At 50.5% G+C, this 60,126-nt stretch overlaps 2 protein-coding genes across 2 annotated transcripts; one reads left to right on the top strand and one right to left on the bottom strand.

The window, feature by feature from the left end:
* Positions 1-44,893: 44,893 nt before the first annotated feature.
* On the top strand, positions 44,894-49,801 carry NEFM (neurofilament medium chain). Its single transcript, XM_042024787.1, has 3 exons — positions 44,894-46,001; positions 46,387-46,511; positions 47,894-49,801. Exons 1-3 carry the CDS (start codon positions 44,940-44,942, stop codon positions 49,203-49,205), a joined length of 2,499 nt encoding a protein of 832 aa, XP_041880721.1. The 5' UTR covers positions 44,894-44,939; the 3' UTR covers positions 49,206-49,801.
* A 5,276-nt stretch (positions 49,802-55,077) lies between these two features.
* On the bottom strand, positions 55,078-59,906 carry NEFL (neurofilament light chain). Its single transcript, XM_042024786.1, has 4 exons — positions 58,815-59,906; positions 57,504-57,628; positions 56,406-56,722; positions 55,078-55,656 (listed from the first exon to the last, which is right to left on the bottom strand). Exons 1-4 carry the CDS (start codon positions 59,862-59,864, stop codon positions 55,460-55,462), a joined length of 1,689 nt encoding a protein of 562 aa, XP_041880720.1. The 5' UTR covers positions 59,865-59,906; the 3' UTR covers positions 55,078-55,459.
* Positions 59,907-60,126: the final 220 nt, after the last annotated feature.

Below are 60,126 nucleotides of genomic sequence, written 5' to 3'. Positions count from 1 at the left end.
AGCCCCTGCACCCCTTTCCCAGCTCCAGCACCCCTTTCCCATCACCTGCACCCCTTTCCCATCACCTGCACCCCTTTCCCAGCTCTTCCCCCTCGGTTTGTGGCTCCAGCCCCTCCACGCCCAGCTCGGGCTGAGCAGGATTGAGACAGTGCCATCTACTGCCACCAGCTCCGCTCTTCCTCCGCTGAAGGGACAAACTGGAATAAAACCGAAATCGGGAGAGTCCCAGAGCAGGAACAGCCGGGGCTGGGGGAGTGCAGGGGACAGCGTGGCACAGAGGGACAGCATTCCCTAAGGAACTCCAACAAAACTGAGGGAAGAGTGGAGCAAAAGTAATTTTTGTGGTAAGGAGACTGGCAAACAGAAATAAGTGGGGTGCTGGTTTGTGGCAGGAGGAATCGGGATTTCCCAAATCCAGCTGATTTGGGGTTTCTTTCCTTGCCCAGCTAAAGGGTAAAAGCCAGGTGGGAGCAGGACAGGGGGCTCAGAAAGAAAAAGGATGGAGAAAGACTTTGGATAAGGCATGGAGGGACAGGACACAGGGAATGGCTTCCCACTGCCAGAGGGCAGGGATGGATGGGATATTGGGAAGGAATTCCTGGCTGTGAAGGTGGGGAGGGGCTGGGATGGAACTCCCAGAGCAGCTGTGGCTGCCCCTGGATCCCTGGAAGTGCCCAAGGCCAGGCTGGAGCAGCCTGGGACAGTGGGAGGTGTCCCTGCCCATGGCAGGGGTGGCACTGGATGGGATTTAAGGTCTTTCCAACCCAAACCCTTCCAGGATTCTGTGAAACTCGGACAGCAGAAGCCAAACCAGTAACAGGTCCCAAGGCTGCCCAGATCACCCATCCTCAGCAAACTGTGCCTCGCAGGAGATGGAGAGAGAGAAACGAGCTGGCCCTGAACCAGGACCACCCATTTGGGATCCACATCCAGGCACTGATGCATCCCCAAAAGCCTGAACACAGAACATGGAATGGTTGGGGTTGGAAGGGACCTTAAATCCCATCCAGTGCCACCCCTGCCATGGGCAGCGACACCTCCCACTGTCCCAGGCTGCTCCAAGCCCCTCCAGCCTGGCTTTAACATGTGACAGACATTTGAGATGAATTCATGCTTTCAAGGCCAAGTTCCCAAAGGTTTAATCCATATTTTTTAGGATGTCACGACAAAAGCAGCGGATCCCAGAGGCGGGTTCTGTGCAAACAGCCCCTGACAGACGTTTCACAGCTGCCTGTCCCAGTTTGGTGCTTTAAGGGCAGGCACAGCTCTGCATCATCCCCCTCTGTCTGGGCCCTCCCTTCACCTCCTGTGCTCCCACTCAGGGACGGAGCAGAGGAGCGCTTCAGTCACAACCCGTTAAGCAGCAGAGCCCTGATGAGCCGTGTCCCCAGAAATGGCCCTCCTGGCCCCAAATGAACCGCCCCAGCTCGGAGGGGACGGCAGGCCAGGCATGAACAGCGCTCCTCCCATTCCCGGCACGGCCGCTGCCTGTCCTGCTCCACGGAACCCGGGGAGGGCCGGAGGATTCTCTGCTTCCAGCCCCACCAACGAGCTGCAAAACGCTCAGCAAAGGTTCCGAGCACAGGGGCCACAATTCCTGCTTCATTCCTGATAGAATTCCCAGGAAAACAGGGTTAGCTGCTCCTTATGAGGTTCCACACCAGCAGCACATCCAACACCCTCTTCCACTCTCCTCCCTCTTCTCTTCCCTCTTTCACTCTTCCTGCCAGACAAAAAACAGGGTTAAGGTTCGCAGAGCTCCGAGGAGCCTGACAGGGAACTGGCTTGAATTCTGGCTATTGATTTGTGCATTAATGTGCCATTATCCCCACAATCTATGGCAGCTGAAATCCAGACAATGCTCAAATTTATCGCTGCCTCTCTTTTTTCCCCCCTCTTGTTAAATCACTTTTATTGTTTCTTCCATCTCCAGAGATGCCTCGTGAGCAACCTTCAATCAGACATTAAGGCTTCCAGTCAGGAAAAAATGTTAAGTGTGCAAAAAGCACATTTTTAAATATCTCATAACCTTATACATCTTCATAATCTTAAATGGTTTTGTTCTTCAGGGCCCTTTGCCGTTAATCCCAGTTTGCCTTTGAGATGCTCAGGAGTTGGGAAGATCAAGGAGCTGCAGCTGGAAGGAAACCATGGGATGTTTTCATGGGAAGGGGAGGAATTGCTTATTCTTGTTATTCCCAAAGTGGCATTTTTGGAAATATCACTGTCAGGATTGACCAATGACACACAAGAAAAATTTTAATTTTAAAAATAATAATAATAAAAAATAACTATAAAATATAAATTATATATAAAGTATAAAAAATATATTTAAAATATAAAGACTTAAAATCCCAAAAGGAAATTTCAAATGCTCCAAGTGAAGTGTCCTCATCAGGAGAGATTTACACCCCTCTGGGATATTCCCCCTTGTAAAGATCCAGATTATCTCTAATATTTTCCAGGTCATCGTTCACATTGAAAATGGCACTTACAAACCTACAGAGAACCCAAAATCCACGAAATTAACCCAAACAATTCCAGAGTCATCCACCTGCGACTCACCCAGCCTTGGGCACAGGGAGACCATATTGGTCAGGGCTTTGAGGAGTTTTTCCCACTTTTCCAGCATCCTGTAGGGTTTGGGTTGGTCCTTTTTACTTAAATTTCTTGACACCAAATTCAGTGAATTTTTGTAAAAGCCTCTGAGTTTTGGAAGCAGCAGCAGAGAGGGATTGGGACTCTCAGGGAAGATTTTGCTACTCCAGTTTGTGCTGAAAAGCAAAAGCCTTCAACAAACCTCAAGATCTCACACAAGAATTTAAATATTTCATCAATTATTTCACTGAGTTATAAATCCAAATTTTAAATACCAAACCACAGAGGCAACTCATCCCTGGAGCCTTTGCTGATAAATCTTCCTGCCTTTATCATTTTTTGCCTGTAAAAAACCAGGATTCTGCCTTGATTTCCTTACCTAGACTTGAAGAGCTTTTGGGAACAGCCCTGAAATTGTCCATTTATTCAGAGAAATGAACCCACAGAGGGCACAGGATGGGAAGGGACAACAGCTGCCAAAACCCTGCCTGCTCCTCCTGCAGCTTGATGGGGATTTGAGCACAGCCACGTCCCCTCTGATAAAAAAAACCTGCCTGGGATCAGGAAAAGCACCAGTTTTGTGTTCAAAACCCTCAAATATTGGTGTAGGTAAAAGATTTCTCCCTTTATACACCCAAGAGCCTTTTCTCATCACTTGTTTTATCTCTATTTTAATCTGCACGATAAAATAATCAGATTCATTAAAGGCAAATTACTGACTGTGGCCACTTATAAAAGAGGAATCTTACAAAACCCAGGAAATCTGGCAGGGGGCACAAATTCCTGACCCTGGAAGATCGAGCCTGTACCTGCCCAAATGCACTGAGTTTCTGAGCTTAAAAACCTTAAAAACCATGGAGTTTTCTGGGCTTAAAAATCTTAAATTCATTGAGCTTTCTGGGCTTAAAAATCTTAAAAACCATGGAGTTTTCTAGGCTTAAAAGTCTCACAAATAATTGAGTTTTCTGGGCTTAAAAATCTTAAAAACCACTGAGTTTTCTGGGCTTAAAAACCTTAAAAACCACTAGGTTTTCTAGGCTTAAAAATCTCACATATAATTGAGTTTTCTGGGCTTAAAAATCTCACAAATTATTGTTTTCTGGCCTTAAGGACTCTTTTAAAATCCTCCTGCTTTTGAACAGATTCTCCTCAGAACTGTGGTCATTTGAACTGACCTCAGCACAGGAAACATTTTGGGTTTAGGAGCGCATCCCTTGGTTTCCCTGCAGCAGCAATCCAAGGGTTACAGGGAATGCAGCACCTGGCTGGTGAGGCTGCATCTCTGCACAGGCCACAGGAATTGTGCCAAATAAATTTAAAAAAAAAAGCTGCACAAACTCCTGATGCATTGCAGATAAAATGTAGATCAGGAGAGCCTGGGCTGGCACGAGCTGGAGCAGAGCCCTGGCTCCGCGGTGGGAGCACACACATCCCTCCTTCTCCTTTCCTTAGCCCAGAGAAAAGCCTTTTTTTTTCCTTTAACTACTTAAAATTTGCTTTAAAAAGTGCTTAAGTGCAATTATCCCATAGTAGTTCACAAATCTCAGGGGGTTTTTGCCCGTTCCATCCAGCTTTGCTTTCATATTAATGTAAATAATCCATGTTTAGAAGCGATAGAATCGTTTAATTAGGCAGCACTCCTGAATCATGACGTGAATTGTTCATTTTGCCACCGAAATAGCAGCCAATTGTGCACCAGAATTTCATTGTGCACTGGAATTCCATGATTTTACCTCAGGAAAAGGAAGAAAATCATTGCACGCACCAGGGAAAGGCCAAGAGACGCCAGAGTCCCCTCCAGGCCCCAGCTCAGGCCCAGCCTGGCCCTGCTGTCGCTCGATCCAGAGGCAAAATTTATGGATATCAGTAGGGCTAAGGTGGCAGAAATGGGTGGGAGAACAGGTAAAACCCCACAGCAGCTTTCCCATAAAAACTCCGGATCACATTCCCTGCCCTGCTGGACTGGGGCCTGTCAGGAAGGAAAACACAGATCCAGCTTTTCCAGGGAGCCGGGCTTGCCGTGGGGACAAATTCCAGCATTCCCCCACCCCCTGATATCCCTGGGAATATCCCTGGGGATCCCTCCCGGCTCCCCTTCTGCTCCCATTAATCCATCCCAGCTGTTTATTCACAATTCCCTGCCTCGGGGTCATTCCTGCCCTTGCTTCCCTCACCCGAGGGCCTGAGCAGGCCTTGGAAATTTAATTCCCGGGGCTCCTCTGCATCGTTTCCACCCTAATTCTGCAATTTCCAAAGGACCCCAATATTCCAAATACTTTGGAAGGACACTGACGTCCATCAGTGAGTTCACACCCGGAGCAGGGGGGGATTTTAAAGCTGCTGAAATGTTTCACTTTAGTATTTCTCCCTTTTCCCTCTGTTTTTGGTCATGTCTTCTGCTTCACGTGTCATTTTTCCTACTTTCTTGATCAGAAGTCATCCTACAAGACTTCAAGCTTAAGGAAATGAACTTTTCCCTGGAAAAGATGAATGTTTGTTACTGGTTTTTTTCGATGAATTCAGCGGAATTCCCGATCCAGAGGTCAGGTCTGCATTTCACATCAGCGCCGCTGTGCTGAAACAAAACTGAGGATCTGAAAAGAGAAATATTTCTCATTTACAGCCAGGAATGTTTTCTCAGAGAAAAAGAAAAAAATAAATCCTTCTTTCCCTACTTTCTACTTGCTTTTTTACCTCATGATTTTTTAATTTGTTCAAAATCTGAGCTCTGTTTTGCATGCAGAGGATTTAGTGATTGGTATTACTGCAAATAAATAACTACAATAAATGAAAATAATATCATTAATGAAATAATAGCAAAAATAAAATCATTCCTCCTGCTTTTACAGTTTTAGGAGCTCAGTGGCAGCCTGGGCTCATGAAAGCCTCAGGATCCAGCTCCTCCCCTGCTCCTGTGGACTCTTTGCTCCCTGGATTTGATTCTCTTTGTGTGATGTTCTTACTCAAGTTCACTTTGAAAATGCAAAATTTGCAACGTCAACCCTTCCACCTTTTTTTCCCCAGCAGTTCTTTGTGCCAGATCTCTTCATCCACTGTCAGAAAGAAAACTTTAAATGTTATTTATGTGAATGCCTTGATGCCACCAACTCCAGCCAAAGGTTTCTTGCAGCAGACAGAGCTCAGATTTAAGGTGAAAAAACCCCACGGCTCAGCAAAATGAGCTTTCCTTGAATCACTTTGGCCTGGCTGAGCATCAGTTTGCTGCACCAGCAATCAATAAATCCCCATTTCCCAGCTCTGGCATCCACAGGGTGAGGAAATGTCAGGATCAGCAGAGGGATGGAGCAGAAGTGTGGAGTCACTGCTGCTGCAGTGCATTCATTACACCAGAGCCCAGCTCACACAGCTCCAAAAACCTCCTTTTTACACAAAAATTCTCCTTTTTCTCCAGGGAGAAAAGTTGCCCTCCCAACTGCATGGCTCTGACAAAAATCCCACATTTGGATAATTCAGCTGCCAAGCCTTGGGATGCTGCTGAGGAGCAGCACCGGCTGGGCCTGGAGAATAAATTCTTCTCACAAGAAAGGAATTTTCACTCCTAAACTGCTGGAAAAGCCCCCTGATCTGTAGGAATAATTGTTCTCCTGAAGGAAAACCAGGTTTAACAGGCCAGGGAGTTACAGGTGGGGTGGGTGGGAGGGTGGAACTTCCTGGGGATGATTTTACAGATCAATTAAGTACAGACAGGACTAAATATAGGACTGACTAAATATAGGACTGACTTAATACAGGACTAACTTAATATAGGACTCATTAAATGTAGGACTAAAGCTCACAGCCCCAAAAATCCTTTGGCTCCGAAGTGCCCCCGATCTCAAGTTGAAAACAAGAGTTCACCCCCCAAAATATAAATCTCCCCAGGCACCACAACCCCAGCGAAGGTCAGAAACCTCTCTGGTTTATTGTTTATGAATTTAGATTGAAGTTGCTCAGGATCCCAAAGGAAGTTTCCAGCAGATCTTAATTCCACTGCTGCCTCTGAAGGATTTGAAGGACTCCAAACATTTGCTCTGTAGCCAAAAAATCCCCAGTTGCTGATGCTGTCTGGATAAAGAACAAGAGTCCAGCCCTTGTTAATGGACTTCAGCTCTGTGCAAAGACAGAGTCTCTGGCTGGGCAGGGATTTGGCATTGATCCCTGGGATGTGACATGGATCCTGCTAGAAAATGGATAATTATGAGGGCTTCGAGCAACCAGGGTGGGATGGGAGGAGTTAAATCCATTTTTGGAGGGTTTTTTTTAGTTCTCCCGTGTCCCTATCCCACTCTCCACCTCTCCAGGGGTGTTTTCCCTCCTCTGGAGCTGCCTCTCAGCCCGTTTGTGGCACAAGGACGCAGCCAAGGAGCATCTCAGCAGGGGGAGATGCTGAACCAGGGCTGGGGTACCCCAGGAACACGCCTACACCCCCAAACGCTTCATCCCTGCACACCAGGAACGTGGGGAGAGGTCTGGTGGGAACAGCACTGGAATATTTCCAGAGCCACAGCAGCTCTTCCAACACATCCACGAGTCTGTTTTTATTCTCCTGGCTGCCCAAATTAACCTCCTGAAGAACATCACAGCCTCTACCTGAACTTGTGTGCTGAGGGGTCACCCGTGACTAGGAAAGGGTACAAAAGGGACCAGGGGTTGACACCTCCTGTATCTCATCCAATATTTGCTGGCCAGGAGAGGAATTCAGCCCAGACAAAAGAGCTGCAGCCTGTTCCTGGCATCTCCATCGCTGGAATTAATCAGGATTAAATTCCGGCTCTCCTTACAGGACAGAGCCAAGAGGACAGGACGAGTGGGAAGGACTTTAAACTGACAGAGAGGAGTTTAGATGGGATATTGGGAAGGAATTCCTCCCTGGGAGGGTGGGGAGGGGCTGGGATGGAATTCCCAGAGCAGTCGTGGCTGCCCCTGGATCCCTGGAAGTGTCCAAGGCCAGGTTGGGATAATCTGGGATAGTGGGAGGTGTCCCTGGGCATGGCAGGGGTGGCACTGGATGGGATTCCTTTCCAACCAAACCATTCTGGGGTTTTATGGCACTGAGTACAGTGGATCCACCCAATTTTTGATGGTCTGGGAACAGGTTCCCATTGCAATCCAGCCCAGCTTCCCTGAGGAGATGGTCCTTGCTTTGCACCAGCTGAGGCTTTTCCTCAAAGAGCCACGAGGGATGGGAGCAGCTGGTGAATCCCTGGGCCTATTAACTGCTGGAAATGAAGGTTTAAGATATTCCTGATCAATAACAACGAGTTTGCTTTGACTCAGCCTCTTCCTTAGCAGGGTTTAAATACGAACAGTGAACAAACCGAGTTTTGTGTCAGTACAAACTCCTTTCAGCACTGACAGAGCAGCTTCCTTCCCTCCCTCCCTGCTCTTGAGAGAAGTTGGTGCTTTGGTCACTTCCCCAAACCACAGAATTTCTCTAATCCTGTTTTATTCTCTCTCCCAGCATTTCTGGCTGCTCAGAGCAGTTCAGCAGGGCACACGTGCAGCTGAGAATCTGATTTGGGGATTACACACCCCCACTGATTCCATCAGCCTCCCTTCCCAGCTCTAACTCCTTCTGGCCACGTCCTCCCAAAGGTATTAAAGAACCAAATCCATTTGAGAAAGTCCTTCCAGCTCCTTCAGGGAGAAGTTCTGTGAGTCACAGCGTGGGCTGGGCTGTGTAAAACCTGCCTCTAAGGAGAATAACAACGGGATTTCACTGCTTTTTCCTTCCTGTGCCTAATGAGAGCCCCCCTGTGCCTGTCACGCTGCTCCTCTGGCCACACACCCGGTCGGGGCTTCTGCACTTGCACAATCGGCTCATTCCTTGTTTTACACCCTGAGATGCCCCTCCAGGGCCACAACCTCCTCACAGGGGAGGTCTGAAATCCCCTCCCGGGCTGAGCTGGAGCAGTGACAGTAAATAAACTCCTCAGACAGGAACGGATGGTGCCTGGCCTCCAAAAATATCAATTTTGCAGCTCTGACAGCCAGGAAAGGAGCCTGCACTGCACATTCCAGCTGCAGGCTGGCAGTGGGAACTGGATTTTTTTTCCCCATTTCACCTCTTGTAGCTTCCCTACTCACAAATCAGAACTTTCCATGTGCAGGGGTAAGAGCAGCTCTGAAAATCCCAGGGAACAAAAGGAAACCCAGGGAGGTTGCTGGGCCCTCAAGGTCATTTTTCAACCTCCAGGCAGCCAGGGCTGCAATCAAAGTAACGACAGCGAAGGTGGGGGCTGCCCTCCACCTCTGAGCCTTTGCCATTCCCACAATGAGGAAAATCCAGGGAAAAATTGGTTTTTCGAAGCTCACCCAGGTTAGGACTGAAAGGAGCCGGGTCAGACCAATTAGGGCAGGAGCTGACCCTTCCCTCATTTCCCTATTTGGAAATTAGAGGACAATTAAAGCCTTAATTAGCCTTTGTTAATCCCAGGGGTGTGGGATCTGCTGGGCCCCTGATCAGGTGGGTGAATGCACCCAAACCTCTCCAAACAGGTACAGAGGCTCTGCTGCACCCTCCTCCGAATTCCAGGCCCATTTTCCCTGCAAAATGAAATGAATCCAGGGAGATCCATCAGCAGGGCGTCCTCTGTCCATCCGCTCACGCCTCCTGATGGAGTTTGTCCGGCTGAATAAATTACCAGGGCAATGTTTGCCTTTCTGGCCGCTTAATTAAAGGTGGTTGTGTGCTCTGGGAACTTGTCAGAGCGGCTTCGGCAGCTCCAGGCAGGAATTCCTCCCGGAGGGAGGCAGGGATTGGAACAGCCTCACCAGCGTGGGCAATGCTGAGGAAAAAAGTGGGAAAAACTTTGGGAACAGTGAGGAGAGAGGAGGGAGTGCTCCAAAGTGTCATTTGTGACCCACCAGCTCCTGGAAAAGGGCAGGGGAAGGTGTGAGGAGGGCGAGGAGCAGAGAGGGGCTCTCAGGAGCGGCTGCGAGCCCCTTTCCCTGATTCCTGCAGCCCTTGGGCGGGGACAGGGGTGGGAAATGAAGAACCAAGGAGGGAAGGGAAGGTATTTTAGTGTTCGCTCTGCTTCCCACCATCCAAAGCCATAAAATCCATCCTTTTGCTCCAGGTTGAGCCCATTTGCCCACGGCACTGCTGGCTCAAGGACCTTCCTGCCTTCATCTCCATCCCCATCTCCATCTCCAAAGTTTTTCCATCCTGTTTTTCCCCCCCTCCCCTTCATCCCACACCTTCCCCAGCTCCTGCCCGGCTCCAGTTCCCACCTCTAGAAAAATCTTCCTTGTGATTATTTGGTTTCAAACCCCTTTGGGCAAGAACATCCCAGCTGAGCTGATCCATTTAACATCCGAGTCATCTTCCAGGCACATTTAAAAGCAAATTAATCCCCTTGTACATGGATTTTTTGCAAGCTGCCAACTCCACCACCTTGTTTATACGAGGCCTTTGCTAATTTATCCCTGGTATAAACAAATCCATCGAGTTTAGGAGGAGGTGGAATACACATCAATCTGCTCTGCTTCTGTTATTAACACACGAAAAACCCCATTAGGCATTGCAGGATCACAGGAATTGGATAAATTATCTCTTTGTTCCCTCATATTTTTAGAATCAACACTGAGCATACAAATGAAGGATGCTTTGAGATATTTATCTCTAACAAGGGTTTTATTTAATGGCTGTAAGAATAGTTACAAAGGTAAGAGCAGCAGCTGCACCAGGATTTTTGGGTGGCTCATCCCAGCTCAGCCCCAGATCCCAGGCACTCCAAACCCTGCCACGATTCTGGGACCCTCAATTAAATATTGAAATAACCCCTGAAATATGAGTTTTGCCATTCATTTATCAAACCTCTCTAGAGCAGGCTGGATATTCATTCGATTTTCCTGAGTGCAGCACATCCCTTGCTGGAATCTCTGTGATCCCAGTCCCCTCTCCAGGTCCCATCAAGACTTTGGATACTTTTCTACTCCTGACAATAACTTTTGAGAGCAAATAAATTGCTTTTGGAATACACAACTCCATTGCAAGCATCCGTTCCTGGGGATCCTGGAGTCCTAACAAGGATTTTCCTTTCCTACCATCGCTTCTTGGAATATTTAACTGGAATTTTAAAAGGCTCTTTGAGAAATTAGATCTCATTTTGGTGTCTGATATGGCTCAAACCTTGTGAAAATTCTGCATTGGTGAAGGAGGTTTGAACATGGTCTGTGGTGGATCCACAGATCCCTCATGGCTGATGGGATCTGTGCCATAAAATCAAGGTGTTCTCCTCTTCATGGTGGTTTTTTTACTGTATTTTTCCTTAGGTTTTATATTTAGTCTCAGTGCTTCATGCTTGACTTGCTCTGATATTTATAGATGCTCTTACACAGATAATTCAGGAGAGAAAAAACCAAATGGAGACAGTGGGAAAAAAAAAGGTTTTCTCTAACAGCGCTCTTCAAATCCTTGAATTCCACCCAGAAAAAACGAAGGGAGAAACAAAAAGAACAGGTTTGGTTAAAGAGTGCTCCTCAAATCCTTGGATTCTGCACAGAATGAAAACAAAAGGAGGTACAAATAAGATGAATGCAATGCTGGGGAGAAATACCAGCCAGGAGTAAAAATTAAATATAAAAAATATAATAAAATCTGAAAACGTAGATGAAGAAGTTTGGGGTTGATGGCTCAGATGAGAAAGGTTTGTTTTCATTGGCTTTCTATAAAAGAGATAAAAATTGTAAAAATCTTTGCATCAAATTCTATGCAGGAAAATAAAAGAAGCCATTAAATGCGTGGGGTTAGATGGGATATTGGGAATAAATCCCTGAGGTTTTATTTAGCAGTGCTCTGTTAAATAAATGGGATATTGGGAATAAATTCCTCCCTGTGAGGGTGGGGAGGGGCTGGGATGGAATTCCCAGGGAAGCTGTGGCTGCCCCTGGATCCCTGGAAGTGCCAAGGCCGGGTTGGACAAGTTGGGACAGGATGAATTTGTGGGAAAACAGCGGAAAATTTGAAATTCCAGTATTTTCCAGCACAATCCAAGTGCAGCACAAGCCAGGCTTTCGAGTGTTAAATAATTCTGGTTTTTTAATCCGACTTCTCTGGCTCTGCAGTCACTGCAAGGAAAAGGAGCCAAAATGCACGTTTTTGCCTCAGAAGTACTTTGCAAACTTCTCATTTTCAATCATTTCAGCAGCAATTCTGTGTCCAGCCCCAGTAAAAATTATTTGGCAGAAATTTGGCAAATTAACACCATTAAACATTTAGTGTTTGCACCCCAATTCTCAGTTAAAAGGAGAGAAAAGTGATAGGATTTGCAGCACTAAATCTTCCAGATTCCCAGAATTCAAAGTCTTCAGGATGGATCCTATAAATTAAAAGAAAATAAAAATAATTTCTGTCATAAAACAACACAATTTCAGGTTTTGTGTCCTTTAGAATTGCTCATGTTACAATTAAACTGATTTTTTAAGCTGAAAATCACAACAAAACCAAGTTTATATTTGGTCTTTTGTGTACATTTAGAAGTTACATCATTTGCTGAAAAATAAAAATAAATAAAGTGAGATTTATTCCTCTCAGGCTCTTTCAAACATCTCCAAATCAAATTTTGCTGTCCCAGCCGCAGCCATTTTTAGCAGCAGACTCAGGGTTTTTATTTCATCTCAAGGTTCCAAAGGTTTCTTTTTCCTTCCTGTAAATTTCTCCTGGAGATTTCTCAGGGCTGAGGCCCCAGAGCCCCCTCGTCTCATCCCTGTGCTCAGGGGGACACTGCTCCAGCCATGCTCAGCTTTGGGGAGAATCCTCAAAAATCAGAAAATTCCCTTGGAAAAAATGTGCAAAATTACTCCTGACTCGACAGGGGTACAAAAATGAATCTTTCTCTAAAACTACAAGGTCAGCACCATTTTTTTTGCTGTTTTCACCCATTAATCTGATAGATCTGGGAGTTAATCTCGGGTTTAAGGCAGGAAAAACTCCTGGATTTAGAACCATCCTGTGTCCTTCCTTCTGAGCAACTCCCAGAGGCACCATTTGCCTCTCTCGTTACTTGCAGTGTTTTCCCTTCTCTCTGTTCCATTCCAGGGCTTTTCCTCACCCTGATCAGACACAGCAATGCAGTGGGGTTGTAGGAAAATCTGAGATTTGGGATTGGTGAGAATCTGAGATTGGTGAGAATCTGAGATTGGCCAAAATCTGGTCTCTGGTATTGGCCAAATCTGTGATTTTTACACACACAGCACTGCCCAGAGGTTTAAAGCTTGGCCAGACCTTGTGCACTCCATCTTTTCCCAGTTATTGGTCACTTTTAAGAAAGAATAATTACAATTTTACTCCATAAATTGATGGGTTTTGCCCCTAATTGCTTCCCTCTCTGAAGGTTGCCTCCCTGCCCTCCCCTGCTCTGTCCCTGCTTCCTTTGCCACACAAGAAGTGGTTTGTGTGACAATGCTTTTTATGTAAAACCCCTCATTTCATCGCTGCTTTGATTGCCAGGAGTTGATTTCCATCCCCCTCCATCTGACAAAGGCCATGAGCCAGAATCCTCATCACAACTCCTCGCTTCGTCCATGGAAATGAATTCCTTTTTATGCTTCTGCAGCCTGAACATTCCTATTGTGGCGCTGGGAGACAAAGAAACCCCGTTTTTAATGATTCCTCTCCTCCCTCCCTGCGAGGGAATGCGATCCTGCTGCATCCAGGCCTTTTCCCTCCGCAGCTCTCCCCATCTGCAGGAGCTGGGGTGGATTTTGCACCCAGGTCCCTGCCCAGGCTCAGGATTTGGCTGCAGCTGGGTCAGAAACAGAGACCAAACTCCAAACAAGCCCCCAAAACTCGTGGTCTGACTATTCCACCAAGAAGGGGTTTCCCACCTTTGTACACGCTGAATTCCACACGTTGCCCGGTGTCACGGAATCCCAGGATGGGTTGGGTGGGAGGGGACCTTAAATCCCATCCACTGCCACCCCTGCCAGGGCAGGGACACCTCCCACGATCCCAGATTATCCCAACCTGGCCTTGGGCACTTCCAGGGATCCAGGGGCAGCCACGGCTCCTCTGGGAATTCCATCCCAGCCCCTCCCCACCCTCACAGGGGAGAATTTCTTCCCAATATCCAATTTTTTACTCTCTTTCAGCTTACAGTCATTGCCTTCTTTCCTGTTTCTGCACCAGTATTAGAAATCCAGTCCCCAAGGCCAGACTTGTTCCATATTTCCCAGCTGGGGGCTCTCAGAGCCCCATTTCTCTATGGGTTTTTATGGAAGCACGTGGAATTGTGTGCTTGCTGGCTTTGGGGCTGGTCCTGTCCTGTCCTGAGGCTGCTCCAGTGGCCAGAGAACAAACAAGGGACACACCTGACCCCAAATCCCACTGCAGAACTTCCAACAAACCATCCCTGCTTGGTCTGAAGCCCAGCTGGGTCCACGTGGCCTTGAAGGTTGGAGGAATTGAAGGAAAAAAAAATCAAAATAGGGCCTAACCCCACCCAAATGCTGAGCTCAGAACCCTCTAGTCCTTGTTGCCACCCCCAAAGCTGTCACACCACCTGAGAAATGTCCCAGTTCTTCACCCACACGGGTGAAATTCCACGCTGTCCTGCTGCCACCCCTGGCTGACAGGGACATGAACTCCCTTTCCCAGCTCACGCCTGACATTTTCTGCTGGATTTGCTAATTGCAGTAGTCAATGATTTGCCACGCAGGGTTCGCCCGCGCTGTGTCATTATTGACCTGCCACGGCTCAGCAGCTTCCAGGGCTGCAATTAAAACCCATGAGTTGACTTTAACCTTTTTTCCCTTTCCTGGAAGGATTCTCCTGCTGCCCAGCATCTCCCTGCTGCTCGCACTCGCCGCTCACAGCTCCTGCAGGAGGGAAGAGCTGATCCAGCCAGGAGCCAAACAAATCCAGATTGCAGCCTGGCAGCGGGGATTGATTCCATCAAATCCTGATTTCCACGTCAACACTCCGGCCCACGCAGGGCCCCGCGCTGTGCAGGGCCTCCTGGCCAGATTGGAGAGGGTTTTGATGGACAAGAGGAATATTTTCTCTGAGATTTGGGGTTGATAATGTGCAGGGAAGCGTGGAGCAGGCGGTGTTTGGAGTAGAGAGCCTGGGATCACCTCAGCAGAGATGAAGGGCTGCAGGTTTTAGCTGCACTTTGGGATTAGAAATACACTCAAAAAATGCAATTACCAGGGTGGGCTCTGTCGCATTCCCTGTCCTGGCTTTGGTGTGAGCAGCTTTTCCCAGAAGGGACTCCTGCAGGGATCAAGGACTGTGATCTCCCGGAGATATTCCGGAGGAAATCACATCCCCCGAGACCCCAGAACAGCCAGGACAGGGAGTGCTCCCTACCTTGACAAGGAGAAGAGCTGCAGGTGCACAAATAACCTTTGAAAAATGTCCTGATAATGGCTTAGCCTGCATTTGCCCCCATGCAGTGACCTCAGTTTGTTGGTGGAGGACAGGAGATAACCAAATCCCTTATCAGTGTCCAGATACAGGGCGCTGCTTGAGATAAACATCACAACACAACATTTCCTGCCTGCCTCAATCGAATTAATTAATCCCTTACTTAGGAACCAGCCCTGTCTCCTGCCTCATCCTTGGAGTGCTGACTGGAGACTTTCTGTAGCTCCACATATCATTAACCCGCGTGCATAAAGGCCTTTCCTGGGAGAAGGAGCATTTGTTTGCTGAGAAGCAGCAGAAACAGGCAGGAAAATCAATTTTACACTGCAAGATTTAGAATTGAATTAAAGAAATCCTTCCTGAAGGCCATGTCAAATAAAGACATCAGCTGTGAGGCAGATGAGGGAAGTCACGGAGCAGAAATATTCTGCTTTAGGGCTTGGTTTTATGATCTGAGTGCTCGAGTGGCACTACAGGTGCCAAACATGACACACACTTTCCTGAGGGGAAAAAAATTCCAGTCAAGGCTGCAGTTCCACCCCCTGTTCAGAGCAGTGTCTATTTGGGGTATTTTATGGATTTTATTGGCTAACGAAAGAAAAATACTATCAGTGTTTATATTTTGGACAGTTTGTGGCCAAAACAAGTTTCCGATTTTACACCTAAGCTGAGGCAGGTCCCAATTGAGACCTACAAAACATCCACCCCTGATCTCAGATAAATTCCTCTGCACACCCATGGAGGTGCCCAAACATGGATAATTAATTAATATTAATTTATTGCCATTTTTAAAGCTCATTTGAGACCCAAGAGCAGCATCCACACATTGATATTTTATGTATAACGAGTCAGATAAACTGAGAAAAACACACCTCATCCATCCTGCACATCAGCGTGATCAGGAAAACAAACTGATGCATGAGCCACAAATGAAAACCTTCATTTATCAGATTGTCTCAAGCCTGAATTTTTTTATTTTTTTTTCCCCAAGCTACAGATCTTTGCTGAAAAGAAGCTTTTGATCATCTGCCTCAAACCAGAAGGGCCCAACTGGCAGTGCCAGCAGCGAAACGGCTCCGGAGGGGCAGCACTTCCAACCCCTCCTGGGTGAAATCCCGGCTGGGACATGGAGAAGGGAAGGGCTGGGGTGTGAAATCCCCCAGCTGGCCTTGGGAAAGAGCCCCATCCATCAGCTGGGATCACCCTGGGACTTTTTGCTGGGAACCAGAGAGCTGAAAGTGTGTAAAGGCTGAAGCTCTTGGCATCCAGAACCAAAACCGCCTTTCACCCCTCCAAAAGAGGACTTGGAATATGAAAAAACTCCAGGAGATCATCAAAATTTAAGATACAGACTAAATTTCTGGACAGACAGATTGCCTGTGTGTGTGCCAAGAACCTGTTTAGGGATCATTTATTCCTGGATAAGTGTTCATTTCGGGCAGGCCCAGCTTTAGATCACGCTGTGAACCCTCCCCTTATCTCCCCCAGCTGCTTTTCCATCTCTCCCCAGGATATTGAGCAGGAAGCTGCCAGTTGCTGCCACAAGTTACTGTGGGATGATTCAGAACAGGTGAAAAGAAAGCGTTTGTGTAAATCAAAGCAATTTTATTCGACCTCCAGGTGAGCAGGAGGGGCTGGGAGTGATCCTCACCCCGGGAGCAGCTCTGTGGCTGCTCTGCCAGGGCCGTGTCAAGGCCAGGCTTTGGGTAAGTTTGGATTCAGGCTCCAATCCAGTGATTTTGCCCTTGCTCAGTCCTTGTTTAATTAATTACCTGCCATTCACTGAAGCTTGAGTTAAAGCCAAGCCCCTTCTCTGCCCTGTGCACACGTGGAAATCACCAGCTCTCAGCCAAAAGCTCATTAACAACCTGCCAAAAAAAGTCTTTTCCCTTCACCTTTCATCTAGGAAAGAATTTGCTTCTGTTTTCTCAGCTTCCCTTGGAGTCACTGGCCCCAGCCTGGGAAAGTCTTTGACTGATTATTGCATCTCTCTTCCACCATCTTTTAATTTGTTAATGTTTGAGTTCTGTCTTGGTAAAGAGAGAAGAAGCTGAGTTAAAGCAGGCAGCAGGAACTTCCCTGGTGACCTGTGAAGAAAACCTTAATTAACCCTTGGAAAGCCCTCACATCTCTCAGGAAAGCTCAGGCTGCTGCTCCCAGCCCTCCAACAGAGGCTGCCAGCTGAGAGTCAGAGCTGGAATCAGAATTAATGTTTCTGTTTTGTGCCCAGGCCGGAGGATTTTCGGGGCTCACATGGGTAGGAACAGAAGAGTTGGGCCAGCAATGTACAACAGAGAAACCTCTGGGTGCTGCTGGGCCATGATGAGTTTTTGGTGTTCGAGAAGCCACTGTTTGGCAGGGTGAGTTCTTCCTGGGGATGGTGAGTCTGTAAATCCCTCATCCTCCGTTCTCCTGCCCCAGAAAGCAGGGATGACCCTCAGCCACGGCCTGGGCACTGCTGGAGCAGGGGCTGGCCTTGTCCCCAGGGTTCCCCCACAAGGTTCTGCAGTCGCCAAGCTGGAGATCAGGTTTAATATTTTATCCAGACTCCAAAACTTACACAGGTAATTACATTTATTACACGTTCTACAATTGTTAAAATTGTTAAAAAAGTTTATTACCTTGTTACACTTACTACAATCGCATTTGGTAATCCCTGCATTACCCAAGACCCTCCAAACTCTCCCAGACCCTCAGGGATGCTTCCCTGCCCCCAAAATTGCACAGCACTGCCCAAAATCCAGGCTGATTTAAGGGGCTGTAGCTGTTCCCAGGCAACGAACAAGGAAAATCACCTTGGAAAAGCCCAGCCACACTTCGAGGTGCTGCAGCATCCCCAAAAACCCCAGAGCTCCCTGGATCATTGGAATAAATGAGCTCCCACCCATGCAGAGGGATTAAATACCCTGGAGAAAGGTGGCAGAGGAATAAATGCAGGTGGGAAGGTTGGGTGGGTCAGGACTCCCTGTCCTGGCACTGGGTTAGAGACAAAAATGGTGATGTTTGGCTGGAGATGGGGTGGCAGTGAAGAGACTTTAACAAATAAACCCCAAGGAATATCAAGCTCTTCATATCGACACCTCCAAACTGCTGTGAAACACCTACGTCCTTCAAATATCCTGGAGTCAAAAGTTACATTCCAATCCCGGAGCAGTTTTTTTTCCCAAGGTCAGGAGTCCGTGGATGCTCTGAGCCTCCTTTGTTCTCATCTCCATCTCTAATCACTTTTTTTTAAGCTTTCACGGCTCCCTCAGAACACTTTGGGTGTTAAGCCAGCCCAGACAAGAGAGGGGATAAAATAAAACCGCACTAAAGTGACATTCGCACAAATAAACAATCGAACAGGGGAGGCTGCATCTGCCTCTCTGCTTTATCTCCTTCAGACTGGTTCAGAAAACCAAACAGACTCGGTCTGGGCACAGCAAAATAGGCTCAGTCTCCTTTCATTCCAACCCATGGATGTCACATCTCCCTTTCTTGCGCTGCTTCCTCGTGGATTTAAACTTGGATACGACAAATCCGCTCCGAGCTGCAGGCTGGGTCTTGGCAGATCAGTTTGATAGCAAAATGCAGGGGTTTGGCTCTCTGCCTGAAGAGCAGGGCAGACAGAGCAGGGGAAGTGTGGTTTTTAGGCTGATTTGCATTTCCACAGCCCTGAAATGAAACGTTTTCAGAGGTGCATTTTCCTGGAGGTGAATAGAGTTACACAGAGTTCATTCCTCATGTGCTATCTGTGGCTCCTCAGCAGAATTAGGAAGAGTCTGAGTGTTTAAAGACACTGAAATTCAGCTGAAAGTCACCTGGAATAACAAATCCAGCGCAAGAAACACTCGAGGCTCTCTGGCAAACCTCACATTATGGTCGTGGGGTGGCTGGTCTGGCTTTACACTCACCCCAAACAATTAAATCCTGCTTTGGATGAGATTCAGGCTTTATTTCAAGCAGCCAAAGTGCTCTGCACGCACAGCCCCCACCTCTCCCCTCTCCTCTGCTTTTCATCTCTGTTCACTTCCCCTTTATCACCCCCAGAAAAAAGTTCTGAGTCTCACCCCCCAAGCCAGGGATGATTCTTCTCTGGCCCCAAGTTGCCAGGGGTGAATACACCTCACAGAAAGCCCCTGGGCTCCCATTCCAGCTGGATTTGGAGCCAGGCTCCTCAGGTTATCCTAATTCCTCATCTTCCTTCAGCTGTGACTGCAGATTTGTCCCTCTGAAGTGGCAGTGAGGCGGTGAGGGGTATTAATAGAAGCAAATGATTTTACAAGCTTCAAAAAGAGCCATAAATCAACCCCTTGGAGCTGAATGTTCCCAGCAGTCGGGGGCAGCTCCAGCTGAAAATGAACCTTTTTCCTCAATGGATTTGCTCACAGAGGGTGAAATAACAATTCCAGGGCAGAGGCTCTCCAGAGAGAGCTTCAGTGAGGTTTTCTGGCCCTTAAAGTGCAGTCAGGCTCCTGCTTGGAGGCTCCTGTTCTTCCTGGGCTCTGGCTGGCCAAGCTCTGGCCAAATTTGTCACCTGCCAATGCATGGACAAGCTCCTGATGGTGACACCTCCCATGGGCCAGAGCCAGGCCATGAGGGGTTTCTCCCCCTCCAGTGCTAAAAGAGAAGTCATTTCCTTCTTTTTTATGGTATAACTCCCAAATTCCCATCAGGAAAAGGGCGTTTGAAGTCCCTGAAGTTGATCTGATTCGGGGGAAGGGCCCCGTGGAAGGGAAGTGACAGCACAGGGGAGCCCATGGATCACCCCAACACAGCCCCAGGATGATCCCGCAGGAAACACCCGCTGGAATTTGTGCCTCCTGAGCAGGAACAAGCGTCTAAACCCCGATGCTCTCACTTACAACTCAATCTTTAAATGTCCTGTGTGTACCTAAACCCTTCATGTCTAATTTGTCTCCTGAATCCAGCCCCGCAGGCAGGGCAGGAGCTGGGAGATAAATGGCTGGAGCATCCTGGCAGCCTGGAAGCCGTGGAGCTCTTCCCTTCACCTCCACTTCCTGAGGACAGTAAACACATCCCCGTTCCCATCAGGGCCCTGCTGATGCCCCATTAATCACCAGAGGGGTGGGCAGGCACCAGGGAAGCTGATATTCCTGTCCCTGCTGCAGCCACGAGGACAGCAGGGGACAATTGGGAGCTTTTTCCCAAATATTAGAATGCAGCCCGTGGCTGGCTGTCAATTAAAGCTCTAATTCCATCTGAAGGGTAACGAAGCTGAGTCTGAGCAGCAAAGGAGTTGAGCAAATTGAGAAATCAGAGTTCAGGCTGACAGGGGGAGGAGGATGGTTCGGAATCCCAATTTCCACAGCCTGGCTGCGGCTCCCAGCAGTTTAAATCTGCTCATGTGGGAGTTCAGAGCTTCTCATCCCAAAATGTTGCTCAGATAAGGTGGAAAGTTTGCAAATGGATGCACAGGAAGGGGATCTGCCTTCCCCGAGGTCAGGTAATGAACAGAGGATGTCCAGCACCAGGGGCTGCCAGGGCATTTCAGGACGGGCATGGAGCGATTCCGGCTATTTGTGTGGAATTCCTGGTGCTTTAATGGCTTTGAACTGACAGAGAGTGGGTTCAGATGGGATATGGGGCAGAAATTCTTCCTTGTGAGGCACAGGTGAGAAAACCCTTGGCAGGGGGGTTGGAACAGGATGAGCTTTAAGATCCAACCAACCTAAACCATCCCAGAATTCCAGAAAAAAACCCCCAACAACAACAACAACAACAACAAAACAAAAAACCCCCACAAAACAAAACCCCGAAAACCCCAAACAAACCCCCAAATAATAAATCTGAGCACTAAGAGAAGAATCCAGGTGTTTCTTGTGTTTCTCATTCCTCCATCATGTCTGGTGTGATGCCAGCTTTCACTTGGCTTCAGAAGAGCCCAAATCCAGTGGCACTAAAGGGCTTGGAAGCTCTGTGACCAGAAGAGCCCAGAAAACAGCAGAGAAACCCAGAATTAGGGAACACCCTGATCTGGGAGGGACCCAAATGAACCATCAACCCCAAGGCAGCAGCGGGGGAAGGTGGGGAAGCTGCGTTTCCTGACGCCCTGGCTGCAGCGCCACTGGCAGCTCCCGGTTTTCTGGCAGCTCCTGGTTTTCTGGCAGCTCCCGGTTTTCTGGCAGCTCCTGATTTTCTGGCAGCTCCTGGTTTTCTGGCTTTATTTGCCTAAAAAACCTCAAAATCCAGCAGAACGAGCTGCGTTTTGCCTTCAAGGTGTCCCAGTGGCAGGGTGGAGGTGAGCAGTCACCTGGACTGAACATCAGCCCTTCCCGTCAGATTTTCCAGGCAGTTCCTTTCTCTGGAGATCAGGGATGCTCTGCCCCTGCCCTCTGCCCTCGTCAGGAAATCAGGGATGTTTCTGCACACAAAGGAAAATCAAGGAGCACAAATTCTGCCTCCAACCCTCTCCAGTGGCTTTATTTTAGAGCAGCTGGAACCCACTGCCTGTGGAAAACACGCGCCCAAGGAGCTCCTTTCTATTATCTCCATTATTTCCGTTATTTCCATTTTTTCTCTTATTCCTCTTCTATTTCAGCGGCCTGAAGCACAAAGCTGGAGATGAACAAGTTTCCTCCATTCTCTAATTTTATGGAAGAAATAACAACAAACCCCAAACAGATGCAGGTTTCAAAGCTCAGATCCCGTTTGTTATTGCAGCCCCTGCACTTTCCACCAGCAGAGCCCGAATTAGCTCGGATATTTTGCAAACACATTTATTTTTCCATGCTTTATGTGCTCCCCATGCTGAGGATTGAAACTTGAATTAATATTTATGAAAAAGCTCTTCTTGATGTCAGAAGTACCTGGACCAAGCACACAATTTCTTGACAAAAGAGGTTTTTTTTCCTGTATTATCCTTTACAAATATGTGGCATAAATAACATAAAGTGGATTAAAGTGTTTACAGCCCCTCAGATAAATTCAGGTTCCTGTGTGCAGGAGCCTGGATAATGAAAAGGAATATTAAAATACGAGCAGCCATTCTGGTGATTAACATTGAGTACCAAATAAAGATTGAGATCGCTGAAGGATGTGGAGTCTAATGGGCAGAGCTGACAGTTAATTTAACCTGCAGGAGAACTGCAAATAAGCTTTCACCTCAAATTTATATTATTTTTTTTTACATTTTTACCAGGCACAAGTCCAAGAAGCGAAAATTTAAACCCGAAAAGCAACTCCAATGCCTTGTTTTAAATGGGTTTTATGATAATAAAAAAGAAAACACATTTTGAACAGCAAATCTGGAATGTTGCACCGCGAATGCTTTACAATTATTAATTTACTTGGATCTTTGTGAGCTCTCAGAGAGGTTGCTGGGAGTGAGAATAACTGGGAAATATGGAGATGACGCCTGAGAAGAAAACATCCCATAGAAATCCTTGTGGAATTTTTTTTTAAACACATTTTAAGCAGGAAACATGAGATTTAAGGCAAAGCAGAGCATTTTAAAGGATGAAAGCAGACACAGGGAATGGGTCTGGCTGTGCTGCCGCACCCACAGCGCTGGGAGCATCAGGAAAATCTTCCCCAAGGAAATTTCCTTTGGAAGGGAGGGGAGGAAGGGCCTGATCAATATTCTTAGTCATAGCTGGGTTATTTAATTACGTGCGGATGACCTCGGGTTTAACCAGATTTTTTCCAACTCAGGCTATTAAAAAGCTTTTCCTATAAATATCCCCGAGCCCTGGGGGAGGGACCCTGCTCTCCCAACCTCCAATTTCACCCAAATCCATCCCAGCAGGAAGTTCTGGAAGCTGCCCTGACCCCATCCTGCAGCTCCCGGGATCGCAGGGATCCTTTTGCCCCCCGGGAATGTGCCGGGGTGCCTGGAACGCTGTCAGGAGCCACTTTGGATAATTGAAACCCTGCCTTAAAAGCATCCAGGGTGCGGAGCAGGAACCTAATGCAGGGCCAGGGGTTAATGCAGGGCTGCAGGAGAACATTTCATCTTCACAGAGGGCCGGGGGCAGGCATTGATTTATTTGTTTGTTTATTTGCTTGGTTTGGCCCCTTAAAAGGGAAAAAAACCCTGTTCCACAACCAACAGCAGGATGAAAAGGAAAACCCCTCAAATCGCTCTCTCTGTGCAGCTCTGCTCTCCCCGGCGGATCCCTCTGCTCCTCCTGCGTGTCCTGGTGGCACTCCCGGGACAGGGACAGTGGCACAGCCCCAGCCCCGAGCTCGGGGGGTCCCTGGGGGAGCACACCCCAAAAATAGCCAGAAATCGGGCCCAAGGGGCCGGGCTGCTCTGAGCTGATCCGAGCCCGCTCCTGCTCCACACAGAGAACTCCCGGCAAGGACACCCCGGGCAGAGATGGAGAGGGGGATGGATGGTGATCCGTCCGCTCGGGAAGGGCTGGGGAGCAGCAGAGCCCTTCAGCAGCGGGAATCTGCTCCTGGGCAGGAGCTGTGGGAGCTGAGGGGACTCTGGGTGAGCTCTGCTGGGTGAGCTCTGCTGGGTGAGCTCTGCTGGATGAGCTCTGCTGGGTGAGCTCTGCTGGGTGAGCTCTGGGTGAGCTCTGCTGGATGAGCTCTGCTGGGTGAGCTCTGCTGGATGAGCTCTGGGTGAGCTCTGGATGAGCTCTGCTGGGTGAGCTCTGGATGAGCTCTGGGTGAGCTCTGCTGGGTGAGCTCTGCTGGATGAGCTCTGGGTGAGCTCTGGATGAGCTCTGGATGAGCTCTGCTGGGTGAGCTCTGCTGGATGAGCTCTGTTGGATGAGCTCTGGGTGAGCTCTGGATGAGCTCTGGGTGAGCTCTGCTGGATGAGCTCTGGGTGAGCTCTGGATGAGCTCTGTTGGATGAGCTCTGGGTGAGCTCTGTTGGATGAGCTCTGGATGAGCTCTGCTGGATGAGCTCTGGGTGAGCTCTGGATGAGCTCTGGGTGAGCTCTGGGTGAGCTCTGCTGGATGAGCTCTGGGTGAGCTCTGGATGAGCTCTGTTGGATGAGCTCTGGGTGAGCTCTGTTGGATGAGCTCTGCCTGTGCCTTCGGGGAGCTGCCACCAGCCCGGACAGGGACAGCTGAGCAGCGGCTCCCGAGGCTTTCACCCACTGCCTTCTAAAAGTCTCTGCTTTGACCTAAATCTCATGTTTCGTCCTTAAAAACATGTTTAAAAAAAAATCCACCGGGATTTTTATGGGTTGTTTTCTTGTCACGCATCATCTCCGTGTTTCCCAGTTTTTCTCACTCCCAGGGACCTCTCTGAAAGCCCACAAAGATCAAAATAAATTAATAAAGCACTCACGGTGCAACATTCTGGATTTCCTGTTCAAAACGTGTTTTCTGTTTTATTATCACAAAACCTGTTTCAAACAAGGCATCGGAGTTGCTCCTAAATGACTTTTCTGCTTTAAACCTTCACTTCATGCCCCAGCCCATCACCTGCTCCCTCCAGCCAAGAAAGAAACCCACAGATTTCTGCTTTCAGGGAGTCTGACCCGAAACACGTGGGGGACTCCGAGGTGACAGCCGCTCCCTGGGGCCGGGCCCTGCTCCGTCCCCTGCATTCATCTGAGAGCTTTACCTGCTGTGCCCATCTGCTGCCAGCCCGCGCTCCGTGGCAGGCCGCTGCTCTGAGCTCTGCACACAAAGCCCCGCAGTCAATCAGAAAGTTCCCACAATTGCGTTTTCCCCACCCCTGGGCTGTCCCCGAGCCCGGAGGAAGCCTGGAAGCGCTGCCCTGTCCCTCCTGCACAGCTGCTGTGACAATGGCAGCAGCCCCGGTCCTCTCCTTCGGGACACGGAGCCTGTTCCATCCAGGGAGCACCGGCAAGGGGGGATCCAGGAGGGGGGGGGGTGGAAGGGCAGCTCCCTCAGCCCCTCTGGTTACCGATTCCTCAGGGAAAGATGAGCCCCAGCAGCGCAGCCAGGAGGAATTTTGTCTGATGGAAAAACACAAAAAATTCTGAAGAAAGGAAAAAACGTCTCAGCACCCGGTGGAAAAGGGATGCAGCTGGTCCGGGATGGAAAAGAGACCCAGGAATGCTCTGCTGGCTTGAATTCCATCCTGTCCCTGTTTTATCCTCGCCCCAAACTTGGCATGGATCTGCCCTGGGCACTGCCAGCTCTGTCTGAGCCCTGGTGCCTACCCACAACTCCTCATGGTCAGTGGCCGAGGGTGACCCAAACATCTCTGATTTATGGCAGGGAAAAGCTGCTCAAGAAAACACAAAAACCCTGAGCCAGGAGGGGAGTTTGGGCCTGAAACAGGGTGTAAAATCCCAAGTGGAATCCCTACAGGAATGGGATCTGCTGTAACCCCGTGTGGAGGGAGCTCATTACAAACCCCAGCAGGACTCAGCTCCTTCCGGGGCACCTGGGCTCCATCCCTCTCATTTCTCCTCCTGAGGAGAGGATTCCTGTGTTGTGCAGGCAGAGATTTTGGGTTTATCCCCAAGAACTCATGGAGCAGAGCAGAGAATGAACCCTCAGCCACCTAAACCAGAGTTTTATGTCTCTGAGGCTGAGCCATCCCCGTTCCCACAGGGAGCACAGGAGGTGAGGGAGCTGTGAGCACCCTTCACATCCTCCCCTGCACCTCCTGCGGCCCTTCTCACTCCAGTCATGAGCCCAAAACATGGGGCTGGTGGGGACATGCTCTCCCAGAGATGAGGTGTGGGACAACAGCAGCATCCTGAGGGGAGCAGGGCCACCAGATCCTGCAGGGCTGAGCAGAGCCAGGAGATCCTGCAGGGCTGAGCAGAGCCAGGAGATCCTGAAGGGCTGAGCAGAGCCAGGAGATCCTGAAGGGCTGAGCAGGGCCAGGAGATCCTGCAGGGCTGAGCAGGGCCACCAGATCCTGTAGGACTGAACAGAGCCAGGAGATCCTGTAGGAAGAGCAGAGCCACCAGATCCTGAGATCTGAGTGTCACCAGACCCTCTTGGATGGGCAGTGTCACCAGACCCTGTAGGACTGACCAGTGCCACCAGCCCCTGCAGGATGAGCAGGGACTGACACCAAGCCAGAGGGGCTGCAGGATGCCTCACAACACCCCTAATTCCCCTTTCCCGACGGGTGTGACCACACCCGAGCTGCCGCCAGGCAGGGCAGCAGCACCGGCTGCCTCCGAGCCCTCCTGCCCCGCTCCTCCCCTGCATTAATGTCATTTATTGATGTCATCGCTGTCATTAATGTCATTTTACACCTGCCCGTGTCTGAGCGCTGCAAGGATCCCACCACAGACGAGACAAACCCAGTCTCTGCTGCCGGAGCTCCCATCTCTGCTCCTGACGGGAACATTTCCCCGCTGAAAGCCGGGCTCGCCTTCCCCTCGCGGCTCTGGCGGCTCCGTCCTGGCCATTAGCGAGAGGCGGCTCCCACCGATGGATTTCTGCTCAGGATCGTCCCGCATCGATCCCGGAGGGGCCCGGCGGCAGCTGCGCTCCTCAGCTCCGGCCCCGGAGCCTTTGCTGGGGCGGCTGCGGGGGTGTCCGGAGCCGGGCGGGCGCGGGGATGCTCCAGGAGTCGATAAAACCTTCCCAGCCGTCCCCGGCCGGCGCCTGCGGAGGGGAAAGGGGGGATCAGCTGCGCTCTGACCCTCGCGGGGGTCGTTTCTGTCGGGGAGTGAGGCTCGGGGCATGCGGGGCAGGATTCCCAAGGGGAGACAAAGGAGGCCCCCGCAGTTTGAGAGAAAAGAAGGAGCTGAGACAGTTCGCTTTAATAAAAACAAACCGACCAAACAAAAAAAAACAAACCCCAAAAACAACCAACCAAAACCCCAAACAAACCAACCAAACAACCCCCCCAAAAACCCAGAGGAACCAGCAACAACAACAACCATAAGACAAAAAAACCCCTCAAAAACCCCCAAACCCCCCCAAAACCCCCCAAAACTCCCAAAACTCAAAAACAAACAAAAAAACCCCCCAACCACACTTTTGTGGATAGTTTGGTTCTAGAAGTGCCGAAGATAACAGAGGCATTAAACTCTCACAGAGAGGTGATGGGGACAGGCTGCCACCTGCCCACCCCGGAACACTGGGATTTCATTTTATTATTATTATTATTATTATTATTATTATTATTATTACTATTTTTATTATTTTATTATTTGTTGCTTATTGTTATTTGCTGTTTGTTATTATTATTTGTTCATTTATTTTTACGCTAAATTTGAAACAGCTCGGAGGGAAACAACTGTGGAAGGAGAAAATTTGGGGATTGAGATTTGGGGGTTAAAACACAGCCCTCGAATATCCCCTAAAGGCACCCACCCATCCCAGCAGCCCCTCAGCCCCATTCCGAAGGCCCTGCTGGGTGCTCTACCCTCCCCGGGCCCAGGGGACACCAGCGCTGCTCCACATGCGATAAAAGCCCCAAGCGCACCCAGGAGGGAGAACAGGGCGGCTCTGCTGGGTATTTATAGCCCGGCAGCGGTGCCAAGGCGAATGTGGGTTACTGTGACATGTGAATCAGCCGCCGCAGAGCCAGCCTGGAAACCCGGAGTGTGACAGAGGGTGGGGGCAGAACGGGGATGAAATCCCGCCTGGAGAGCCGGGCTTTGCCAGCAGCCTCCAGACGGGAGGATGGAGCGTGCGAGGAGCTGTTCCCACCCTGCCGGAGAGGATCTGCCCGAAATTCCCGAGCTAAGCGCCAGCAAAACGCTGCGAACGTGCCAGCACTGACAAGAGAAAGCAGAGCAGCTTCTCTGCTTGGAAAACCCGTGCCTGGTTCCCCACCAAGCAGATGGAAATGTTTCCTGGTGGGCAGGGCACGAGACTCTTTCCTTCCTAATTCTCGGTTTTGGTGTGTGTCTGTGGAAGGGGTTTAAGGATATTGGTCCCTCATTTAAATCTCTTCAAGGCTGAGTGAAGAGAAATGAATAGAGAGAGGTCAGCACCACCAGCAGGGTCAGTGGGCACCAAGAAAAACCCAGGAATTCTGGGGAATTTGGTATTTTAGTTAAACCCACCCCACTGCAGAGGCAGCACCCCCAGGGACCTGGTGCAGGTGAGGCACTGAGGTGTCTGTGCCATTCCAGGGGTTTTATGATGAATTTGCAAATGAGGTGGTCCTGGGGCTGGCCCAGGGGGCTGGCACCTCCTGCCTGGAGCTTTTTTAATTGGTATGGTCAGGAATGAATGAATGAATGACTAAATAAATACATACATAAATACATAAATACATATATAAATAAATGTATGCTTGCTACCCTCTCCTCTCGGGGTGATTGAGTTTCACACCTGGCAGCTACAGAGTCCCCTGAGCTCTGAGCCTGGAAAAGTGGGGGAAAAGGAGGGAAGGTGCAGGGAAAGAGAGGAGAGGAGAGGAGAGGAGAGGAGAGGAGAGGAGAGGAGAGGAGAGCACAGGGTGAGTAAAATCAGTGGGAAAAAATGTTGATAAGCAGGGCAGAGCTTCTTTCAGGAGGCAGGAAGGGAGCGGAGAGGTTTCTGTGCTCATGCACCAGAGTGTGGAAGGAGAAGCAGGAAAAGGTCACTGCCTGAGCAAGATTGGCCCAGCCAGAGCATCTCTGAGCGTTCAGAGAGGTAAAGCAGGAATTTTGCAGGAAAACACGCACCAAGTAAACAACAAACACAGCAAATAAATTCTAAGCACAGCAAATCAAGCCAGAGGCAGGAACTGGGGCACAAACTCCCCTCCAGAGACACCTCCGAGAAGGGCAGAGCTCGCCCAGAGCTCACTCGGAGCTCTGCGCCTGGATTTGGGATTGTTTGCTGCCAGAGTCTCCCCAGTGCAGAAATCCAGAGATGTGCCCAGAGGAAGGACAGGAGAGGGGAAAAGAGAGGAAAAGGGAGAAATTTGGGCTAAACTCCCTCTGGAAGGGAGGGGTAGCTCCGACTTTGATGTCACAGCCCTGTTCCAGCTGCTCTTAGAGACACTGAAAGAAGATTTTTGCTGCTCTTAGAGGCCTTGAAAGGTTTTTTCTCCTTCCTGGATTCCAAGATGTGGGGCTGCTGCAAATGTTGTGGGTTTGGGCATTTTCCTTGGCACCTTTCCATGACCCAGCCTTTAGCATCAATCCCACTGGAAGGTTTGAGGTACCTCAATTCCTGTTTACCCCGAGGATGTTGTGCCATCAATGCTGCCCGGCCAAGGCTTTAATTAACATTTGCTCTGCAAAACTGAGCTCATCTAATGCTAAACCTGAGCCGTTCCTAATCCCAGCTCAAGCTTTGCTCTTTAGGGTCAGTGCAGGGGGATCTGTAAATGTTAATGGCCAGAAACCATCCATGGAAAGGGAAAAGGTCCAAGGACTTGGATTCAGCCATCAGGAAAAAAAGATCTTTATTGTTATTTGCATCACCTGCTTTTCCTGGGCCATTTAATCCTTTCATTATTTACCCTTAATTAATATTTCATTAATTTGTCTGTGGGTTAATAGCAGCTCACCCATCCAGCAGGATCCTCCTCTGTGTTTGGAGGACTCTGCACCCTGTAAGGTCTTTTTCCCACTAGGATTGATGGGGAAAATGAGGAAGAAATGGGATTTTGTGGCCTGCAACAGCTCAGCACAGCAGTAAAAGCACTTTTGGGATCATTGTGGCCGTGAGGGACCAGCACTCAGCACCTGGCTTTCCATTTAAACCCCAAAAATCTCTTCAGCCTTATTCCCAAAGTCCTTCCAGGAATAAATGGGAGCTCTTGCTCAAGGACACAGTCCCTGAAGAGGGGGACAAATCCTTAACAGCTTTGTTTTTCTCTAAAATAATACTGAAATTAAAATTCTGAAGGGTTCAATACAACAAAAAACCCCCAATTCCTCATAATATCCTCATCAAGCTCTACACCCATTTTTCCCTTTGAAAAAATCCCCAGCCCTGCACATTGGGCTGCAAAATTCCATGTAATGGAATGTTCTCCATAGGAGGGAAATAGCCTGGAATCCAGGTGGGAAATATTCCTGGTAAGCTGCAGGCCATGGCATGATGAGGCAGCTGGTGCAGGGTCTGTAGCTCTGACCCAGGAGGCAGTGAGCGGTCCGGAGAGATGGTCCCATGAGGAATCGTCATCCTGGGGCCTGGTGTGTTCCCTCAGCTGCTGGCAGGAGGGCCCGAGCAGAGGCTGTCAGCTCTCAGTGATTGACAGCTCTCAGTGATTGACAGCTCTTTGGTGATTCCAGCTCAGCTCTGCAGGGCAGCCTCCAGGCCACACCAGGAGGAGAGAGACGAGAGGCCGTGGTGTAGCTGCTCTGCACGGGGCAGCTTTATCAGCCCGCACCCCGCGGAGGGGAGGCCAGGGCCGAGCTCTCTCTGCCCTCACAGGGGCAGGGGGCTACATCTTACAGGGGTACAGGGGTGGGTGTCAGAGGGTAGAGGCCAATGGGCTACAGAGGATCTGCAGAGGGTCTCCCAGAGGATTCCGGGTCTGTCTTCTTCTCGCCGTAACTGGAGGTGGTTGCCTTTGCAGGGGGTTCTGCTGGGAGTTGTGCAATCTCCTGATCTCAGCAGGCCTCCCTCCAGGGCACAGCCTGGGCATACCCCGCCACAGCACTTTTGGTGAAGGATCTACATTAATAAATTGATGCCCAAGGAATGCAAAGCAGGGCAGGAAATCGGGGGTTGTGCAGTGTGGCTGGGATTATTTCAGGATCCAGGCACCTGGATCTTTGTGTCTTGGGGAAAGGAGGGTCTGGGACTGTGGCCACTCCTTGTTTTTTTCCCCTCAGCTCTTTATTTTTAGTTTTGTGGTTCTGGCTCAGATCATTTCTGGTGCTGCATTTCAACACAAAACAAAAAGCAATCTTTTCCTCCGTATCAGCCACGTGGAAGGAGCAGCCCTCGTTTGTCAGGACGTGAAAAAAATGAGGCCACGCTTTTCCCAGTCGCCACAAGCTCCTCAAGAACCAGGTTTTTCTGCAGCTAAAATGGATAAAATAACTTCAGAGCAACCCTGGTGTCTGGTCCCTGGAGTTTAAAGTTTCATGTCTCGGAAAAAAACAAGGATCTATTTTGGTATCAGCGTCTCAGAACTGTTCTTCACATTCCATGGAAGTGCTATCCATTATCCATTACCGCTAATTATGATCCCAGCCCGTCATCCCCCAGACATCCATCAGCACCCAGAGCAGCCTCCACGCCTCTCCCCGATTCCCAGACGCCTCTGGAACGTGCAGCAGCTCCGCTCAGCCGCTCACTCGCTCCGGGAGTTCTCCACATTTCCCGAGGATAAAATGCAGAAATCCCCTCCTCCTGCAGCGGGAATTTCAGGAAATCCCCCTCACCCCCAGCACGGCTCTGCCTCCCCTCAGAAATCAGCGTTCCCTGGAATTCCACCGAGGATTTCCCGAGTTCTGCCTGGATTTCCGAGGGTGGAACACGAGAAAAGCCTCGAAGGCAGCGCAGTGGGGGCTCGGAGGGAGGGAGGCAGGGCTGGGCCATGTTTAATTCAGCAGCGGGGTTTGGAAGGAGAAGCCTCGCACAGACGGTGCTGCTGACTCACGAGAGCATTTCAGGCACAGGCTGAAGGGAGAGGGAGGAAAATGATCTTTTTATCCATCCGGAGGGAGAGGGAAAGGGATGATCCCATATCCATCCATAACAAGAGGAGGAGTGACCCCAAAAATGAGAGAGAAAGGAGTGACCCCAGATCCCCCCCAGAGACAGCAGCACCCAGTAACACAGAAAGGAATCAAGGGATTTTATTGCTGTTTAAGCTGTGCCTTAACCTGGGGAAATCCTTTTTTCCTCCCCTACTCCCCCTCTACAGAGAAAACCAAGTTATTTTTATGTTAAACACAAAGTGCTTTAAAATATCCTGATAGAAAGAGGTGGGGAAATCGGAAAATCGACCCCTCACGGAAAGGGAGCTCCTCTAATGCCTCACAGGTGGGGAAATAAAAATTCCCGATCCCAGGAAAAGCTGCTGGGCAAAGCTCAGGTCAGGGCTCGTGGCTGAACCCCTCCCAGGACAGATTTTTCCTTCATGAACCTCTCTGACTCCTGGATTCATGCAGAACAAGTCATTTGCCAGCACACTAAAATCCTGATTTTCAACCTTAAATACCCAAACTGCTCCAAAATCCCTCAGCCTGAACCAAAGGCAAGAAACCCTCCTGGAGCTGCTCCAGAATTACCTGTGGCAAACGGGGACTGGGCTCTGAGAGGGAAAATTGCCCTGGAAAGAGAAAGGGAACATTCTCAGGAGGGGTTAATAAAGGGGTGGGAAATAGGAATGGGCTCCAAACAAAGCCCAGGGATGAACAGGATCCCTGTCCTGGATTTCACACTTGGCTTTGGTCAATCACTCGTCCCCTGAGATTTCCATGGAGAGCAGGAGATTTTGGGTGTGTAAAGGGAAATATTTCACCTGGGAAATGCATCTCTGAGCACCCTGGGGTGGGAGGGGGCTTTGACAGCACAGGGCCTGATTATCCTGGAAATACAGATATCCTGAAAATGCAGATATCCTGAAAATATAGATATCCTGAAAATATAGATATGCTGAAAATGCAGATATCCTGAAAATACAGGTGTCCTGAAAGTATAGGTATCCTGAAAATACAGACATCCTGAAAATACAGGTATCCTGAAAATATAGATATCCTGAAAATACAGATATCCTGAAAATGAAGACATCCTGAAAATGCAGATATCCTGAAAATACAGGTGTCCTGAAAGTGAAGATTTCCTGAAAATACGGATATCCTGAAAATATAGATATCCTGAAAATGCAGATATCCTGAAAATGCAGATATCCTGAAAATACAGGTATCCTGAAAATATAGATATCCTGAAAATGCAGATATCCTGAAAATGCAGATATCCTGAAAATACAGGTATCCTGAAAATATAGATATCCTGAAAATACAGGTATCCCGAAATTATAGGTATCCTGACCATGTAGATATCCTGAAAGTGAAGATTTCCTGAAAATACGGAATATCCTGAAAACATTCTGAAATCCAGAGAGAAAAAAATCCACACTCTCCAGAGGGAGAAATGCGTTGCTTTCCAGCATTAAAGAAAAGGAAGGAGAGCTCAAGGAGAACCTGTGCCAGCCCTGCCAAGGCCAGGGAGGGCGGCAGGGGCTGAAGTCTCTGCGGCACCAGGGGAGAGCAGAGCTTGGCCGTGGAAAGCAGCGAGGCTGCAGCTGCTGGATCCCGGCACCAGCGCGGGGCTCTCCCCAGCCCCTCTCTGTCCCTGCCGAGCTCCCCCAGGATTTATTTTCACAGAAACATTTCAAAAGCACAGGCAGGGTTTTTGTTTTGGGACCTATTGATTGCTACTCTGAAAGAGAAATTTGTGCTCACCAATATCCCTGTGCCAGCCCCTCCACAGAGTTCTCTCTTGGAGCTGCTCCAGTCCTGCCTCCACTCCCTCCACATTCCAATTCATCCCAATTAAAAGATATTTTTCGTCTTAAAATCTGCGAGGGAAGATCAGATCTGGCACGTAGAGCGTTTCCTTTCCCTGCTTGAAGGAGGTAGCTCAGCTCCTGTGAGGGGGAAAATAACGACCTGAGAGGATTCCAGCCCTTCCTGCAGATGGGAATGGAAAGAAAAGCTGCTCTTGGCATGCGGATTTTAACGCTAAAAGGGATTTTCTTGGGCTTGGTGTCTGTGTCAGCAAGTTTGGGCTGTGTCAGCACAACTCCAGGCTGGAAGCAGCAGTGGGGTGACCTGGGGGGACAATCCCAGTGGCACCAGGGACAAAGGAAATGTTTAAAACGATCCCACCCAGCTCCTCTTTCTGAATGGAAAAAGGTCTGGGGCTGAGGGAAGCACCAGGGAAAGAAGATGGGGATTCCTCCAGAGAATAAATCAACAGTGGTGAGAAGTTTCTTTAAATATTCCTGTAATTAAGGGCAGCAGAGAGGTGGAGAGCATTAAAACCTAATGACTACGCCACACAACAAACAAATGATTCTGTTGGGTGCTGAGCAGTGGAATTATCACCTGAGCAGCCCCAGGGGCAGCTGCTGGCCTGGGAACGCCGGAAAATGGAGCAGGAATTCCTTGGGACCGACTTGAAGGTTTCCTGAACTTGGACTTGAAGCGTAAATTTCGTATTTTAAGTATAAATTTTGTATTTTAAGTATAAATTTTCCATGCTGTATATTCTGCTGGGAAGTACCAAGATGTTCATCCCTGCTTCCGAGGGGAGCAGTGGAGGTGGTGTAATAAAGTCACCAAAATATTCAGGAGAAGGGAGTTTTGGGGGTTTTTTTAAACCCAGATTTATTTTAGGGAGCCAGAGGACCCTTAGGAATCATTTTTGTCCTGAGCTGTGGCTGTGCTCAGGGGGTTCCACGACCTCTGCTGCGGGACCCGGCAGGGTCAGAGGGTGGTGCTGGAGGGGTGAGAGAGAAGGGGAATTTCTTCCAAAGAAAAATCACTGGGATTGTGGATTTGCCTGATAAATCCAAAAATAATTGGCTGCTCCATCCCCGGACGTGCCCAAGGCCAGGCTGGAGCACCCTGGAACAGTGGGAGGTGTCCCTGCCCATGGGATGGGATGGGTTGGGGTGGGATGGGATGGGATTTAAGGTCCCTTCCACCCCAAACCATTCCAGGATTCCCCGACTTTGCTGTGGGGGATGAAGGTGACACCAAGGCACACCCAGAGCCGAGCATTTCACACCCGAGTGGTTTCCGCCGCTGAGGGGTGATAACAGCGATAAACAGCCCCTCCCTTATCTGGGAGCAGCTCGAATCCATCCCAACTCCAGCAGGGTCCTTATCTCCACGGGAAATGCTGGGGGATTCAGGGAATGTTGCCACGTTCCAGCTGTGGGACTCCATGGCTGCATTAAAGGTTTTCCTAACAGGGATTGCAGTTATTGAGACGGGAGCTGCTCGGAGAAGAATTCCAAAGTCCCACAGTGCTGCACCAGACACATCAAAAAGAGAATCCCAGAATTCCAGACTGGTTTGGGTGGGAAGGGATTAAAATCCCATCCCATCCTACCCCTACCATGGGCAGGGACACCTCCCACTGTCCCAGGTGGCTCCAACCTGGCCTTTGGCACTTCCAGGGATCCAGGGGCAGCCCCAGCTCCTCTGGAAATTCCATCCCGGCCCCTCCCCACCCTCCCAGGGAAGGATTTCTTCCCAATATCCCATCTAAATCTACAGCTCCAGGCTCTATCCCCAAATAAAGCAAATGTAGGCATCTCCCTGAAATGAGTGCAGCACCACGAATTTTAAATGTGATTTTTTAAAAAAAAATTTAATTTAATTAGTGAAACGAGGGAAGGAAGCTGGGGAAAGTGTGGTGGGTCCTGGCCAGATCCTCATCCCAGCCTGGCTTGGAAAGGCAGATTCCTTCCTTTCCCTATCCTCAGGAAGCCGAGAAGCCGCTCCTTCCCTGCCCTCCCGACTCCCCCATCCTGTGCAGGGCTCTCGTTTTCCCTCTGCCGGGAGCAGCCCCCCGGGACCTCCTTCCCTCTCCACGGCGGCTCTGCAGAGCCTCACCCCTGCCAAAGGCATCCAGCTGCTCCTGCTTTCCCTGGGATGAGCAGGGAGAGTGTCCCAACCCCAGTGCCAGGCCCATTCCTGACCCGGAATGACGCCTCACTTCCCCCCTGAAGGGGATCTTATCCGGGATTTGCTGCTCCTGCACTCCCCAGGATGAGTGTGTGGGGTTTATTCCACACCTGCCAGCGGGAGCAGGGGAGGGAATTTCATCTGGAAAAGCCCATTACGGAGCCTCATTCATGGCCAGATCTGACTGAGTGCCAGATCCGTCCCACCAGCGGGGAGTTCTGTGGGAAAGGAGCACGAAAATCCCAGGGAAATCCCGGCAGCTGCCCCAGGCTGAATTTGGGGATTCATCCATGGAATTCCACCCAAAGGAGGAGCTGGATAAGGCTGTGCCTGGTCTCTGAGCTGGGTAATCCATAGCTGCCAAGGGGAGCTGGAGGTGCAGGGAAAACCGGGATGCAGGGAAAACCGGGATGCAGGGAGAGGGCAGGGATGTGACCAGGGCCAGCCCGGGTGGGGCGAGCTGTGAGTGGGGCCACAGCACGAGCTCTGTGTCCCTGCTGGAATTGTAACCACGGGACGCAGCTAAAACGGGGAGAAACGGCGACATTTGTGGGGGACTGAGAGGGGAAAGCAGAATCTGGGGGATGGGGGTGGTTTCTGCCACTGGGATCACATCAAAACAGGGAAAAATCAGCAGGAAAAGCGGCGTGAGCCACGGGAACGGGTTTGTTCCCATCCTGGCCACTGGTGATGATGGAGAGGTCCCTGCCAGGCAGAGACTCGGGAGGAGGGGATGCAGTGAGGAGCAGATCTCAGAAGAAATGAGATTTATTGGCCAAAGCTTTCCCCCGTTCTCCACAAACATCCAAAAAATTCCACTGGGCATTTGAGACAATCAGGGATCAGTTGGGGCAGTTTTGTTTTGCTTCACTTTGTGATTCTAAACCCCGCACCTGAGAGAATTCCAGCCCCAGCCTGCCCTGCCAAGGCCAGGAGCAGCTCCAGGGACGGTGCAGAGTGTGTTGACCTTGAGATTTACAGTGATAACTTGGAAATTATTTTCTCCAAGTCTTTTCTGGATGCAATTAATTGACAAGGCGTCAGTTAACGAGAGCCAAGGTCGGTCTGAGGCTTGGAATGAAAAAGGAAGGAATGCAGGAAACTCATCCATGGTCTTGTGGCATCACTCTCAGCACAGCACCCCTGAGGGCCGCCTGGAATTCTGAATACCTGGAGTTCTGGGCTTTGGGGTGTTTTCTACCGCGGGAGGTCCTTCCCACACTCCTTTTCCACGGGGATTTTAAGGAATTCTGTGGCGAACGTGCTGGTGGAGGATCCATCACTCAAAGCCAAGAGGAGGCTCCAGGACCGCGGTGAATTTCATCATTTCAGGGAACGTAGAATTGCATTTGATGCTGGCGAATTCAGAAAAGCACATTTTGATGGCCCTTCCTTCCATCCCAAATAGAAAACGAGCTCCTGCTTTATGACAGACGTGGAGTCTCTGAGCTAATCCAATGTGCAGCTGCCCAGAACAGGCACTGATTTAAAAAACAAAAGAATGAGCACTAAAAATTTCCTCTGGTTTTGCCATTTTAAAATCAGATTATGGAATCATTTCAGGATTGCCACAGGCGGCTCCCTGTGATCATCCCTCTCCCTCAGGATTTGTGGCTTTCCCAGGCGGTCCTGGGTTTATGTCCTGCATGTTCCAGCTTTGACTTGGTGCAAATTCACACAATTTCTTTTAAATGTATTTAAAATTCTGATTTTTACCCCATCTGAGGACTCTGAGACAAAAAAGGAAGACTCCCAGCTCCGGCTTAATCAAGACTTGAAGAAGCTGTGTGTGTTTTTTCCTAATAACATGAGTTTAAAAATACATCACTGAAATTATTGATTTTCTTGCTGGGAGTCTCTGCATGATTCGATTTGATTTGTATTTATTGCTTCCCTCCTAATCAGCTTACAGTTACTTCTGCTAAGAATATTCTCTAGATGTTAAGAGAACAAGACTGGAGAAATTGAAGTGAAATTCCAGCCAAAACCAGCTCAGATTTTTGTACAAAGTTTGCCCAGGCTCCTCTGAGCTCTCGGGCCAAAGTGATAATTAATATTATTAAATTCTCTCCTTTTTTTTTCCACAATAAGCACAAGGTGAACCCTCCAGGTTCTTCTGCTTGGACAGGTCCTTCTTTCTTAATTTTGCTGTGCAACTTTCTCACCTGCAAAAACCTCTCCAGCTCTGCTCAAGGTTTGCATCGGGAAAATAAACCACATTTATAGGCAGCATCTCCATAAGAACCGAGCCTCAGAGGGCTCAGCAGCAAGGTGGGCTCCTCCTTCTGCACCAATTAAAAAGAAAAATCAGGAGTCCCTGCACCGCGCGGAGCTGTCACCGAGCTGCAGCCTCGCCTTGCTGCCTCCACGCAGATCAATTAAAGCTCCAGCGGGAGGGCAATTAGCCCAGACACAAATGAGACCGGCGGCGGCGATGTTTCCTTCATTGCAGGCAGCAGCGTCACCCACGCTGGAGCGCGTTTCTCCTTCGCTCAGCGAAGGGCAGCAAAGGGGCAGGGAAGGGAGACGGAGCACGGATCCACCTGGAGGGGCTGAGCCCACACAGAAAGCACGGAGAGCTCTCATCCATCACCAGGAGCTGCTGCAGAGCCGGGCTGGGCATCCCAGAAATCCTGGGAGATAGGGAATGAGGGAATGTTTGGGTTGGGAGGGACATTAAAGAGCATTTCATCCCAGCGCTGCCGTGGCAGGGACACCTCCCCCTGTCCCAGGTGCTCCAGCCTGGCCTGGGACACTTCCAGGGATCTGGGGGCAGCCTCAGCTCCTTTGGGAATTCCATCCCAGCCCCTCACAGGGAAGGATTTCATCCCAAATCCCATCTGGATCTACAGTTCAGGGTCTATTCCCAAATAAAGCGTTTGTAGGCATCTCCCTGAAATGAGGGGAGCACCACAGATTTTAAATTTTGTTTTAAATTTGATTTTCGTGTTGGTTTTAAATTCGATTTTAATTTCGATTTTAAATCCACTTTCAATTTACCCAGGAGCTCCCCAGCCTCTGAGCCTGGACACGACCCAAAGCTCTGAGCTCCATTTACCCCACCAGCAGTTTTACTGTGTTAAAACCCACCGGTCCCAGAGTTTCCAGGATATTCCGAATATTCTGAGCAAGCCAGTCTGGAGAGGAGGGAATTTGGACAAACTGATCACAGACCTCAGGGCTGTTGCACACGAGCCCAGGCAGTGGGATTTCCCCATCCAGGTGCTGCCAATGTATTGAAAAATCGGACTTTTCTCCCAATAATTCCCGTAATTATTGCTGGCGTGACACAAGTGAGCGACGACAAACGTGACAGTTGCTGTTGTTGTGGCTGACTCCCTCTAATTTCCAACCTGAGAATTTATCTCCTTTCTTTCCTGGGAAGCAACACCCTAAAAATAGCTTTGCCCCATGGCAGCGCCGTCATGGGGGACGCAGAGCTCCAGGAAAAATGGTCAGAAAAGGCACAAGTGTGGCCACTTCTCAAAGGGATATTTTTAGAAAGGGAAAGCTGCAAAAAACCCCCTCTGCAAGCGCGGTAGGAAGAGCTATTTCTGATCACTCTCTCACCAGAAGATCGCTACCCTGACCTGGATTTGTAATTTTCTGGGAGGCAATTTTCAGCTGGAGACATCAGACAGCACATGTGGGAAAGGGAGCAGAGAGCCCGGGGGCAGCGAGGGACAAACCCACGCTGCTTCCTCTGCTTCTCATCCAGGCCAGTTAAATCCGATTTTTCCGTGGCTCAGAGCTGATGCTTGGCAGGGGTTTTGTGCCTGAACGCTGCAGCTGATGGTGCAGAAGAAAGGAAACTGAGGCTCAGGGGATTCCTTGGAGTTCATTCTTTTCCTTGAATAAATGGGAGCTTGTTCTGCCCCTGCAAACTCACCTCCAAACTCTTCCTGCCTGGAAGGGGCTGTTCCAGGCACTCTCATCTCTGCCCTGTCAGGTTTTAGCTTCTCTGACACCGGGATCTACAAAGGAATTCTCTGGTAGGAGCCAACTTTTCCAATATCTGTCCAGGGAACGTGGCCATCGCTCCAGAAATGTCCCTGAGAAGGGTCACAGGTCATTGGTGTGCTGAACTGGCTCTTTAAGCTGAAGGAGGGCAATTTTAGATTGGATATTGAGGAAGAATTCCTCTCTGTGAAGGTGGGGAGGGGCTGGGATGGAATTCCCAGAGGAGCTGTGGCTGCCCCTGGATCCCTGGCAGTGCCCAAGGCCAGGGTGGGATACCCTGGGATGGTGGGAGGTGCCCCTGGGCATGGCAGGGCTGGGATTAGAGGATTTTAAAGTCCCTTCCCACCCAAAGCATTCCAGGATTCTGTGATTCCATGATTCACATGACAAGTTCATCCCAGTTCTATAATTAATTGGTTAAAGGGCAGTTAAAAGAAGCAGTGGAGAGGAATTCAACACCCAGTTAAGGAGCACAGACAGAGCTTTTGCTGGCCAAGGATTCCAAAAGTTCCTGGAATTTATTGGTGGAAAATCAAAGCCGTGAATATCAGGGAGCTGGAGGCACAAGATCTCCCTGTCCCTGCCACCCTGTCCCTGTTATCCCAAAGAACAGCTCACAAAGCTGCAGGAATCTGCTCGAATACATTTCGGTTATTTCTATTATAATTCAGCAGACTACAGGCTAAGAAGCCCTTGATGGAATAATTCAGCATCCTGCTCCTCCGTGAATTCCTCCTGATTAAAGAAGTGGCCCTTGGAACCACGGCAGGAGGTGGCCAGGAAAGAGAACATCCCAGGAGTTATAAAATCAACGTGCAGTGCAGGGCTTCAAAAATGCAGGGAAAACACCCCAGGAAAATGTGGGCGGCCTGGTAAAAGTTTCGTTTTCTGAAGTGAGTAAATGCCTGAAGTGTGTCTGGAGCTGTGAAATTATTCCTGGTGCTGACACTGCAGGAAATTTCAGGGTGAATATTTAACGAAGCCAGGCTGGATGGGGCTTGGAGCCACCTGGGCCAATGGGATGGGATGGGATGGGATGGGATGGGATGGGATGGGATGGGATGGGATGGGGTGGGATGGGATGGGATGGGATTGAAGGTCTTTTCCAACCCAAACCATTCCATCGTTCCACGAACAGCTCTTGCAGTAGATAAATCCAGGAAAGTGAAAGCAACAACGAGCTCAGTGATGATTTGTAGAAATTTGCAAGAAATTTTCCTTCACTGGTCAGTGGAATGACAATTCTGCCTCAGGGCTGGGCTTTCAGGAATATTTCACCCTCAAATGCAACACAGAGCGTTTCTGCATGAAGAAAATAACCCGGGTGTCTGGCAGTGCTTGATTTAAGGTCCTGGAGTACCTCAGCCGGCTCAGAGGGAATGATGAAAAGTGGGCTGCGTTAGGAAAACGCTGCTGTGTTCCAGCTCTGCCCGGAGAGAGTCCAGTTTCGAGCAGAACTAAAATGAACACATCAATTTTTCAGAGCACAGGCGTTGCCCAGCAGGACCTTTGTGTTTGTGCTGTAATATCAAAAAGTGACATCCCCACCCCAGCCCAGGCTCCCCGCCCCCCCAGCAGCACAGAGGGGAAGTGGAATCCTTGAGTGGTTTGGGTTGGAAAGGACCTTAAAGAGCATCCCATTCCAACCCCAAAATGCCCAGGGCTCAGTCTCTCCCCTCCATCCCCTTCCCTCTTTGCTTCAAACCTCCCTGAGGATGCTGAAGATCTTTTGTGAATGGGAAAATCCGTTATCAACCCACTCACCCCAAACCCGATCCTTCAGACCTCCAGATCCTGAAGAAATGACAAAGAAGAAGCAAATGCTGTTAAAATTCCAGGGAGGAGGGAGCAGGAGGACGCCAGCCCCGCTCAGTCCTGGACTGTCCTGCCCTGTGCTGGGCACTCCTGGGCTTCCTTAGGGATGAAATCCCTTCTCAAGGAGCATCCAACAGTGCAGGACGAGGCTCTTGGTCCATAAATCCCCTTTTTCCTCCCTGGCTGCGGCCGTTTAAATGTCTCAGGACACATCTTCAGCCGGGCTGAAATGTCCGTCCTTGCTCTCCTGGCTCAGCTGGAACCAGACCAATTTCACCCGCTGATACCCTGGCACGTTACTGCTGGTGAGTTTGGGGTGACCCCACAGGACAGCGGGGGCTCCGGGGGCACAAATGGGTGCAAACCCAGCGGCTTGGAGAGTCACACGCGGTTACATCACTGCGTGGTGGGGAACAAAAATGGACCAAATCCTCATTTCCTGACTCCTTTTCCTCTCTGACAAAATTCCGTCTGATGTCGCTGTTCACCCTCCTTGCACGGGTATCATTAAAACCTATTTAGGCTTGGATTGCTTAAACTTAAACCAGGCTTATGTTAAAAACTGACCAAGACAAACCCCCTTAGAGCTGATAAATAATCTTTAATAGTTCCAACCATGTTGCATTTCCTGCCCTGTGTCTTCATTCTGCTGCCTCTCAACACCGTAAAAAACCCCGCCCAACCCCCCCTCTTATTCCTCCCGACTGATTCAGTCTGTTTTTAATATATTCAAATTAATTCATTATCATTGGCTATGTTTTGATCTCCTTTCCCCGGGAGCAGCCAGGCTGTTGTGCTGCTCCACCTTCTGTATTCTCCTTCCTTTTTCCTTCTTTTTCAAGGGAGCTGCAGGACTCAGTTTCCCCCTGCCATCCCTGCAGGTTTGTCAATAGTGGGTAATTAGATGAAAGCAATGCTGCTGCTCTCCCTTTCCATGGGAGTGTCCCTTCCTCCCCTCCTCCTGCCTCAATCCTGAGACATCAGCTTTGCTCTGAGGCAGCAGCTCTTGTTTGGTCAACTTTGAGGCGAAAAAAGTTCTCCTTAGGCAGAAATATCAGCCTGAATTCCAAAATCTCCAGAGCGGAGATGGACAGAAAGGGAAGAGGGATTAATTACTCATCAGAAATGAGGGAACATCTCAGACTGATTTCCCTGACTCACTTTATCCTTCAAATCACCTTCAGGATAATGTAGCAGGAGCCCTGTCCCCCTGCATCTGATCAGAGATCAGGAATTCACATGCAAGGCTCTGTTTTCAATTAAAACCATGAATTTTATTTCAGAATTTCTGCACGGAACACCTCTGTGAATGCCAACTTCTCCTCCTCTAAATATCTCGACTTTTAAAGCAATCCATGTATATATATATGGGATGTATTGTGTTCTAGAGAAGTTTGCATTGCTTGGTATCACTATTAAAGAAATAAATCAAACCTAGCGCTGCTTGATTATAAAGCAACAATTTATTTTGCATAGGGGGTAAAAGGATCTCAAACACCGAGGTGTTCAGTGAGAGGGAGCTTTATTACAAAGTTCCATCTGCCACTCCTTGTTTTCAGGAGATTAAAAGGATAATAAAAGCTGCCAAGCACCTCTGTTAACCGTGTGGTTCCTCATACAGTGAGTTTTCCTCAAGGATAAAACCACGATCTGTTCCCCCCTCACAATCTTTATTATCAGGGGGAAAAAACTCATTAATAAGCCAGTTTAAAATGCATCTTTTTCCCTAAAAAGAAACAAAATGCAATGCCCCGATAGGCAGGAATTTTATTCTGACTCCCAATGAAATCCGAAGGGGTTTGTGCCCATGGCAAAAACTTTCAGTTCAATTAATGAAGCAGGTTTAGAATCCGTGATTGCTTCATTAGCATAAAATCCTTGTCCTGTGTGGGTAATCTGAAGCTCCAGAGGTGAACCGGTGGCTGGAGCTGCCCGTGTTTGGAAGCCCAACCCGGCAGATCCGTGGCTAAATCCGAGTTCTGCTCTGACTGCAGTGCTGCAGTCCTATGACAGCATCATATTAATGAGCCAGCAGAGAGGTGCGAGGCTCCATGTGCTCGGCAAAGTTTAACCCTGTCCCTCAGACTTCCCCAACTCTCCCCAGCCGCACACACCCCCCCAGGAGCTGTCCGGGCGGCCCGGGCTGGAGGCACCCCGGCAGTTTGTGAGGAGGGTTTTGCCTTTCTCGAGATCAGCTGCTTAAAAATTCAGGCTGTGAGCACAGACAGAGCCTTCTCAGCACCTTCTGAGCGAGGAGTTAGCCCTCCCCCCTCAGCATCCCTCTGCTTTTCCATGCGAGCTGTGGCAGGGATTTTTCTAGCACCAGCAGTTTCGGGGTTTTGGGGTTTTTTTGTTGTTTTATTTTTTTTTTTTCTCTTCGCAGTTTACTAATCCATTTCCAGCTGTAATCCCTCCAAGAGGAGCTCAGAGTCTGGATGGCAGCCAGGCACTGTCATGCAGCCCATACAAAGTCTACTTTCCCCCATAAATGTAATTTCTAATAAGGTTTCAAACAATTTATTATTCATGGTGAGCAATGCACCAAGCGTTAGATCAAAGCGGGCGGGTGGGAGGACAAGAGAAGGGAAGAGAAGAAGGGAGAAAGAGAGGAAGAAAAGCACCAAGAGCAAGGATTTGAGATGCCGGGGGTCTCCCAAACTCTTGCTGACAGCCCGGCTGCTCCAGGGCTTCCCCCCGCTCCTCCCGCAGAGCTCCCGGAGCCGGCGCGGGGAGCGCTCGGTGCCGCAGAGCCCCGGCGAGCGCCGCCTCCCCCGCCCGCTGCGACCTTCACACGCCAGACCCCGCCTGGGGACGGGGGGGGGGGCAGGGGGATGGACCCTCCCCACCCATCTGCGGGGCCCTCTGCCCCCTGAAACCCCCCCGAGCCCCGCGGAAGGCCGATCCCGACCCTCCCAGCCCGCCCGGCGGGAGCTGTCCGTGGTGATGGAGCCGCTGATCCCCATTCCCGGATCCCGCTCCCGGTTCCCTGTTCCCGGTGCCAGCCCCGGCCCTACCCGGCTCCGCAGCCCCCGGCAGCGGCCCGGGGCCCGCAGCGCGCTCCGCTCTGCCGTGGGCGCTGCGGGAGGAGGGGCTGCGGGAGAGAAAAGGGAGGAAAAGAGGGAAAAGAGTGAAAAGAAATGGAAGAAAGAGGGGAAAGAAATGAAAAGGAAGGAAAGGAAGAACAGAAAAAGAAAGAAACAAAAGAAAGGGAAGGGAAGAAAGAAAGGGAAGAATGGAAAGTAAGGGAGGAAAAAAGAAAGGAAAGCAAGAATGGAAGGAAGGAAAGAAAGGAAGGAAGGAAGGAGGGAATGGAGGAGGGTGCTGGCCTAGGGAAGGGGGGAGAAGGGAGCAGGGCCAGAGAGAAGGAACACGGGAGAGGGAAGAGGGGAGCAGGGGGAAGAAAGGAGGGAGTGGGGGCAGCAATGAAAGAAGAAAGGGGGGAGTGGGTGGGCAACGGGGAGGAGAAGGGAGAGGAGGGGGCAGGGAACAGGGGCAGCAGCGGGAAGGGGAGTGGGGAAGGGGCACCGGGGAGGCGTCAGGGGCCGGGCAGGGGCAGCCGGGACGAGGCGAGGGACGGCAAGGGAAGGAAGGGGGAGCCGGGGCGGGGCGCGGGGCGGGCCGGGGCCGGGCCGGGGGGAGCCGCCCCCCGCACACGTGTGCGGGGCCGCCCCGCAGCCGCCCGGCGGGGCTATAAAAGGGGCGGCGGCGGCCGGAGCAGCCCCGCACCGCCGCCCCCAGCGCCCCACCATGAGCTACACCATGGAGCCCCTGGGCAACCCCTCGTACCGCCGGGTGACCGAGACCCGGGCTACCTACAGCCGCGCCAGCGCGTCCCCGTCCAGCGGCTTCCGCTCGCAGTCGTGGTCTCGGGGCTCGGGCAGCACCGTGTCCTCGTCCTACAAGCGCCCCAACCTGGGCGGCCCGCGGGCCACCTACGGCTCCACGGTGCTGAGCTCGGCCGAGAGCCTGGACGTGAGCCAGTCCTCGCTGCTCAACGGCGCGGCCGAGCTCAAGCTGAGCCGCTCCAACGAGAAGGAGCAGCTGCAGGGGCTCAACGACCGCTTCGCCGGCTACATCGAGAAGGTGCATTACCTGGAGCAGCAGAACAAGGAGATCGAGGCGGAGCTGGCGGCGCTGCGGCAGAAACACGCCGGGCGGGCGCAGCTGAGCGACGCCTACGAGCAGGAGCTGCGGGAGCTGCGCGGGGCCCTGGAGCAGGTGAGCCACGAGAAGGCGCAGATCCAGCTGGACTCGGAGCACATCGAGGAGGACATCCAGCGCCTGCGGGAGCGCTTCGAGGATGAGGCGCGGCTGCGCGACGAGACGGAGGCGACGATCCGCGCCCTGCGCAAGGAGATGGAGGAGGCCTCGCTGATGCGCGCCGAGCTGGACAAGAAGGTGCAGTCGCTGCAGGACGAGGTGGCCTTCCTGAGGGGCAACCACGAGGAGGAGGTGGCCGAGCTGCTGGCGCAGCTGCAGGCGTCCCACGCCACGGTGGAGAGGAAGGACTACCTGAAGACAGACCTGACGACGGCGCTGAAGGAGATCCGCGCCCAGCTCGAGTGCCAGTCCGACCACAACATGCACCAGGCCGAGGAGTGGTTCAAGTGCCGCTACGCCAAGCTCACCGAGGCGGCCGAGCAGAACAAGGAGGCGATCCGCTCCGCCAAGGAGGAGATCGCCGAGTACCGCAGGCAGCTCCAGTCCAAGAGCATCGAGCTCGAGTCGGTGCGCGGCACCAAGGAGTCGCTGGAGAGGCAGCTCAGCGACATCGAGGAGCGCCACAATAACGACCTCACCACCTATCAGGTACCGGGGAGGCGGCGCGGGGCTGTCCCGAGCCCGGCGGGGGGATGGCCGGTGCCCGCTCTGGGGAGGGGGATGCGGGAGGTGCCCGGTGCCAGCCCCCGGCGAGGGATGGAGGGGTGTGGGAGATGCCCGGTGCCCGCTCCGGCGGGAGGGACGCGGGGGGTGCCCGGTGCCGGCTGCGCAGCGAGGGATGCAGGGATGCGGAAGGCGGGGAGAGGATGCTGCGGAGGGCGGTAGGAGCGGGTGGGTCCTGCTCTGATGCCGGCCCTGCCTCCCCGAGCGGCGGGAAGAGTTTCTAAAAGTCCCCTCAGAGAAGTTGTGCCCGCTCTGTCCCCGCGTGCAGCGCCTGCCCGTGTCACAGGGGTTTTCTGCGTCTCCCTTGCAGGACACGATTCACCAGCTGGAAAACGAGCTCAGAGGAACGAAGTGGGAAATGGCTCGTCACTTGAGGGAGTACCAGGACCTCCTCAATGTCAAGATGGCCCTGGACATCGAAATTGCTGCGTACAGGTACAGTGGGATCACTGCAGACGTGTCTGGAATATTAATAGCACTGCGGATGCTGCTGGCTCGGGAGGCTTTACCACAGCTAAGAAATATCTGCATGCAGTGAACACGGGTAAAATTAGAGCCTGGCTAAATCACTGCAACCATTAGCCAGCCCAGTTAGAGCCCAGAAGGTCATTAGGGACCAGCTAATCAGTGATAGAGCTGCCAGCAAGCCCCGCGGGCACGACACAGCGTGACTCAGTGCGGCGGCTCCCGCGCCGCATTCTGTCCTTGGCCGCACGAGCAGGAGATGCAGCGAAAGACAAGTTTATTTTTAATTCCTGTCTGCTTTGCAGATGCCAGGCATGCAGGGCTTGTCACCAGAGCTCCCTTTCATCGCCTGGGAGAGACAGGGAATTTGCTTGATCATGATTTGAGGCAGCGAGTGCTGATCTGCCTGTCACAAACACTTTTGCTTTTCTTGCTCAACTTTCCTTCAGAGGCACCCGCTCTAATCTGGAGCTGAGCGTTGCTTGCTGTTGCCATCACCTGGCAGGTTTTTTTAGTCTCCTCTGTATCACTTCAGAACTCACTGGAGAGCTCCTGATTTTTCTGGGTCACAGGCTCAGATGAAAAACATTTGAATAAAAGAAAAGTAAAAACAACAAAAAACCACCCCCATCTCCAGATCTGTTGAAATTCCTGAGGTTGTTCAGACACACAGACACCCCGGGGGCTGTAGCTGGCTGCTGCCAAAGTCAGCTGAAATCTCCAGTTCTCGTATTCCCACAAAAAAAGGTGGATGCCCAAATTATCAAATTAGAACATGTGCTCTAATCAGCTGTGATTGCCTCAGACACAATATTTGATTTGGGTCTCTTGGCTGTGTCAAATTCTGTTTGCCTAAGTCGTAATGAATCCTATGAAATTAATTAGTTTGTCCTAATCCCTGCTGATTTACACCATAATGGAGCTTTCTGACATTAAAGATGAATTTTAACTGATCACTGACGTGTCACACCTGCCACAGGCAAACCAAGCTAAAAACTGCTGGATGGGAGTTTTGCAAAAGAGCGGATTCAAGGAAAGCTGGGCTGGGGCCGTGAGCCATGGATGGCACAGGGCAGTTCCAGCACATTCCACAGCAAACTGGTTCTGTCCTGCTGGCAGGGGAACAGTACAGCAGGGACTGTGATAGAATCCTGGAATGGTTTGGGTTGGAAGAGACCTTAAAGCTCATCCCAAAGCAGGGACACCTTCCACCATCCCAGTTGCTCCACGCCCTGTCCAGCCTGGCCTTGGACACTTCCAGGGATGGGACAGCCACAATTATTCCAACAACTGTCCCTTATTTTGTTTTTTTATGCTCATTTTCTTTTTTTCTCTCCTCCTGATTCCCTCAGGAAGCTGCTGGAGGGTGAAGAGACAAGATTCAGTGCCTTCTCTGGAAGCATTACTGGTCCCATATTCACACACAGACCACCATCTGTCACAATAGCATCCACCAAAATCCAGAAAACGAAAATCGAACCACCAAAGCTGAAGGTCCAGCACAAGTTTGTAGAAGAAATCATTGAAGAGACGAAGGTGGAGGATGAAAAGTCTGAGATGGAAGATGCCCTGGCAGCCATTGCAGAAGAAATGGCAGCCAAGGCACAGCAGGAAGAACAGGAGGAAGAAAAAGCAGAAGAAGCTGCAGAGGAAGAAGTTTCTGAGAAGGCTCCTGCAGAAGAAGCTGCACCTGAGGAGGAAGAGAAGGAGGAAGAGGAAGCAGAGGAGGAAGAAGCTGCAAAATCTGACGCCGCAGAAGAAGGTGGCTCTGAAAAAGAAGAAATTGAGGAAAAGGAAGAAGAGGAGGAAGCTGAGGAAGAGGAGGAAAAACCTGAGGCCAAGGGCAAAGCTGAAGAGGTACCAGCAAAGGCAGAGAAGGTCAAAACCCCTCCCGCAAAGTCCCCCCCGAAATCGCCCCCAAAATCGCCCCCAAAATCCCCCGTAACAGAGCCGGCCAAGGCCGCCCCGAAAGAAAAAGCCGCGGAAGCAGTGAAAGAACAGAAGGTGGAGAAAGCAGAGAAGGCGGCCAAGGAGGAGGAGAAAGCAGCGTCTCCAGAGAAACCTGCCACGCCAAAGGTGACCTCCCCGGAGAAGGCTGCGACGCCGGAGAAGGCTGCGACGCCGGAGAAGGCTGCGACGCCAGAGAAGGCACGCTCCCCTGAAAAGCCGGCGAGCCCCGAGAAGCCACGCACTCCCGAGAAGCCCGCGACTCCTGAGAAGCCCCGGTCCCCAGAGAAGCCTCCCTCCCCGGTCAAGGATGCCAAGGCTGTGGTGGAGGAGACCATCACCGTCACCAAGGTAACAAAAGTGAGTGCTGAGGCCGAGAAGGAGTCCAGGAAAGAGGACATCGCAATCAACGGGGAGGTGGAGGAGAAAAAGGAGGAATCCAAAGAGAAGGAGGAGGAAGACAAGGGAGTGGTGACCAATGGCCTCGATGTGAGCCCTGTGGATGACAAGGCTGAGAAAATCGTGGTAACCAAAAAAGTAGAGAAAATCACAGGGGAGGGTGGGGACAGCGGGACCACGTTTATCACGAAGTCGGTGACCGTCACTCAGAAGGTGGAGGAGCACGAAGAAAGCTTCGAGGAGAAATTGGTGTCCACCAAGAAAGTGGAGAAAGTCACTTCACACGCCGTAGTAAAGGAGATTAAAGAGAGCGAATAAAACCAACCATAGCTAAAATTCAAACCAATTCAAGAGCTTGGGTCGGTGCAAAAGGTTAAGCCATAGACAGCTGCAAAATGCATGTGGGTGACGGCTTCAAAGCAGATCGGGTTCTCTCACGGAGGCTCCAGACACACAGTATTTTACTTTTTCGTGCAATATAGGGAAGGGGGGGGGAATGCATGCAGGCTCAAGATGTACTCCCTCCACAGAGCTTGGGGATCTACAAAAAAATACTACTACTACTAGTGCATGAGATGAAATGTGCAGAGGAAGCTTTTCTGAATTTCCTGAGCTGTTGGAGGGATGTATCTGAGGAACAAGTTCAGATGTATTATGCAAAGAACCAACTGAGCCAAAACCAAACTGAAAACAGTAATAGAGTATTCATGAGAACCAGAACTCTCCTAGCCTTAAAAAAAAAAAAAATAAAAAAAGCTACTTATAACTAATTATGTTTACCTCACTGGTGCAATTAGGGTGGACTTTTGCTCCTGGGAGAACCTTGTTGACATGCACAGTACGCAACCTTTTGTTGTTTGATGTAAAACAGTCACAGCAGTTCTTGCTCAATAAAGGTCAATATGAAAACATGACTTGTTCTGGTGATTTGTCCCAATTTAAACCCTTTCCTAGGCTGGATGCTCTCTCCTGAAAGGGGATGGAAAATTGCTTGAAGGGTTTTTTCCTAAGCGTCCTCGTTTAGGAGCTGGGCTTTGGTGGTCCTTGGGGGTCCCGTCCTACCTGGGGTGTTCTGTGCTTTGGGAATTGGCTATGATGGAGAAATTTCCTGTACCAGCCCAAAGGCTGGATTAAGAAAGTAAGAGCCACATCCCATATTTTCTAGAGGAAAGAGGAATCCATTGAGCACTTCTGGCTGGCCTTGAGGTGCTTAGAGGGGTTGCAGTTGTTTTTCATAGGAAGGGGAAGGTCTCTAAGCCCTCAATGCTGCTTGCACTGAGCCAAAAAGTGTTAAAACCTTCTGTAAGCATCATTTTCCTCCTTACACCCCAACATCCACACATAAAGAGAGCCAATTTCCAAAGAATTCCTTGGTTTTTCTGGGAGAGAAGCTGCATGAACCACAGCTGGGTGTGGCACCTTCAGTTTGTCATTTAATTGAGCAAAAACCCATTTAGGGGACTCAACCAAGCCACCACAAGGTCCTCAAAATGGGCTTGGTTCTGGTTATTTTAACCCCTCTTGCTTTAATCGTATGGGAACCTCCTTGTCAATTCTCTGGCTCGAATGATCAAGAGGTTCAATCTGCCTCTAAACACAAAATTCTAAACTCAAAGCCAAGGGTTATAAACTTGACATTTTTAAATCTTCAACGGCAAGACCTCCTAAGTGGTGGCCTCTTCCAGAGGAATCAAAAATTCCTCTACCTGGAAAAATAAATGGAGAGGAATGAAGCAAAGGGAAGAAGATAAAGGCCCCAACTCCAATGTGGGAATTAATTTTAAGATTAATTTCATGTTTATTCCCCGTTTCAAAAGGAAAGCGAAGAATGCAGCTGCTGCCCCACCTCCCATAACTCACGAAGAAATGCAAATAATTCTAAAGCCTGGATTTAGGCTGTGGACTGCCCTGAAATCTGTTGCCTAACTGAGGGTCTGATCAAAAGCTGTGGTTTCCCCATGCCTTCGATTCTTCACCCCACCAGTAATTGAAGATCAAGGAGTTTTTAATTGGAAGGGTCCAGTGTGTTCCTCACTGGAGAAGTGGCGGGGAGCCCACAGCAGATAAGGCTTTCAAACCAATCTGGGTGCCTTTGTGGAGCAAAGCACTGGGTGGGAATCTGGGCTCCCAGCTCGGCTGCTGAGTGATGTTTAATTAAAGCAGAGCTAGCAAATTAAATGGCAGCTTCTCTGGAGTCACGTGTGGGTGTGACACAAAAATAACTTTACCTTTAGGAATGAGGAGTTAAGCACTCCCCTATTTTTGGTGTCTGCACCAAAGGTTTGGGAGCACTGAAGGCGTTTTCCCCTTGGATTTTAACAAAATTTCCAAGAGAACACCATGGCTCAACCCCAATTAACACGAGATTATGTTTGTACGCTTTCAGTTAAGTTCTAGGAGTCACTAAAATGTCCCAAACTGCAAAATCCACCCCTCGGAGTGGAAGGTTGGGAATACTCAGCAGGGAGAGGAAGGGTCACCTTGCACGGTGGATTAAATGTTGGTGTCAGCAGGAGACTCAGGAACATTTAACGTGTGCAGGTGAGATCCCAGCCTGGCTATTTCTCATGCTGGGCTTCTTTTCCAGCTGCTTTCTCTTCAGGCCTGGTAGGACACAGCTCCAGGGACCCCAAAATCATCATTTGTGTTGGTTTGCACTCCGGCAATCCACGATTGCAGTTCCTGAGATGAGGGGTTTGCACCAACCCCTCTGCCCGGGGTACATCCATTCCCTGTGTGGTTTTGGGAGGCAAACAAGCCCTTGGTATGATGTGTTCCACAACATCCTCATTTTCCTCCTTTTCTCACCCAAAATGTGCCACAGCTTTTAGTTATTACCCAGAACTGTATCCCCCCCCTCTCTCACACACCAAATTTGTGAATTTAGCCCATTTCCCACTGCAGATGTTCCCAGCAAATCCTAAGAGGAACAAGCAAGTGGTTAACAAATTTCTAAATGTTTATAAAACTGTAAGAACTGATTAATATTTCATGGTGCCAAGAGGGTTTTGTCTACTGACATCTGCAATCAAACAGTTTCAAAGGAGAGCACAATTCCCGGGCAGAGAGGCATAAATGGGATGGTTTTTGCCTGTTCTGCACCAATTACTCCTCCAGACTACACAGAACCAGCGAAGGGAATAATTATTTTCAGACAGAGAAGTTCATTAAACAATAAAAAAAATCCATGAAGGGAAAAACACTAATTAAAGGAATTGACAGTGAGAATTTGTGCATCTTTTTTAAGGTGGGATACCAAGACCACCGTGGCTTCAGGAGCTGGAGGGCTCTAAACCAGGATCTTCCTACTATGCTGGGTTGTGGAGGTGCCACAGATATTCTTCAGCATCCAGAACAAAATTCCAGGTGGGAACAAACTGGGCAGCATTACAAAACACAAACAGGTTGCACTTGCCAGGGAGCTGAGTCAGGCACCAGAATTTTCTCCAGTCATCAGGGTTTGTGTGCTCCCTGTTCACATGTGGGCTCTATTCCTGCTTTTTTTTCAGGATTAAAGTATCCTTAGCTAATCTGGGAGGGCAGCAAATGATGAGCTGTTAATGATGTAGTTACTAGAAGGTGAATTTCTGGACTCGGGATGTTCTGTACAGGTGCTCCCCGTGCTGAGGGGAGGGGAGGGGGTGTGTGTGCATCTCAGGGAAAGCACCCAGCACCTCCCTGGGTGTTCCCTGGGATGAGACCTCAGCCTGAACCAGACCCAAAGAGCAGGAAAAAACCCCCAGGACACTCCTGGCTTTTCTTGCAGCTGCAACTCGGGGGAAAGTTTCTCCTGAGCCTCCCTCTGCCAGCTCTTACTGCATTGCGTCAAAGCCAGCGCCTGGATTTTCCAAGGTAAAGCGAGTGCTGGCAGCAGGATCCATCCCACAGCCCTGGGAGCAGCTGGGAACACACAGATCCAGCCCAGCCTCCCTCCCACCAGTTTGGGCAGCGGGGCAGGACTGGGGCCCAGCCCGGGCGGTCACTGCAGAGTCAGCCCTGCTGCAGCTCCTGCTGGGGCTGACTCACAGAGCCCGGCGGAGCTGCAATGCAATAAAAAGAACAGAGGGAGCAGGGAGCAGCCTGGGAACGGCAGCAGGAGAGAGGGGAGAGCTGCTGGAGCTCTGGGTGTGCTGCTCTGGAGCAGCCCTGGCTGCACAGGGAGCTTTGCTTTCCAGAACAGAGACGAGTGCAAAGGGCTGAGGGAAGGAGGAGTTTGTCAGCAAGGAAAAGTCATGGAAGAGGAAGTAAAATGGGGTTTTGAAGAGTTAAAAGGAGCTCAGAGTGCTGGAGAAAGGCAGGATTTAATTTGTCATGGAATGGTTTGGGTGGGAAGGGACCTTAAAGCCCATCCAGTGCCACCCCTGCCATGGGCAGGGACACCTCCCACTGTCCCAGGCTGCTCCAAGCCCCTCCAGCCTGGCCTTGGGCACTTCCAGGGATCCAAGGGCAGCCACAGCTGCTCTGGGAATTCCATCCCAGACCCTCAAGGTCCTCTGAATAAAGAATTCCTTCCCAATATCCCATCTAAACCCCCTCCCTGTCAGTTTGAAGCTGTTCCCCCTGTCCTGTCCCTCCTTCCCTTGGCAATGCTCTCTCCAGCCGAGCTGCCCAGCTCTGCTTTGGCTTTGATGGTCCTGATGGGCTCTGCCCAGGGCTGGAACAGGTTTTTTCTCCTCAGGGGCAGCCCCTCTCTCCCAGCTGAGTGCAGGCATCACTTCCTGCTGCAGCACTCAGGGGAGTTTCTGAGAACCAGCTCTGGTTTCTGAGAAGCAGCTCCTGCTCCTTATCTGCGAGCAGCAGCCCCGGCAGTCTGCTGGGGGAGCTGGAGGCATCACACCCCAGGGGGAGCAGGTCCCCTCCATCCCCCCAGCAGCTGTAAAAGCACTCCGTAAAGAGCACTGCGAGTTCCCCCAATTCTCCTCACCACTGGCCTGGAGAGGGAAAATGAGATCTGCTTTGTAACAACAGCTCTGATAAAAACAGGGCGGAAAATAAAGCAGGAGGGAAATGGAAAAAGAAATATTTAAGAGGTGTTGTTGAAGGAAGTGAAAATTATTTTACCTCTTTTCCTTCTGGTTCTCAAAAGCATCAAAATCCCAGGAAAGTAGGGGAAAAAATTGGGGGAATGATACTGGTGGAACTCCCTGAGTTACTGGAATTACTGCTTTTCCAAATGGCTTGACCAAGCTGCCTTTTCTTTCTCCTGCTGCTTTTCTTGGGAGTGGGAAAGAAAATAATAATTTTAAGTGCTTACTTCAGCCAGCACAAGCTCTTTTATCACCCTTTAAACACTCAAAAGGGAGATGCTTTTGGAACACTCCTAAAATTTGTATAGAAAAAGAGATTTCCTTTCTCTCTGAACAAAGCTGTTGAGGAGAACCGATACCACATCCCCAGTGCAAAAAATGAAAAGCTACCCCAAAATCCTGTGCAGAAATTCATCCAGCCACATCTGTCTGTAAAGCTTAAGGCAGCCATTAATGCCTATTTGAACTCAGATTTCCATGGGTTTAGTTTATTTAAACAGGTTTAATTTGCAGCATTAGCCCAGTGCTTGCCCTTACAAGGTTTAATTTCATGTCGCAGCTGTAGGCAAGTGGAAGTTAAACAGGCTCAGAGCACAGCACAGTGCTTAGGCAGCACCAGGCTGTGCTGCTGTTGGATGCTCCATTTCTGTGCCTTTTTTAGCTCAGGCAAAACTTTAAAAATCCCTGAAAAATTCTCAGGATGAGCCTCTGCAGCCCAGAGAGGGTTGAATTCTACAGCTGGGAGAGAGAGGCAGCTCCTTCCCCCACACCATCCATCCCTCTAACTGCTCATCATGTTCTGATTTTAAGGTCATTTTTGAAGATGTTTGCTCCAAGCCTCACCTACACCCTCAGTCGCTCTTCCATCACTGACCCACCAGACACTGAGCAACTTCCTGCCACCATTGAACAGCCACATTTGCATTTCCCCTCTGTATTGGTTTGGCCAAATTCCCATTTTTTAGGAGGCAGCTCGTGCTTGTTGCACCCCCGAGCCCGTGAGACCCATGCCTGCCCCCAGCACACCCCAGGGTGTTTTTGTCAAATGTGTGAAATTTTACACCCCCAAGAGATTTTCCCCACTGCTCATCCACAGGGTGAGTGTGATAAACCCCTTTATCAACCTTTTAGGGGCATAAGGGACACAGGACACGCACGAGGAATCCGTGTAAGCATTTCTGAACTTTATTGACTGCTTTATTGCACGTACTTAATGAAGCCTCCATCACTTCCCCCACCCACCGTTTCCATAATTATTTTAAATGCAAGATAAATGTAACCTTTCATTCCCACCACTTATTTTCCCCCCATTTTAAATGTTAAGGTTCTGGGTCACCCAGGGAAGACAGAAGCCCTGAACTCATACGTGGAACCATGCGGCACTCGGGGAGCAAGCCTTGGGTGCTCTGCAAGCAAACTCAGACTCTGCACAGGGAGAAACATCATAATCATGAACTTAGAACCTCAGTGGTCACTGAATTAAATAGGTGAGACTGCAGCTGGAGCTCAGTCAGCCATTGGTTCTGATGGAAAGCTGCCCTTGGATCAAGCCTTCTTCTTGCCTTCGCTCTCTTCCTTTCCTGCTGCTTCCTTCTCTTCCTTCTCTTCCTTCTCCTCCTTCTCCTCCTCAGCAGCTTCCTCAGCAGCTTCCTGGGACTCCTCCCCTTCTTCTGCTGCTGTTTCTTCCCCTTCTCCTTCCTCTTCCTCACCCTCTTTGGCTTCTTCTGATTCCTCCTTAGCACCTTTGAAGGACAGAAAGGTATTTCACATCCAGGTCCAATTCCTGATCCCAGTTCAGTGGGATCCTCCCTCAACCCCACACATTCTGGCAGCCAGCTACAGCAAAACTGCACAACCGATTTATCCTGGATTTCAGGGGGACTGAAACACTTGATAAAAACAAATCGTGGCTGTGAAAAATCTCAATTCTGGACTCACTGCTTAAAGCAAAGACTTGAAGAATCTGTCACTGCTCTCTGATTGGCTCTTTGGCTGTAATTTCCCTATAATTAAACTTTACACTAACGAACCCCTCATAGTTCCACAGCCACCAGTGCACTGCAGAGATGTGACACTGCCATGCACTGAACCCAGTAATTCCAGCCCCAGACGTCAGCTGATGTTCCCATTGTCTGGGGCTGCTCTCTGGGAATTCATATTCAGCTCAGGATGTCCTTGGTCCTTCTTTTTGAGGATATCCCTCATAACTAAATGCTGCTTGCTGCCACCTGAACATTATCATTGAGGGTTTTGGAAACCTATCATCAGCCTGATTGAACATTTCACCTGATCTTGCATTCAATATTCAGACTTCCCTGCTTGAATTCCATGCGCTTAATCCCACCATCCTTTGGCTCATGGAAGTAGAAAAGGAAAGAGTTTTGATCATTAGATTTAACCATTGGCATTTCTGGGGTTTATCCCATATGAACAGGGACTAATATATTTCATGAAACACGAAAAAAAGGGATTTAGAAGTAACTCTAAGTACCTTCCTCCTCTTCTTCAGCCTCTTCTCCTGCTTCCTCCTCGCCTTCCTCTTTCTCTTCCTCCTCACCCTCTTCTGCAGGAGCTGCCTTGGCTTCTCCTGCTTTGGCAGCCTCGATGGTTTCCTCGATTTCAATCTGCTCCTCCTGGACGTGGCTGGAGTAGTAGGTGGGGAAGGAGCGAGTGGTCATCAGGTAGGAGCTGGACTGGAGGCCGCTGTAGGCGGACCTGCCGAAGGTGGGGGCACTCTGGCTGTAGCCACTGGTGATGCTGCCGACACTGGTGAAGCTGAGCCGAGTCTCTTCCCCTTCCAGCAGTTTCCTAGCAGGGAAAAACAAAAGCAAAGAGAAAGGAATTGGTTGTGCTGGAGCAGGAACCAGCATCACAAGCCCCGGAGATATCTGGTTGTTAATTAAGGGCTGGTTTTGCACCATGTGCCAGTGCTACCCTATTTTCTTGGAATAATCTCTTTCAGATGTGTCTATTGCAGGTGAATTAATAATTTTCCTTGTTGGAAGGAACAGGAAAACCCCTCTAGAACCAGGTTCCTCTAGCAGGTGAAGCTAGAGGTGTATTTTGCCACCCTGCAGCTCGCACAGACCGGCACAGCTGTAACAATTTGCTGCTGAGATGTCAGACAACGTTTGGAGCTGCTCTCTCAGTATTCCCCCTTGTGGCTTCCACAGAAATTCTGCTCCAGCATCGGAATCTCTCAGTATCTGGGACAAAACACCACAGTTATTTAGCAACAATTCTGCTGGAAAATATTTAATTTGTAGATTTGCAAGTCAGAAACAAACCCCGTTCTTGAGGGCACTTGAGGGATTTCCCGTTTTGAAAATGAACCATTTTTATTGAGGAATTCCACTGATACAAAATCTCTCCCCCAAGTACAGAACAGGTATTTTTATCTGTCAGGATGGAGAACTGAGATCATTTATTGCCATGCTAAAAATTCTGTGTGCACATAGAGAGGAGCTGATTAAACTCTGCCACAAATCTATGAAGATTTTTGCTGGGGGAATGATCAATAACCTGAATTCTCCTGAAGAGAATGGGAACTGCTCCGAGTTCTGCCTCATTAAAACATCCCCCACCATACCTATAGGCTGCAATTTCGATGTCCAGGGCCATTTTCACATTGAGCAGGTCCTGATATTCCTTCAAGTACCGAGCCATCTCACTCTTTGTGGTTCTCAGCTCGTTCTCCAATTTGTTGATTGTATCCTGTTGGATGGAACAATATTGACAGCATAAAACTCCCATTTCTCCCAAGTCTAGCAATAATCACAAGGAATTTCTCCAATCCTTTTCACTTAATCTTGCTCTGGCAGACAGAAACTGCACAGCTCCCACTCCCCCCTCAGCCAAAAAGCCTCATTTAACACCTTCCCTGGCAGGTTTTCTACAGCACATTATTCCAGCCCTATTTGACACACAGAGCCAAATTTTCTGGTACCCAAGTGCCAAAGCATCCACAAAATTTATGTGTTGTTTCATTTTGAATTTGGCCTCTGTGTGCTTTTTCTAATTTTAGCTTCGGGATATCCACTGATGATCCTTGCAGGTCCCTTCCAGCTCAGGATATTCAGTGATTCCATGATTTTTTGGTGCAGAACAGTTCAGGCTGTATCAGTACATGGACACATGAATTTGTGCTTTATCAGGGGCGTTCTGCGTTATGATTTTGTAACACCTCACACTTCAGAGAAGCAATACCAGAGTGTCCCCATCTCTGGGATGATTTTGGTAATTCAGATCCTGATTGGGGTCTGTATTTCCACACCACATCCTGCTTTACAGCTCCGTGTTATTTTGCACTGGCATTTTAGGATGCCTTACCTGCAACACAGGCACAGCACAAACCAGGAGTGATGCTGCCAACAACCTCTCCCTGCAAACCCTGATCCCCTCATCTGTGAGGCTCTGCAGACCCCAAATCCCCTCACCCGCAGAGCCCAGCAAACCCTGATCCCCTCACCTGCAGAACCCCTCAAACCCCAACATCCATCCCTTCAACTGCAGAGCCCAGAAAACCCTGAACGCCCTCACCGCCAGGGAACCTGCACATCTTTATCCCCCTCACAGGCAGGGACCCCACAAATCCCAAAACCCCTCACCTTCAGAACTCTTCAAACCCTAACATCCCTTCACCTGCGGAGCCTGCAAACCCCGACCCCTGGCACCTGCAGAGCCCTTCAAACCCCATCATCCCTTCACCTGCGGGACCCTGCAAACCCCACCACCCCCTCCCCTGCAGAACCCTGCAAACCCCATCATCCCCTCCCCTGCAGAACCCTTCAAACCCCACCATCCCCTCCCCTGCGGGACCCTGCAAACCCCATCATCCCTTCACCTGCGAGACCCCCACCCTCCTCCTCTGCAGGGACCCTTCCAGCCCCCACCCCCTCACCTGCAGCGCGGAGATATCCGCGCTCTGCTTCTCTTCCAGCTCCTGCAGCTGCTTCTCCAGCGCCTCGTTCATGCCGCGGGTGGCCTCGATCTCCAGCGTCTTGGCCTTGAGCAGGCGGCGGCTCTCGGACACCTCGTCCTTGGCGGCGCGCACGGCGTCCGTGTTCTTGGCCGCGCTCTCGCTGAGCACGGTGAAGCGGCTGCGGAACCACTCCTCGGCGTTCTGCATGTTGCGCGCCGCCAGCTTCTCGTACTGCGCGCGGATGTCGCGCAGCGCGGCCGACAGGTCGGGCTTGGCCGACACGTCCATCTCCACGGACAGGTGCGCGTACTGGATCTGCGCCTGCAGCTCGGCCAGCTCCTCCTCGTGCACCTTCTTGAGGAAGGCCAGCTCGTCCAGCAGGCTGTCCACGCGCTTCTCCAGCTCCGCCCGCGCCAGCGCCGCCTCGTCCGCGCCCTTGCGCACCTCGAGCAGCCGCGCCTCCGCGTCCTCGCGGCTCAGCACCTCCTCCTCGTAGCGCGCCTGGAGCCCGCGCAGCGTCTCCTCCAGGCTCTCCCGCTCGCCCTGCAGCGCCTGCTTCTCGCTCGTCGCCTCCTCCGCGGCCAAGCGCAGCTCGCGGATCTCCTGCTCGTACAGCGCGCGGAAGCGGGAGGGCTCGGCGTGCTTCTGCCGCAGCACCAGCAGCTCGGCCTCCAGCACCTTGTTCTGCTGCTCCAGCTCGTGGACGCGCTCGATGAAGCAGGCGAAGCGGTCGTTGAGGTCCTGCAGCTGCGCTCGCTCCTGGCTGCGGATGGACTTGAGGTCGTTGCTGATGGCGGCCACCTGGCTCAGGTCCAGGCTGTCCACCGAGTGCAGCAGCGAGCCCGAGGCGCTGGAGGTGGCGTAGCTGCGGCGCACGGACACGGAGGACACGGGCGCGGACAGGCTGGAGTACGCGGAGCGCGCCGAGCCGAAGCCGCCGCCGCTGCGCACCGACACATGGATGCGCGGGCTCTCCGCGTAGCGCCGCTTGTAGGACGGGAAGAACGGGTCGTAGCCGTACGAGCTCATGGCTGCGGGGCCTCCGGCGACTGCTCTGCAGCGGGCGCCGCCCGCACCCCGATATTTATGCGCGGGGAGGGCGGGCGGAGCGGCCTCCGGGCGGGGACGGGGCGGGGCGCGGCGCGGCGGCATCGCCGCGGTGAGGTGACGCCCGGAGCTGTCCAGGCATTCCCTCACTGCTGTGATGGCCTGAGCGGCACGGGCCGGACATCACCGCGATGGTGCCGGGCATCACAGCGGTGAAGGGATGCCTGGACAGCTCCGGGCATCA

Source organism: Corvus kubaryi, unplaced genomic scaffold (genome assembly GCF_017639235.1).
Source record: "Corvus kubaryi isolate FWS band 111438036 unplaced genomic scaffold, C.kubaryi_AGA036_p1.0 37265, whole genome shotgun sequence".
Lineage (NCBI taxonomy): Eukaryota > Metazoa > Chordata > Aves > Passeriformes > Corvidae > Corvus > Corvus kubaryi.
This window is presented reverse-complemented; position numbering and strand designations above follow the sequence as displayed.

Excerpts from the sequence above, each read along its gene's own strand:
- NEFM (XM_042024787.1), top strand. The coding sequence starts at position 44,940 with ATGAGCTACACCATGGAGCCCCTGGGCAACCCCTCGTACCGCCGGGTG. Across the intron at positions 46,002-46,386 it reads ACGACCTCACCACCTATCAG|GACACGATTCACCAGCTGGA; the intron begins GTACCGGGGAGG and ends TCTCCCTTGCAG. Across the intron at positions 46,512-47,893 it reads ATCGAAATTGCTGCGTACAG|GAAGCTGCTGGAGGGTGAAG; the intron begins GTACAGTGGGAT and ends TGATTCCCTCAG.
- NEFL (XM_042024786.1), bottom strand. The coding sequence starts at position 59,864 with ATGAGCTCGTACGGCTACGACCCGTTCTTCCCGTCCTACAAGCGGCGC. Across the intron at positions 57,629-58,814 it reads CGGATATCTCCGCGCTGCAG|GATACAATCAACAAATTGGA; the intron begins GTGAGGGGGTGG and ends TCCATCCAACAG. Across the intron at positions 55,657-56,405 it reads GGCTGAAGAAGAGGAGGAAG|GTGCTAAGGAGGAATCAGAA; the intron begins GTACTTAGAGTT and ends TGTCCTTCAAAG.